Here is a 72089-nt window from a genome sequence, read left to right on the forward strand (position 1 = left end):
CAAAACAGATATACCCAGCTTGTTGCCCGAGCAGCATGCACAAGACCTTCAAGTCCCCACACACTTGCCAACCATGGTCTTCATATTTAAGTTTACGAAGAACCAATTCCAAGTTCTCATAGGTTTCCTTCAAGTGTATGGAATGACCTACAGGTATGGAAGCTTGAAAACCATTGTGGAGTAAAACTGCTTTGAGACTTCTTTTTGAAGAATCCATAAAAAGATGCCATTGTTCTGAATCATATTGGATTTTAAATTGACCCATCATACCTTCGACATCGATGCAATAAACCAACATGTCTTTCTGGGCGAAGTAAGGAACGACTCCTTTTCATGATGTCTGAACCATGAAGATGACACTCCTGGCAACAATAAATTCCTGCTTTTCAGCCTTGATCTGAGTAACTCAGCGGCATCTTTGGGAAGATTCAAGTCTCTTACCAAATCATTCATCTCCTCCTGAGAAAACAATTTTGGTCTTGTATAATCTTCAAAGTCAGAACTTGATTCATCATCTGGTTCAGGTATGACTTCACCTTCATCGGAGCTAGGTATCTCTTCCAAGGTAGCAGGGGGCTTGGGTACTGGTATATCTGTGCCATGGGGGATGGGACGGATTGCTGAATGAAGATTGGGGTATGAAATGGAATGCTTCCATTTGGAATTAAACCCTTTCACATCACATGAACAAAAGTAAGAGTCATCACTATGGTTCTTTTGCTCTCGCCATACCATAGGAATCCCATAACTGAAATATTTTTCTTACCCTTGAACCAGTTTCAGAGGTCCTCAACACACCGTTTGCACACTTTATGAGGCATCCAACTTTATCTTGATCTCCAATTTGTAGTCCAAAGTATGCAAAGTATACTTTTTTCACAAGCATAATATTCTGCTGTTGCTTCAACACTGTATATTCTGTTGTTGCTTCAACACTGTATATTCACCACAGATGAAACAGAAACTGTCTAGCAAATTAATACACTTTCACGGAGCCATAACATAACGGTTGAAGAATGACAAGCTAACATGAATTGCAATGAAAAAGTGTGAACAGCCTAGAAACAAAAACCTGATGCTGATTCATGCACAAGTGTGGCATGCAGGAGAGAGCAGCTCTGTATCTGTACACGAGACGTTGCAGTGCTGGTCATGCCCCCTGCACTGACCGGAGATGCTGCTATCTGCCCTATGTCTCCCTCCCACTGGATTCTTCAGGAAAGATTAACCCCTTCTACCATTAGAAGCACAGACTTAAAACTTGCTTAGCTTATGTATATATTGCTGACCATCAGATTTACAGTGCTATATTTTTTTTACATAACTCGGACAAACCCTTTTGGCATTTTATATCTTAAATGCACTTATGTGAATTAATTAATAGTAATTTGGACTTTAAATTTGGTTAAAAACCCATACTATAAAAAATACCAAAATTTTAAAAAATTGATAAATTTGAAGATGTTGTGGCAAATCATGACATCTAAGAGTTCCTTCAATATTTTATTTGTTTTCAGCACACCAAGATACATGGAAATTAGATGAAAATAATCAAACAGCTTTTTAGTCGTAGACCTGTGATATGGATGTTCAAGATCAAGGTTGCTATGTTTGACAAGTAAAACGGAATGATTGGTTGCAAGTTATATATAAATGGTAAACAATTAGAGCTAGCAGATGAATTTGTATACCATGGCAGAATGTTTACTAAAGATTGAAAAACAGATGGAGACATTTTAAGATGTTCAACTGCAGACTGAAAAATAACAGGTAGTAAGTACATTTTATGTTGTGAAGGATAAGTGAGAATGGCTGTGCTTAAGATGCTACTATGACTTACTTTGGAAATGAGTTAGCTATGTAAAAAAAAAATCTCATGAAAATAAATTAAATGCCATGGAAATGAATTATATAAGCAGGGAATACATTTAAACAAGAAAAATCCAACAAAATGAATGGAGATTATTGTATTCATAAAGAAAATATTATAAACAATTAACAGAAAAGCAGCTGTGTGTGTGTGTGTGTGTGTGTGTGTTCATGATTTCAAAAATCTGAATAGAACATAATTTGCAAATCTGTTAGCCCATCATAAAATACAATTGGGACAACTGATTATAGGTTTCACTTTGTTTGAGAATAGAGCTGAATACAAGGAATTAAATACTGGTAAGTGATAACGGTAATTTTAAAAAATTAAAACTCTCTTGTTTTTCATATGTAGGTGGTCCTTGTTTAATTACCACAGTTGGAATTGGCAATTATAGTAACAAAGCAACGCGATCACTAACATTTTACAATATTATTTCAGTTTTCTTACTTTGCATAGTAATTGCAGAGTCACTAAATGAGTCAGTCACTAATTGAGAATTACTTGAATGTAGTGTTCTGCAAGACACATATAGAGAGATATAACTCCATAGAGTGTATTAAAATTGAGACAGATTACTTCATAAATAATTTACAAACTACGTAATTCAAATCATTCCTTTGCATAAAATAGTGCAGATCCAATAGAAAACTGCTTTATGTGAGTTAATCTTAATTAGCTTAATATTATCTATATTTGTAGTAAATATATACTGATTAAATATAGCAGTCAAAAAATAAAAATAGAGCATTGATAAGAAGGGTATACATCAGTGGTGGGTTTCAAAATTTTTTAGAACGTATTCTGTAGGTCTGGCCTGTTTTGTGGGAGTGGCTCGGCAGTCATGTGACTGTGTGGGAGTGGCTTGGTGGTCATGTAACCAGGTGGGAGTGGCTTGGTGGTCATGTGATCGGATGGACATGGCCAACTTATAAAATGTGGTGAAGCTCACTTAACAATGTTCTTACTTAGCAACCAAAATGTTGGCTCAGAAACTCTGGCATTTGAAGTGTGCAAGTCTTAAAGCTGTCAAGTTACAAGACCCTTGCACCCCTAACCCTTTAGAAAAAAAACCCAGGGATGTTCAAACTTGATAGCTTTAAGACTTTCACACTTCAACTCCCATAATTCCTCTTCCAGTCGGCTGAGGAACTCTGGCATTTGAAGCACGCAAGTCTTAAAGCTGTCAAGTTACAAGACCCTTGCAGCCCTAATCCTTTACAACTCCCCCCCCCAAAAAAACCTTTATTTTTTAAAGCATTTTGCACCCAGGGAAAGTCAGAACAAGGCTCACCAGCCACACACCACCTCCACTGACTTTGAAGTCTTTCTCTCATGCTACCAAAACCCTTGGTGCTCTTCACCTGTGGTTGCTCCTTCAACCTCCATCTCTGGAGGTTATGCGGTGATCCTCCTGGAGGGACAGCCAAGGGGCACTGTCCCTCACCCCCGAAAAGCAGGTAGGCTGAGGAAAGTGAGAGGGGAGATGCTCTTTTTTTTCTACTTCTCGGCCTGAAACAAAGTGGCGGTGAGGAAGGAGTCTCTGGTGGCTGCAGCAGCAGAAGTGGCTGTAGTGGCTGAAACACAATCCTGGGCAGTCAGTTCCAGGCTTCGGGCAGAAAGTCCTGTTATGGACTTCAACTCCCAGAATTCTTCCTTCCCTCTCTCAGCTGCTATCACCAGGGTGCCGCCAGGACAAGCGAGGTCTTGGGAGGGACTTTTCCTTCCCCTCCAGAGAGCCCATGCTGAAAGACAGGAGGGGGCATGCTGGTTTGAATGCGGCCGAATGGGCGGTTTAGTGGCCCGCCTACTTTGCTGAGGCAGGCGGAGAAAGAAAGGAGGCATGTAATAGCCAAGGGCATGGGCTCTCTGGGGGGGAGGAAAGGCTCTTTCCAAAGACCGGCTTCTTTCCTTCCCTCCTGTGGCTGGAAAACAGACATTTTCACAGCGGCTGTATGAGCACAATCTTGGGCAGTCAGTTCTTCCCCAAGCATATCCTGTTGTTTCGGAGCCACTTTTGTTGAATTCGGCACAGCGGCGGGACTCTTGTGATTACTGAGACCTTTGCTGGCAGCTGTTTCTTGGCATAGCCGCCGCACCGGAAAGAAGCTATTTTTTGGAAAGAACGTTCCCTCCCCCTCCAGAGAGCCCATGCTGGGAGAGAAAAGAGGGCAAGCTGGTTTGAATGTGGAGGAGTGGGCAGTTTGGGGCTCATTCGCTCATTCAGGCAGGGAGAAAAAGAAAAGAGGCTTGTGACAAAGCACCCCTGCCACCAAGGGTTAAGGTGAGCATCTTCGCCCTTGGCTATTGCATGCCTCCTTTCTCCACCCGTCCGAAGTTGAAGTATTCAAGATTCTTTGTGCTGAAATACCGATGAGTGCGGGGGTTTTGAGCTAGGCATTTTACATTAACTTTTAGAAATGGAAGCAAGCAGGGGTGAAATTCAGAACCAGTAGTAAAAAAAAATGAATTTCACCACTGCATGCAATGTAGGAATCATTCACCGTGACCACAGGCATCTAGAACAGAGCTCCAGATCGGCTACCAAGGCCTTTCCTAAAGGCCTTTTCTGAAGGTCTCTTCAGAAAACACAGCTCCAGATCAATCGGCTACAGAGGCTTTCAGGAAAACCTTGCTGGCTGCAGAAGAAATGGGCTGAGGTATGCAAGGCCTAGGCAAGGGGTGATGCATGCAAGTGTGGTGAGTCAGTGGATGACATCGTACCCTAAAAATAAGGCCTTGTGCCTTTTTTATGGCAAAAATATAAGACAGGATCTTATTTTAGGGAAAACATGGATAGCATTGTTGTAGTTGGCCCCATTAGGAGATTCTGCATACATTTTGAACCTCCTACAGCACTTCAACCAGCTTTCTGGAGAAGGCCCCTACAAGTAAGGTGAATCAAAGCCCTCCAGATGTTTTATCTTAGAGATGGATCTATGAAGTAGCTTTGGAGGGATTACTATTTGAACCATTAAAACAAAAAGATGGTTTTGAAAGCTTAAACACAAGTTAAATAGTCAATACATATATTTCTTCAAAAACATATTCTGAGACAACCCTGCCTGCTATGTTTCATATGTGAACTGTCTCTCTTCTGAAGGACTTGGTAGGTGGATAAAATAGTGCGGAAGGGCAGATTAGGTAGTGAATGTAAACAAAATTGAAAAAGATTGATACTGAGGCAGAACAGAGAAATGTAAGCTAAGAGAAATACCTCAGTGGCATAGAGGCAACTGAGATAGAAAATATAACAGAAGCCAGGCAAGTCAGACTGGGGGAATGAGGCAGAGGATATAGGAACATGTGAAGATAAGTGGGAAAAAAATTGTAGGAGCCAGGCAGCAGAAAAGAATGCAATGATAGGAATGGCATGGCAGCAGCTGATCACCAGAAGCAGCTATTCAAAAGAAGATGAAGAAGCTCATAGGCTTAATTGTGCCAGCAACTCAAAAATTCAGAAACATTGATTCAGCAACTTTGAGAGTTCAGTAGTGGCAGTGGGGGGAAAAACAGCACTGGGATCAGATCCAGAGTCTCAGAGATGGGGGAGAGGCAGCAGGCTACACTGGTGTCAGTAGCAATTGGGCTCAGAAGACTGACCTAAATCCCAACAAGACTTACGAAGGCATAAATCGGGGGCAGCAGAATAGCAGCAGGTTGGGGGGTAGGCTGTCTGAGAAGAAATGATGGCAGCAAAGAAGGCCAAGAATGGCAGACAATATATAGAAGTGAAAACTGAAGGAAGATTTCCTAGACAACCTCTGAGATTTGAAAGAAGACATTAAACCCAGGCAGAAAAAGAGTGTGAAAATACATAGTGATAAAAAGATACATGAAAGGATTAAGAGAAAGGAAGGAAGAACGGAAGGAAGGAAGCTGTTCCTATTTAAACTGTTTTCTGACTATAAAAATGAGTACAATAATGTTTATGTGTCAAAGAACAAAAGTGTGTTATTATTTCAATCTTATTAGTTCTTTAAAATAATAGTGTTGCAGAAAATGACAGGCTTTAGACTTCCCAGGATACAGGAAAAGTTTATTTGGCAGCCAGGTTCAGAAAGTTAGCGAAATGGCTAACATTGCAAATTCTGAACAACCTTCATCATCAAATCACGTGTTCCTATACATTCTCAAAAGCATCGCAACACGGAAATACTTAACTCATTTCTTATTGGTTATTTTGGGGGGAAAGCATAAGTATATGGGGGTCTTACTTCTCCTTTTGTTACAGGTATGGACCACGTGTCATTAACGAACTTTATCTGAACCTTGTGGTTTGGACTTTTGACATAGGGACGTTGGCTAGAACATCTTGTGGTTAGAGGCTGATGACATTTCCTTTAAGCAGACTTCTAACTGCCCCTTTTATGCCACATCTTCATTCTTATATTTTTAATCCATATTTTATTCTACTTTAATAGGACTAAGCTTAAAAGTAAATTTTTTTTTGTTCATGTCTGAGGAGGGGGTGAGGAGCTTCTTTTTTTCTGTTGTTTCTCAAAGAAAGTTTTAGAGTGGGTGATCCAATGCCCATTTTGTTTTTGCTGAACAAATTTTAATTAACAAATTTGGCATTAGTTGTTTTGTTCCTTTGTTTTTAGCTAACTCTGTTTTGAATTCAGATCCCAAATTATTAATTGTATATCAATTAATACAATGCAGGATTTGTGCAAGAAACTTCCAGTTTAGATCATTTATATATCTATATTTATTTACATTTGTGTACCTATGAAACTGTATATCAAAAAAAAAAAAAAAAAAAAAAAAACCCTTCCTCTCCAGCAACAACCTTGTCAACTGTCCCACTCAGTCATAAAGCAAAGAAACACTCCGGCTATTTGTTTTTACTTTACTGAAGCTTAAGTGGTTACAGAAGTAGTGTAACCTGAATCTAGGTTTTCCCATGCAAACAATACAAAGTAAATTTTTCTCTCCTCTCTCCCCACCCCCCAGCCAGCCATGGTTATCTGTAACTGTCCAATTATGTGCCTGTTATTTTTTAGGAAGCAGGTTATCAGTTCCCAATTCTGCATATTGATAATTGACCTTGGCTGGCTGAAGCTTCTCACAAGACTCAGCTGGGCTTCCATCCCCTTCTCCTTCCTTACAGTCCACTCCCCTACCCTCATTGCTAAGCCGAGGTGATGCAGTGGTTAGAGTGCAGTACTGCAGGCTACTTCAGCTGACTGCTATCTGCAGTTCGGCAGTTCAAATCTCACCGGCTCAAGGTTGACTCAGCCTTCCATCCTTCCAAGGTGGGTGAAATGAGGACCCAAGGTTCAAGGTTCAAGGTTCATTTTATTTATATGCCGCCCTATTCCCGGGGGGACTCAGGGCGGCGCACAAACCCAAGGAGGGGAAGGGAAACACAAGAACTACAACAAAAAGTACAGGGAATTTAAAACAACCAACAGCCACACGATTTGAGAGGGGAAGGGAACTCATCAACCCCAGGCCTGCCGACACAGCCAGGTTTTAATGGCTTTTTGGAAGGCTGGAGAGAGGTGAGGGTCTGAATCTCTGTGGGGAGCTCGTTCCAAAGGGCCAGAGAGAAGGCCCTCCCCCGGGTAGTAGCCAGATGACATTGGCTAGTAGACAGAACCTGGAGGAGACCTAATCTGTGTGATCTAATGGGTCTTTGGGAGGTAATTGGCAGCAGGCGGTCTCTCAGACCCAGACTGTGGGGGCAATATGCTGACTCTGTAAACCACTTAGAGAGGGCTGAAAGCCCTATGAAGCGGTATATAAGTCTAACTGCTACTGCTATTGCTAATGTCAGGCTGTCAGCTTCGACAGGACAGATGCAGGCATGACAAGCCCTATCAAAGAATACTATAGGACAGATACAATGTTTTAGGAAAATAGATACACCGGTGGAAGATTCAAGCTCTGAAAATATCAGTATATATCTCACTGCCAAGAAATATAACAGTAAAACTAACAAAAACTATTAGTGGAAAAAAATATGGAATCTTAAATATATTTAAAGGGAAAAAAACAGAAATAAGTGGGCACAAGTAAAAAACTGAAGGATGCAACAATGACCAGCAAGCAAGAACAGATGAACAAGGAGGAAAGAAGATGTAAGAAGCTTCACTGGAAGGCAATAAAGCAGAGAAGATCAAGATGTCCAGGAAGTGTAAATTTAATGCTTGGAAACATTGTATTAATAAAGGCTAAAGTAAAAATGTTTAAGTATTTTTTGTATTGTGATCAATATCATAGACAATAAACTATAACTAGAGTGAATTTCAAATACAATATGTAGAGTGGGAAAATTTCAATATCCAACATTTTCAATATCCAACATTTTCAATATCCCCCAAGATCCTGTAGGTTTCATCAAATAACTTTTTTCTTTATGGTTTTATATCCCATGTAGATTACATTAGCCTCCTATTAATACTAATATGTAAGTTTCTCAGATTACAACTAAGTTGCTTTTATCAATAAACCTTGAATATAAAAAGTATTTTGAAATTAATGATCCTTGTTATAGGTCAATGAGGCATAGTAGTACATCATGATGGATAGATTAAATACTTTTGCTTGTCATTTTGTAGTAAAATGTGCAATATAAAATGTGAATTGTTAAATTCCTTCCTGTGATAACCATTACCACCAGGAACTAGGAAGTAATTTTTACTTTTATTCAAGCATTAAGTGTTCAAACAAGATGATGTTATCTCTAGTCACTTCCATAAATTACTAGACACATGGCAGTCAGTAAAACATTGACAAAAATAAATTGATGAACAGAAGGTTGCTGAAAATCCATAAGTGCTTGATGGGTGTTTTGAAGTTGCTTTTTGCACAATATTTAAAATTATAAATATGTTATTCATCATGATAAACATTTTTGGTTCACGTATTATCAGTTAATGTATTTTTGCAACAAAAAGTCATATTTTTAATCAAAGAAAAAAATGAATTCAAATATTATAGACTTTAGGATAGATTCTTCTGCAGCATTTATTGGAAGAAAAAGAGAAATTGGATAAAGTTTCAGATACCACAAAAGGATAAATATTTGTTTTCAGAAAAAAGCAAGGCACTAATAAAAAAGATGTGTTTCAAATGTCAAAGGTTTCTAATGCATGAAAAATAGCTTCAAATGGAAGCTGCAGCTACATCAATTCTGGGTTCAGAAAAAAAGGCTACACCTTATTATATTTGAGCCATAGTCCATGCTGAATTTTATGCTTGTCCTAACACCAGGCCTATTTAGCATTTATACTACCTCCTCTTTCTGCTAATGTAATAATAAGTAAGTATTAAATAGAATGGTTAAGAAAGTACTATTCTGTACTATTACAATATGTACAGAAAACCTTATAATAGATAATACCTCTTGAAATTGGACTTTTGGTACATATTTGTTATGAAAACATGATTGTTCAAGAAAGTTTGGAAAACGTGTGTGAGTGTGTGTGTGTATGTGTGTGTGTGTGTCAGTGGTGGGATTCAAATAATTTAACAACCGGTTCTCTGCTCTAATGACCATCTGGGTAGGTGGGGCTCGGTGGTCATGTGACTGGCTGGGTGTGGCCAACTCAAGGTCACTCAGGTCAATGGACGCTTCACCTTAGCTGCTACAATGTAATAAGGGTTAACCAAAGAGGCAGTTTCTGTAAGAAGGTCAATAAAGATTAGGCTAGAAATAACACTAAAATGTTTCCTTCCTGCCTTCCTTACAGGATTAGCCCTGTAAAATGGGAAAAAAACAAAAGGAGATTTCTTCCAACAATCAGTTCTCTGAACTACTTAGAAAGTTATCAACCGGTTCCCCCGAATAGGTGCGAACTGGCTGAATCCCACCACTGGTGTATGTGTAACTTTAATTTTGAAGGATATCAAAATGAAAAGTATATGTATTTTCAGACTTCATCTCTTAAACCATGCCATGTACAACTTGGTTAATACAACCAGTCAGAAATAAATCATGAAAAACAATTATTATATGCGATTAAAGTCCATTAATTTTTTCCCTGATGAGACCAACAGAGAATAATGCTATTTCAAAAATTATTTACTGTGAAATCAGTCAATAAAGTCAATCAATACACGAATTTGCTCATACTCATATTTGGCATATTTACCAGCATTTTTGTTCAGGTTTGGATAAAAGCTTCAGTTGAAGAGAAAAATTACATTGTGGAACTTCTCAAATTCATTCTTGTAACAGAAGATACCTGACCTACATACTGTACACCTATATTTGTTGAATTAGCTTTCATGTGAGTGTGTTTTAAATCTATTACTAATCTATGATATATCTATACTTAGATTCTGGGCCAAAAGTCTTTTAAACATTACATCATGTACGACATAATATCAACAATACTATTTGTATGTGACTGCACGTAGATCAGATGTACTGCAAAATCAGAAACATGAGGAAATTAATATTAGATCCAAATATTTGATACTCCTTTCCCAATGTCATGGTTAGAAAACAAACAAGGTATAAATCCCCTTCAGCCTTAGTTTAAGCCTTCAGGTGCACCGAAGGTCTCTTTGTGTCTTTCCATCCCACAAATAAAGGGCTAAAGGCTTCTCCATCAATGGTCAGATTCTGGATCCACTCTGCAATTTCAGAGCCTACCTGGCATATCACCTTACTCCTCCATCCAACATCACGGCACATTCCATGTGCAGTGCTGCTACGTTGGTGGCGTGGACTCAAGCAGGCCTCAGTGGAGGAAATCTGCAAGGCGGCTACCTGTACTAATCCTACCCCCTTTATTTGCTATTATAAAGTGGATAGATACACATCGATAGATGCGACATTCAGATGGCAGGTCCTCCAAGGGCTTTTTCCTCTTCCAGCTCATGGACCAGCCTTTCACCACCTGGGGTCCAGCATAGCTTTGGTACGTCCCACGCATGACCGCTGTCTCCACCAATTTTGGAGAATGGGGCATTGGTTCTAACCTGATACGCCCCTTCTCTGGGCAGGTGGAGACAGTGGTCATCCCCACCCTTTCTGGTCCTGGCCTAGTTCGCAGGGGTGGTGGTTCTGGGAGAAATATTGAATCATCGTGGGATTGAGAGCAATCGAATAGCGCACAACAGTCTACTTATCTCTTTTGTCAAGAAAAGCGGGAGGACACTCCTCAGAGGTGATGACATCACTTTGGTAGACTCGGTTCTATTGGTTAGTGGCTGAGTTAACCCATGCATGACCGCTATCTCCACCTGCCCAGAGAAGGAATGTATCAGGTAAGAACTAACGCCCCATTCTGTTGAAGAAATATTGGCACATGCAAATATTTAGGCAATTTTGTAATGCCATTATTTTATGAAAATTGTAATAATTATACAGTACTTACCAAATTTTGTCTTCTGATTTAGCCTATAATTTATGCAGATATGGTATTACTTCTACGCTATACATGGTATTACTTCTACACTACCTGATGCCAGTTGTTATAAAAATTATATTCTACAAAAATAGTTCATAGTTGAATTGTAGGTCATTTTACAATGAAGAGGATGACATTTAAGCCATAAAATTAAGGAAAGCAAAGAAGCTAAAATGTTACTATTTCAGAATGTGGTATAGTTGATATTCTCACAGCAAATTTCATGAACTGCTTAAGAAACAACAGTTAACGGGTAGAACATTTCACTCTAACTTTTTAGTTTTTTGTGCAGAAATAGTTTACATAGTAAAATAATGCTCAATCATCTATGTGCATTCTGAAAAGCTTCAAATTGTTATTTGCAATCACAAAGTACAAATACCTGAAAATAGAAGTTTAAGGACACTGGCAAAATAAAGAAAAGATAATATCAGTAATAGGTGCCTTTGGTGCAATCCCAAAACATCTGGTGCACCATCAGCATTGACAAAATCACTATCAGTCAATTGCAATAGGCAGCTTTACTTGGAATAGCTTGCATCCTGTGACAATGCATTTAACGGCATCAAGCAACTACCTATCCCATGTCCTTGAGAAGGGCTTGATAGCTGGATAAAAATCAAATCTAAGCACCTAGCTCACTGTGAACAAACCATAATACTGGAGGGACTAGATCTGTTTTTTGTTTTAAAGAAGTGGCTGGACATCCATCTTTCTAGGATACTTTTATTGCCTATTGCAGACATTTGGCCTAGACAATTTTTATCAATCCGGTCTCTCCAGATCTTGTGCTGCAGCCTGTGACAAACCCAGAGAGGGAAGAGGGTTAGGGTTAGGGTAAAAGGAGAAAAAGGGAGAACCAGTGCAAACAGGAATAAGAGGTGTAAACCAGTTTCATCCAGCCACTTCAAAGACTTTTAGTGCTCAGGACCTGGGAATGGAATGTATGTCCTTCTCTCAAAATATCCAGTTAGCGTTCTGTTGGACACTGATGAAATGATCAAAGGGGAGAAGGGCTAAAGATTTGAAACAATGTAGCAAATTGTACAGGTTTTCTTCAGATCTGACCTAGCTTTCACTGCATCCAGTTGCCTCTAGTAGAAGATCCTTGAAACCTTCAGATAGACTCGTGCATTTCTCATGCTGTGGCAGGGCTGACAATTCTTTTGGCACTTCCCCACAATGCTCTATAAGTAAACATGCAAATACAGTTGCTAACTTATTTCAATTATTTCCTAACAAATTCCTTGCAATATATAAATAATAGACATTGAATAAAAATATCTAAGTATTTTTGACTGGTTTAAGTATTTGTTTTTTCTCCAAAAATTTCAGGATGAAGTCAGAATAGCTAAAACATATTTTCTTTTTTCTTTCCTCATACAAACTGAATACTGTTCTTTTATACTCACATATTCATACTGTATTCAGCATCTGCTATATATGATTTAAAGAATATCCTTGGTAGATTAATATTAACATTCTGTGTAATATAATGCCACCAATATTAAAATGATATAGGAATTCTAGACTTTAAAAATACATTGTAGTTTTAAAGATAAATCTCAGAACTGTTCTGAGATTCAGCTTTTCTGGAAAACTTATCCTTGACCTCTTCCTAGCTTTTCAATTTTTTCGGTGATATAATTAACCTCTGAAGATGGTGACAGGCTTTAAAAATAGTAAGGTTATTAGTGAGCATAATTATCGTCCATTATAAATGTAAAAGATTATATTCACCAAGAACTTCTCTTCAAACTCCAAAGAGTATACCTCTAAATCTAAATTCTGTCATTTATTCATGCAGCTAACAAATGAACTGAATAACTTGATTTGATAGAATAATCATCAGGCAAACAAGCAACGAGGCATCATATTAGCAAAAGAAATAAGATAAAATAAAAAAGCAGAAAGCTGATTTCCTGATTTTACCATTTCTATTCAACCAGTTAATTCACAGATGTCTCATTTTGACTACCCCCACACATAAAACATTAGCATCTATTCAAAGATTTGAAAATTATTTTATTTCAAGGTTGTCATAATTTTTGATGATTAAAAGCAACTATCATGAAAGAATTGGATAAAAGCTTAAGCACAAAATGAACAGGTTTTATTTTTGCTAGGAAAAAGGCAACTCTGCAACAAGTGGTAGTGTTTTAACAGTGCATGAAAACATTCAATGGTTCTTAAATGTTATAAACTCTGGTTTACTGTCTTTACAGGCTCTAGAATCCATACAATTATCAGCATATACTATTACTATTGCCACCTATTTTTGCTTATTCAACAACAGATGTATGCCCCTATTAAAGTGTTTATGAGAAGAAAGAGTACTTATCTAGTAGTATGGGGTGTCAAAAATACATTCATATCTTGTTTCAAATAAAGAACAACTTTAGTAGAAAATAGACAAATAATGATTTTAGTCAAAGATGGAGAGTGTTGTTTTAACACAATAAAGTATATACGTTGGTCATGGTAAATGCAAAAATGATTTGATTAGCAGACATTAGGTATGAAGTAAAACAATCATTTATATAATGCAGCAAATTAATAACTTTAAATTTAATTCAGAGACATGGTCTGAACTTGCTTAAATGTAGCTTATCTAAATCAGAAGATATAGTTTAAATTGTTATTGCTGTTAACTTAGTTTTAGTAGACTTAAAACAGTGATTAAATGTATGATATTAAAAGCTTAGAAAGCTTTTGTTTTCTCCCTTTAAACAAAGGCATAAAATTGTGCCTTTATTATTTGGTGGTTTTTCAATGACTATGAAGGATAGTCTCTTGAGTTCTGGGACCAAAGAAAAACAAGCATTTTGAATTTCAGCATCTGTGTTCTACACATTTCCCACTCTAATATAAATTAATACCATGTCATACTGAATAGATTGCAGGATAAACCAGCTAATAGTAAGGCACCTAAGTAAATTATACATTAATAATTCTATATAATTAATACAATGTTTATTATTTTTTATCCTTCATCTCATATCACAAAATCTAATCTCATCGCCTTTTTTAATAGTAAATTTATTAAAAATTACAGTAACAATAAAAATAATACAAACCCACCCAAAAAAGGAAAAAAATAAAAATTAGTGCAGAAACAAAGAACTGGAAAAAATAAAAATGAAATATATTTTAAAAAATAAAGAAATAAAAAAATATGTAAATAACTCTCCCTTTCATAACAAGTTTTGTTTTTTAAATGCTTTTTAGTATTTTAATTGTTTTTATTTTTTGGAATTGTAGTTGCTAGTCATTGATTGATTTATTGAATGGAATGTAGAATTTTTGTACCTTATTACCTTCTCCTAAAATACAACCAATGATCTCTTCTTCCCATATCCAATTTTACATGTGTTCCTTTTCCTTTAACCGCCTCATAGTCCCTTCAAATAATGTCATAGAACAGGGGGCCACAGCCCCTGGGCCACAGACCAGTTCTTGTCTGCTGCCCTTTGGGAACTGGGCCATGTAAGTGGTGGACAAGTCTGTGAAGCTTCATTTGTGCATGCGCAGGATCTAGGATCCACACAAAACCATCCCTTTCCCTCCTCCGCTGCTGATGCTGCTGGTCCATGGAGTTAAAAAAGTTGGTGACTGCTGTTTAGAACTTTTCTTTTCTTTTTTTCGTTATCTCATCTTCCAAACTTTTTCAAAACTAAATTGTAAATCCAATATAGGAAATATAGGGGGAAAGTCCCTCTTTTGGTTTGTTATTTGTTTATCCATTTTATTTATTTAAGACATTAAAACTGTCTTAAAATAATTGTAATTATTCACAGATTATAGGATTTTATACAGTTATAGATCCACATAAGGTCTACTGCATATAAAATAATAAAGTTGGGGGGGGGAGTAATTTGCCTTCTAACTTAAGGTGCTTGTGGCAAGATGGCTAGCAAACTAATTTAATAGACAGATCGACAGACAGATTATTCCATCAAAATTATTCTCTTAATGTCTTTGATTTTTTTTCTGGTTAGAAGCAAACTCTCACAACTTTTTTCAAATGTCAACCTCTCTACAGGTAACCTCTTAATTCATGTCTTCCCATCATTTTTCTCCAAGGGAATTCTCAAGTAGTTTGGCTTCATGTTGTGTCAGACTTCACACCTGACCTGACAATAAATCTTCTCTAGAAACTTGACCTATACTCAGCAGTTAACTGCTTCAAGGACACAGCTAAATAAATAGCTTTTATAGAAAATACAAAAGAAGTCATATATGATCAGAACTGTAAAGTAGAAGAATGAAGAGAGCTTTCTCTATATCTAACAGATCCAGGCTTTAAATCCTAGGCCCTGTTCTTGTGCATTTTGAATCAATGGATTTTTAGCTAGTCTTTTCTTAGTCATGAATTTCTTTTCAGCTAGTGGGGAGTCATACAATAATAATAATAATAATAATAATAATAATAATAATAATAATAATAATAATAATAATAATAATAATGATGATGTAAGATTCACCCTTAGAAAGTTTGTATTCTGAGCATGTCATTTTAATAATTCTGAAATTTAACTTTAATTTCATAATATTATGGCAAGGGTTGCATTGTATCGGATTATAAGAAAATGTTTTTTCTTCCTCTGAGATGATATACAAGTCATATGCTAGTTGACATACTGGAAAACATCATGGGGTTTATTCTAGATTTTTTTGGTGGGATTATTTATATTTATTCCTAAATGGAACACTTTTTTCCCTCTGTGATTGGATATTCTGACTTTAAAGAGCTGTTAAAGTTGAAAAGATTTTGCTTATCAGATAAGTAAATGATGAAACTAAAAGTTGATGGACATGGTAGAAAGGAATGAATTGTGGTGGGAGATTTAGAGTGGACTGAGAAATGTGAAGGTGGCTAGATAGAAAACATTAAAGCATGGTGCTGGAAGAAGTAAAATAAAGATGATGCGATGGACATGACAGGAAGTGTAGAGTGGCATAGGCCCATTGAAGAAAGATGAGATAAGGAAAAGACATGAAAAGAAAACACACACAAAAATATTGAGCAAGAGCTAATACCAACTTTGCTAAACTTGCAGTGAAGATGGATTTCAATGGTGCTGGGGAATGTGGGACTACAGGTTGTTAATATTCTATGTGGTTATTTCAGTTGTTGGAATAGAAGACCTCCAAGGTCCTTTCCAATTCAGTTATGAAAATTTGAAATAGTTCCATTAAAATGTACAAAAAATATTAGCTCTCAGTTTTCAGGTGTGTAATTTTATTTGGTTTTGTAAATGGAACACAGCTTTGCAATTTAAACAGCCATAAAATTGTCTTTTATAATCAACAGTTCCAAGTTTTGAAACCTAGAGTAATTTATTCAGTAAATTAATCAATAATTAGACAGTAAAATGTGTTGGATTTTAAAAGCAATGTGACCAACAATTAAAGGATTTGAGTTTAGTTTACAGCTGTAGCTAATTCATCAAATTAGGCCCTGGAAAGAAAATAATTCCATTGTTAAAATATCTCACAAAGCATATAAATAATGTATTAATTAAAACACTTAACAGTTTAGTTGTATTAGAAGATCTGCAGTAGTAGAATAAAACAAAGTCATGCTCCAATAGTTGGCCCAGATTTGAAATCTATCTTAATGAAGATTGTGCGGTTCAACAAAGTCTACCGTGTACAGGAAGTCATGCCAAGAACAAGCATGCTTGTCTTTAAAGATAATGATAAGGAACGTAATTATTATAAATTACATCTTGATTTGGATATAGGTCCTTACTACACTACAATCTCCTGTGTTCCATCCCATGTTTTTTCAACTCCTTATCCTTTAGAGAGATGGATCTATAGCTGCCCACAGAAAAAAGAAGATTGGAATTGTGTCTTTATTAGCTTTGCTAATTTGTTGTTGAATCTAAGGTCTTATGAATAAAATAAAGGCAGACAATCTACAAATATAAGCTGTATATAAAATCACATGTCTTGCATTTCATTGAAAACCTTCTTAGGAATTTCTTGAATTGTTTTTGTTTGGATATTGTGTTGTGTTAAAGCTGGAAATTTTAGAATTTTTTTATATAAATGCCTTTGTTTTGTATGTCTTTTACATTCCTTTGAGATGCAACATACTTGAGATTCTGAGAGCTCAAACAAAATTCCAAAAAATTGTCCTGACTCACTTTTCTGTACTTAGTTTTATGGAATTTGTGGGAATGTCTGAATGATATAATATGACCATCTTTACTATATTTGCTTCTCTGTAAAGAAAGACAAAAAAAATCTTCAAGGAAAAAAATCAATAAACAAATCAAAGTGTCATTGTAAAATTTCCTGTTGTGTTATCAGTTTCTCTTTCAGAGTTAGATATAACATCTTAAGAACAAGTGACTGTCATGCAAGAATGGATTATACAGTATAATGGATTATACAGTATAAGCCTAATTCAGGTAGCCTTTACATGGCCAGTCAGTACATATGAGGGACTTATGATGCATGCATTAACTGTATATACATATACATATGCAAATGTATATGCATGGGTGTACACACACAGGCACACACACACACATTTTCTGCCCTATGTTAATAGGGCCAAATGTAGGACAAAGTTCAAGAAACTATTTCCACAGATATTAAGGACTAAATGGTAAATACAGTATGTAAAATTACTTCCATTCATACTGATAGACACACATATTTATATTCACTGAAGAACTGTAGCAATACATTAGAAAGTAAATAATGAAATGTAAATGTAAGATAAAGGTAAAGATTTATCCTGCAAGTCATTTCTGACTAGCGGATGGTGCTCATCTCCAATTCACTCACAAAGAGCTGCCATTGTCTCAAGATGCTGCCATGATCATGTAGGTGGCATGACCATATGTCAAAGGCACACATAACATTGTTACATTATTCTTTGTTAAGTTCTAAAGTTCAATTCTCTTCCTATCTTGTGTCTTCAAACTCCAACTTTCACTTTTGGAGAGGATCCTAGGAAATACCATTGCTTGCATAATTATGATCTTTGTATATATAAACATATCAAGAGATTTGAATATATTTTCCAAGACTTTCATGGCAGTTCTATGAAGGGCTAGACAATGGTACATTTCTTAACTGCTTGTTCCTTTAATGTTGATGGTTTATCCTAAAAGGCAGAAGGTAACAATGGCTTCAACATTTCTAAGGCTAGTTGTTCAACTTGTTGTCATTAGTTTGATAAGATACCAGTTGAGGAAATATTATAATAAATTTCTAATTACACTGCAAGAAATGTATCACAAAGAATGGAATTTTCCTCTGGAAAATACCAGCTACACTTTAAAAATAGGATTAGAAAAACTGATTACAAACAAGATCAAAGTAATACTCTTTGATACCCTGAACTGTTTGGATTATAATTCCTACATTTTGGTTTTGCTTTTGGAAATGAATAAAACATGGACTACTGTTTTCATTTTCTGCTTTGGAGTTTCTAGTGATTGTGGGAAATAACAGTGCACAGGCTTTTGTCTGATCTAACACATACTTACTATCTTATTGTAGAGTAAATAAACACATTCTGAAACATGTTTTTACAAGTTTGGTTTGGTTTGGTTTATTAGATTTATATGCTGCCTTTCTCCCAAGGATTCAGGGCTGCGTACAACATTTTAAAAAAAAACACACATATTACAAAAGTTAAAAAGAATTAAATAGTATATCCCAAACAAACCCAATTAGAATTAACAATGACATTTTAAAAAAATCAATTAAATTCAAGTTTAAATTTATCCTAGTCATTTCTTACTTCTGTGCATATTTATTTCTATTTCCTAACTTCCAAGTTTAACCCTATTATCCTATTTACTAAGTCAGAGTGTTTTTATTTAGCATTGTGTATTGACTCTTAGTTTCCCTTCTTAGATTTCTGTTTGAAAATGCAATCAAATCTTTAGGAAAAAAATCATTTCACAGTCCCTGCCAAGATTGGTGGTTGTCTCTTTAGTGCTGCTAAATTCACTTCAAGCCACTCTTTGCACTGTCATTTTCATTCACCTCTTCTTTCATCAGCATTTTTCATTTAATCTGCTCCTGCAGATTCCTTTTCTTGCTAGATCTGCTGGATTGAATCACTTGAGAGCAAGTTTCACTCTGCCAAGCTGTAGCTTTACTATACCTAGGCTTTCTGCAGCAACATTGTTTTTCCTTTAATCAGGTCACTGTTTGTCTTCCTCTCAATCCCTTGATGCGCCAGCCACTTCATGCTGTGTCACACCGTCATCTTTACATTCAAGTCTTCTTTCTTTCACTAAAAAATGATAACCTCTAGACATACCAACATACTGAATGCCAGCACCAGTAACGATTCTTAATTTTCTTTTGTTTAGTTTGTTTTAGATCTATGCCAAATACCCTGTTACCCCGAAAATAAGACCTCCCCGGATAATAAGCCCTCCTTGAAAATATTGCAATACAGCAGCAGCCATTAGGTGACCATGCTCGCCGCCTTCTGAACCTCAAAAAATAATAAGACCTCCCCAAAAATAAGGCCAGCGCGTCTTTCAGGGATCCAAAGAAAATAAGACCCTGTCTTATTTTCGGGGAAACACGGTAGAACTGAACTGAAGCAGCCATACTAAACTGTGCTTCTTTTTCAGCCACAGAAAATACTACTTTAGCAAAACAAAAAAGCAGTATAGAACATTTTAATATGCTACAAACTTATGTGGAATAAAGTTTTCTAACATGAAATGGAAAGCATCTAATGTAGAATCTGTTAAATATTAGTTAAATATTCATGATGCCAGTAACACCCTCTGGCTCTCTGATTGGCTGAGAGCCCCAGAGGGTGTTACCGGCTGGGCGTTACTGTTGATTGGCCGAGGGACTGACATCAGCGGTTGCTGTCTCGTCCCCGGCCGGTGATTGGTTTAAAAAGAGTATAAATACCTTGGCGCGAGTTTTCGTTCTTTGAATCGCTGTCGACCAGAATAAATCTAGTTGTTGTTGAAACCTGGCTGCGCGTCGTCCCTCCGTCAAAACTTAAAACTGGCGACGAAGGTGGGATATAGCGATTCCACGCAAGCCTAGGTTAGAGAGAAGAGAGAGGTCCTATCAGCTAGCTGCCTTAAGTCGCCACTCGCGCCGGCACCGAACGCTGAGGAAAATTCCTGTCACGAATTTCCTGTCACGACCTCCTTCCCTCCGCTACTAACACTGCAGCCACTTAGCCTGCCGAACTATTAATCAAAATGAATTCCTTGCCACCTTTCGCTCCTTTTGGCTCCGCCGGCGAATCCTGGGAAGGATTCATGGAGCGCTTTGAAACTTATTTAATCGCTACCAAAAACCAGGCTCAAACAGATGAAGAGAAGTGCAGCTTCTTTTTATCATGCTGCGAACCCTCTATGTTCGCCTCAGCCAGAGCTATGGCTGCTCCCAGACCGGCATACAAATTAGGCTGGGACAACTTGATGGCGAAATTGAAGGGGCACTATGCCCCAACCCCTTCCAAAATTGCCCGCAGTTTCGCATTCCGGAGAAGAGTACAGAAGCCGGGGGAGTCGATTAGTCAATTTTTAGAAGCCCTGCGCACTGTGGCGGCCCAGTGCGATTTTTCAAACCTCGAAGAAAATTTAGTCGAGCAGTTCGTGTGCGGAGTGCGGGATGTACATTTAAGAAGCCGCATGTTCCGTCATCACGACATAACACTGCTTCAGGCAGTAGAGATCGCCAGAGCAGCTGAGCTCTCTGAGCAATCAACAGCAGATTTGGAGCGGCTACAGCTGTCATCTCCAACGTCAGGGCACGTTCCGGCCTCACAAGTGCATGACATTGACTATGATGATTTTACACCTTCTGAGGACCTGGAGCCCGACAACGTCGGCCAAGTCCGTGCCCAACCGCGGCGGAAGCAACCTGCACCATCAGCAGCCACCCCGCAAAACTCCAAGGTGTCTTGCCTTAGTTGCGGAGGCCGCCACGACCGTCAAACCTGTCAATTCAGAAATGCAATCTGCCGCCGCTGTCAGAGGCAGGGGCACATCGCCCAAGTCTGCCGAGCCTCTTTGCCAGCACCTGCTTTCTTCCCGGCTAATGAGAAACCCAAGTCGCAGCAGCGCCGCCAGCAGCCACCGAGACCAACTCGCAGAGGAGACGACTGCCACAACGTGTCCGAACCGCAGGAAGTGGAAAGTTCCATCAATCAGGCCTCCTCGGGAAATCGCAAAATCACAGCCAATGTCCACCTGGCAGGTCAGCCTTGCCAAATGGAGGTGGACTCTGGTTCCTCCCGATCATTATTGTCATGGGACATGTTCTCCCACCTTTGCCCGACCGTCTCCCAAACTAAGTTAGCCCCATCCCGGGTACTCTTAAGGGACTACCAGGGAAAGTTGATCCCTGTTCTGGGATCCTTTCCTATTCCTGTTAAGTACGGCAAATTTGAGGGGGAGCTGCCAATTATAATTGTAAGGAATGACTTGCCGGCCCTTCTTGGCCTTGACTGGTTTCCGGCACTGGGACTGTCCATTGGGGGGGTGCACCGGGTAAATTCTTCTACAATTGAGGACGTCCTACAGGAGTTCTCTGATGTTTTTGATGGACAGCTCGGGTGTTACAAAGGAACCCCCATCTCCCTTAGTTTGGATCCTCAGATTGCTCCCATTAGGCTGAAAGCCCGCAGGGTGCCTTTTGCCTTAAGGGCCAAGGTTGACGCCGAACTTGACAAATTATTGGCGCAGGGTGTCATCGAGCCAGTTGATCATGCTCCATGGGAGACGCCCATAGTCCTCCCGGTCAAACCGGATGGCTCGGTGAGAATCTGCGCCGACTACAAGTCGACGATCAACTTGGCCCTTCAGGCAAACCCCTATCCAGTCCCTGTTGTGCAACACCTGCTCCATTCCTTGGGGCAGGGTTGCATATTTGCCAAACTGGATATGGCGCAAGCCTATCAACAGCTCCCGGTGGATGACGATGCGGCGGCTGCCCAGACCATCGTCACCCATCGTGGGGCTTTCCGTTGTCGCCGCCTACAATTCGGTGTGTCCGTGGCCCCGGGGATCTTCCAAAGTCTCATGGAGCGCTTGCTCCATGGACTTCCGGGGGTAGTTCCATATTTCGATGATGTTCTGATCGCTGCAACGAGCCGCTCAGAACTCATCGAGATATTAAGGAAGGTCCTCTGTCGTTTCAGGGGCGCGGGATTAAAATTAAAGAGCAGCAAATGCTCATTTGCTGTACCTAGGGTAGAATTCTTGGGCTTCTTAATAGATGCCCAAGGCATTCACCCTACACCCTCTAAAATTGCCGCCATTAAGAACGCCCCTGCTCCCACCTCCAGGGCGGAGCTACAGGCGTTCCTAGGGCTGCTCAATTTCTACGCCCCCTTTATCCCTCACAAGGCGTCACTAGCCGAGCCGCTGCATCGGTTGCTCGACCGATCCGCGGCCTGGCGCTGGGGAAGCCGCGAAGCGCATGCGTTCGCGGCTGTCAAAGAGACGCTGACGTCATCGGCAGTCCTCATTCAGTATCATGATGGGATGCCTCTGACGTTGGCGTGTGACGCCTCCCCATTTGGTGTAGGGGCTGTCCTGAGCCATATCCTCCCTAATGGCTCAGAAGCCCCTGTGGCCTTTTATTCCCGGACACTCTCCTCGGCGGAGCGTAACTACAGTCAGATCGACAAGGAGGCTCTGGCTGCAGTGTCCGGGATTAAGAGGTTCCACGATTACCTCTACGGTCGGCACTTTACCCTTGTCACCGACCATAAGCCACTCCTTGGGCTTCTGGCGGGGGACAAGCCGACCCCCACCATTCTATCCCCCCGCATGACTCGCTGGACGGAGTTCCTCGCAGCGTATTCTTATACGTTGCTCTACCGTCCGGGCAAACAGCTAGGGCATGCAGATGCCCTCAGCCGTTGCCCACTACCGGAGACGGACACCGCCCCCGTCCCCTCTCTCTCTGTCCTCTCCATTGCCGCCTCCGGGTTCCCACTGTCTGCCGCGGACGTGGCGGCCCACACGAAGGCCGATCCGATCCTGTCCCAGGTCTCTTCCTGGGTTTTAAGGGGATGGCCAACAGAGAAAGTGGCAGAGGGCTTCCAGCCCTTTAAAAATCGCCAGGCCGAGATCTCCCTCCACGGGGGGTGTCTCATCTGGGGGGATCGGGTGCTGATCCCCACCGCGCTCCGGCCACTAGTTCTGGATCTGCTCCACAAGGACCACCCGGGCATAGCACGAATGAAGGCATTAGCCCGTAGCTATGTCTGGTGGCCCTTGCTGGACACAGAGATAGCGGCCCATGTAGGCCGCTGCACGACCTGTCAATTATCCAGGCCCAACCCCCCTGCCGGGCCTGCTCGTGAGTGGGAGGCTCCGAGAGGCCCATGGTCTCGCCTCCACATCGATTTCGCTGGTCCCTTCCACGGCCAGAACTTCCTGGTTGTGGTGGATGCCTACTCTCGGTGGGTGGAGCTAGTCCTCATGGGCTCTACCACAGCCGAGAGTACGGTCAGGGCTCTACGGAGACTGTTCGCGACCCATGGGTTGCCGGACGTGATGGTCTCGGACAATGGGCCCCAGTTCACATCCACCATTTTCCAGGAGTTCTTGGCCGAGCAAGGGATCCGGCATGCGCCCATAGCCCCGTACCACCCGGCCAGCAATGGCCGGGCAGAACGGGCGGTCCGCTCAGCAAAGGAGGCGCTGAGCCGCATGGACCGGGGCGACTGGCAGGCGAGGGTGGCGGCTTACCTGCTAAGCCAACATTCCACCCCCTGCCCAGCTACCAACAAAAGCCCCGCGGAGCTCTTGATGGGCCGGCGCCTGCGGACTCCCCTGGATAGGCTTCACCCGCTCTATTCAGGGGATCAGCCGAGCAATCTGGGGGTTCTCCCTCCCCGGTCCTTTAAGTTAGGGGATCCAGTGTGGGCTCGGTCTTTTGCGGGGTCTGTTGCCCTTACCGGCCCATGTTCTTTTAGGATCCAATTGGCTGATGGATCCCAATGGAGACGCCACCTGGATCAACTAAGGAGGCGTCTCCCGTCGCTGGCTGGTGGCCGCGAACCCCCGAGTGACAACACCGCAGTACCGGGGTTGCAATGTGAAGCCTTCGCCACTCCAGGCCTCAACCTGCACCAGCCACAAAGTCCTCAAACCGAGAGTCCGCAACTAAGGGCCTTCGCCACACCAGGCCCCCTCCTGTATCAATCACAACGTTCTCAAACCGGGAGACCGCAAACAAGGGCCTTCGCCACACCAGGCCCTGCCTACCCAAGCGCCAACTACAAGGATGCCGGCCCAACAACTCAATCCGAGGACGCTACCCAGAGGGTTCCTCCTACCACCAGTGACGCGCCCCCACGGCTAAACCTACCCTTACAGTTGAGCCCGCCTTCTGGGCCTTCCCGAAATGGCGTGCCTCGGAGCTGCACTCCCTTCGGGGAGGAGCTACCACGAGGGGGTCCTCCTCCGCCGACGACTTCCCCTGAACTGAGAAGATCTGGGCGGGTCCGGCGCCGCCCAGCGTACCTTAAGGACTACGCATGCTCCGTTGCGGGCATGCGCAGAACTGGGGGAAAGGGGTGTTAAATATTAGTTAAATATTCATGATGCCAGTAACACCCTCTGGCTCTCTGATTGGCTGAGAGCCCCAGAGGGTGTTACCGGCTGGGCGTTACTGTTGATTGGCCGAGGGACTGACGTCAGCGGTTGCTGTCTCGTCCCCGGCCGGTGATTGGTTTAAAAAGAGTATAAATACCTTGGCGCGAGTTTTCGTTCTTTGAATCGCTGTCGACCAGAATAAATCTAGTTGTTGTTGAAACCTGGCTGCGCGTCGTCCCTCCGTCAAAACTTAAAAGAATCATTTTGTTTTCAAAGCATCCTAAACTATCTTGAAAACAACTGACAAGTAATAACATTACTTGCACTGACACTAGCTATGTTGACAGATATTCTATAATGACAAAATATGCATCTATTGGGCTATTTGGGAACGGGGTGTATTGGTATAAATCCAACCTGCTTTATTTGTTCATTGTGCAGAGCAAATTTCTGCTCCAGCAGTTTTATGTTTGGATTTTTAATAATACAGCATAAATTTGCTGGTACACGTAGGGACATTTAAAAATATACAAGTTGAATATTGGCTTTTTCTTTCTTTTCATAAACAAAACTATAGGCTGGTTTTATAGTTCTTTCTTTGCAGTGCTTCCTTGAATGACCAAGTCGCCAAACATTAGCCCTTAATTACTTGATCATTCCAGGTAATGGTGTAGAGCAGAAACAGCATTTTCAAAAATCTATTATGGAGGGGATTTTGACATGAAAAGATAAGACCAATATAAGGCAGTCCTCCACTTACAGTCATATGTTCAGTGACCATTCCAAGTTACAATGACACTAAAAAAGGACTTATGATTGCTTTTCACACAACCATTGCAACATCCCTATGGTCACATGATCAGAATTTGGATGCTTGAAACTGGTTCCTATTTATGACTGCTGCAATGTCCCCAGGTCATCTGATCACATTTTGTGACCTTCTGATAAGCAAAGTCAATGAGGAAGCCAGATTCACTTAACAACTATGTTACTAACTTAACAAGGGTCACTTAAAAATTGTGCGTGCACCAAACTGGCAGCAACCCACCCCTGATTAGCTACATATTAGGTGAGAAGTATATTGAAACCAAGATAACGGACTATTTTGTTTAAGAACCACCATTTGAAACTATTTTACCTCGTCTTAAAGAATACAGAATCCAAGAAATACATGTAATGTTCAGAGATAAATATATATAAATATATGAAGATGGAAGAATAATGTTGTTGAAACTCTAAAATGATCTATATCAAAATTGTTTTCTGTACTCTGAGGTAAAAAAAACCCTGATAGTTTAGATTAAGAAGGATGAAAAAAAATGGAAGATGGAGTAGTAAAACACATCAGAAAATGTCTATGGGCAATGCTGCAGGTGCTCAGTTGCACCAGGACAATCAAAGATGACAGAAAACTTGGAGAGAGACTAAATGATTTATTGGCACTTGTCTTCACGCTAAGAATGGACCTATTCCAGATTATTTTTAACAGCAAAGTACAGTCCCATGTTTATGCTTTAAAAGGAAAGAAAAAAATCCAATATTTTGGTAGAGGGATCGAAAAAAGGGTTATAGAACAATTTATAACTACAAGAGCAATACCTACAAAAGGACAAAAGCTGGGTTCCCTGATATGAGGGAGGCGGGGGGAGAAACAGGCAACCAAAACTAAAAATAGCTCTACCTCAGTGTTTCTCAACCTTGGCCACTTGAAGATGTCTGGACTTCAACTCCCAGAATTCCCCAGCCAGCATTCGCATTCGCTGGCTGGGGAATTCTGGGAGTTGAAGTCCAGACATCTTCAAGTGGCCAAGGTTGAGAAACATTGCTCTACCTTAATATGAAGAGTATAGAATGCGACTACAATTATCTGCAATTTATTATTGAAAAAAATATAGCAATGATTGAAAACCAAATGAGATAATCTCTTTTGAGAAATTTTATTTATTTTTATTTATTTGTATCCTGCCTTTATCATTTTTATAAATACCTCAAGGCAAAAACATCTTCCTTTTTCTATTTTATGCACAATAACAAGTCTATGAGGTGGGTTGAGCTAAGAGACAGTGACGGGACCAAACTCACCCAAGTGGCTTTCCTCACTAAGGCAAGAAAGCAACCCTCAGTCTCCCAGTTTCTAGTTTGATGCTTAAATCACTAGACCAGTGTTTCTCAACCTTGGCCATGCTGGCTGGGGAATTCTGGGAGTTGAAGTCCAGACATCTTCAAGTTGACAAGGTTGAGAAACACTGCTCTAGACCATCTGTTCTAGATTGGGATTCAGCTAAGGAATATTCTGGAATTTTTTTTGTAAAGGATAAATTTATTTGTGGTCTGTTTATAATTCTGAAAAAAATATTTAAAATACAATATTTTCAATTAATACAAACATAATATGAAAAATAAGAATATGTACTTCAATTAACCTGTAATATAAATGATAATATAACCTCTATTTATAAAGGTTCAATGTGAAACCTAGCATAACGGAAGAGTTTTTAATGGTTTTCATCCAATAATCTAATACATATGTGAACAAACCAATCGCCTGACTCCATTCCACTTATTTGGTTACATTTAAAGTTGCTTATGCAGAAAAAATAACTCAACTAAAGCCTGCCATAAAATTTAATGATTAAGCAAGGATATACATAACTATAACAGTAAAAAAAAACAAGAGCCACTCAGTAGATTAATCCCAAGCTTGGAAATAGAACCAGATTTTAAGGGATCTTTGGAATTCAAGGAAAATAGGAATATCACCAAAGGGATGATGTTCTACAGGGCAGGGGTTAAAATAGAGAAGACATGCTTTCCAAGCCCACGAGTCTATGAAGTTTAATTGATGAAATACTGAGCACATCCACTATCTTGAGTATACGAGGTAGGCAATTGTAGAAGACAGTCCTGCAAACCAGGTCCTATGCCATGAAAAACTTTATAGGTGATAACCTTCAATTAGACCCATAAGCCAAATGATAACCAAGATAGCTCATATAGCATGGGTGGGATTAGAAATTCCTACTTATGCTGCTGAAATTTGAAACAGCCCTAGATTCCAAGGGCAACCCCATGTAGAGTGCATTGTAATAGTCCAGTTGTGAGATGACTAGACCATAAGTAGCTACTTGAAGAACTTTCTAGTTGAGGAACAAACACATAGAATGAACTGATGAAAAGGACATCCTGGCTGCAGTTATGACTTGCTCATGGTAGGCAACTTTGAATGGGAATTGCAATCTCCAAGCCTAACGGTGAAAGCATCCTTGACCCAGGGATGCAAATGGCCACAGGACAAAGGCCACATTCAGTCAGGGTTGTCAGAATTGAGCCAAAATCTATTCTTCTCCCATTCAGTTCTAAATAGCTTCCAGTCATTTTGTTAGAATATTGATAGCTTCACATGCACTTTCATTTGGCGGGTTGAAATGTACAGTTGGGTATTATCTGCATACTGATTATATAAAGCCAGAACTTCTTCATATACTGTAGCTGTTATTTTCATTTTTTTTTTCATTTCATTTTATTAATATTTATAGGCCGCCCTTTTCCCTGAGGGGACTCAGGGCGGCTTACAATCACAGGGGATTGTGTTAAACAGGAGAAGGCAGGTTGTAGGATCCTGAGCCACCAGAGCATGTTGGCCACTATTCCAAGATTTCCTAGACTGCATCTGTCTGAGAAGTTATCAGATATAATGTTATACATATCCATTGTATATATGTTTGTGCTATGTCCACAATTATATGTGTAAGGCCACTGTGTAATACAAGTATAAATAAAAATATTTGAATGAACATATAAACTTGTTTACAGAAGTTGGTAGGACACATCTTCTGGTTTATAAGTTAAGAAAGGAAAGTATTTTCACTACTATGTCTATAATTGTTCATTGCCAAATTAATGTACCCAAAAGTATATAAGATACAGAAGATCTAGGACAAATTGAAATATAATGTTTATCTATTTACATTTTTATATTTATTTTACTAAATAGCAAATTTAAAAAAAAACATTTTGTGTGTAAGAATGTCGTTACAAGATAAAAAATAAATTCTACTTATAGTTTTCAAATACCTCCTCTCTTACAGGAATGATAGAAATCAGATAAAATAGTTTATATATAATGATTAGCAAGATCGTTGCCTCTTAAGTAGTCTCATTGTGAAAATCATTACAAAGTTTAACTGTGTTTTGTTCAGTGGTCTTACTGCCCCAAAAACCTGCTAAAGAAAATCACTTTGACAATGAATACATGTGAATTAAAATCATTAACTGAATTGAGCAAATATATTTCAGTTGTGTTTCTTTACTTTCTTAAAAATTATGTATGATTCAGTTGGAAATTTAAGAAACCTACTTTGGCAATAAAGCTTGTTAAGATTCTGGTGATGGGAATAATTTAAATGGTGCCTTCATTTTTTTTAAGGGAGAGATATTTAGTCCGTGACATCATGCATAAATAATATGTGCTAATTATTTTTTCTAAATAACCTTTCAAAATGAATGACGCCCACAACACTTAAATATGAAGGCCAATAAATTATGCTTTTTAGAAAACAGTGTTTTCTTGGGTTCATTTGGCAGACACCTGCCTTATTTTTTATTTCTTTTCAAAATAGGTGCTTCACCATTTCACTCCTTCTCTTTTATCATTAGAAATCTACAGCTTTAAAACAATTTTCTGCTAGAAAATGCAAATATGGTCCTTTGTAGTAAGAAGCTATATTATATATGCAGCATGTAACTTTGAAAACTTTAGTTAGAGTAGCAAAGCAAACTGTCAGACATTTCAGTAATTGAATTTCCTTGAGAACTGCCTTAGTTTGTCAGCCCTGACTTTGCTGTCAAAAGAAAAGAAAATAGCCAGGGAATTCATCTGAGATAACACCAGGGGTATTTTGATAATGCCAAGGCACAAACATTTTCTCAGGAGATATTCTGTACTTGAGTTGCCCACCACAAGTTCAGTTTAGCCTAGAGTCATTAGTATCTGGTGCTGAGTTCTAAGAAATTGCTAATGACCTATCAAACAATGATTCAAAGGAGTCTTTCTCTCCATATTAAGATGCAAAATACTATTTTGTAAAAGCCCAATATACTTTTTGTCAATTACTTCATAAGTGCTATTCATCTTTTTATAGTTTCCTCACTTGGGATGCATGAAAAATGTTCAATAGTTAATTAGCCAAAAGGAAGTCCAAATTGTGAAGGGAAGGGGAGGGATCCAAATGAAAAAGAAAAAAAAAAGTAGCAATAAAATTAATAGCATACTCTCTGGTTTTATTTTACCAGAAAATATTAATCAGATCCCACTGGAACTATACTTCTGACTAGCATTCATTTTTTTCTCCATAATCAGCCTCGAAAATATTCTGTTTTATATTTTCCCCTTTGGCTTTTCCTTTTCTCCAAAGGCTATGAATGTATGACACACAGCTCCTCTATCCCTACACAGTAAGAATTCTAGCAGTGGCGCTGAAAGTTTTAATTTCCTTCAGAAATAATACAACTGGAATCTTCTAGTGTTTCCATAATGCTTTGTTCTATTTGAAAATATCAAAAAAGAACAAATGGCCTCATAAAACAAGGGACTTAAACTGATAACCTGCATCAAAGATGTGGGAACTTATAGCATTTATTTATAGTCATATAAATCCCTGCACCTTTATTCCTAAATTATCTGACAATAGCTTCTTGAGTGTCTCAAAGGAAACTGTTTCTTTCCCCTCTGTTAGTTGAAGGGGATTGCATCACAGAGACTGGAGAAAGCAGGTCATGCAGAAAAACAGTCCAAACATTAAGAAATGCTAATATTTTTTTACATTCCTAGACTACTCAGTAATTTCTCATCCAAACTCTTACCAATAACCCAGCCCAGAATGGAATCAATAGAAGTAAATAAATTAGATCAGCTCGAATAATATTCAGAGTTGTGTGTAACTTTCAACCTTATTATCACCCATCCATTGCTGAGCATGTCTTGTCCAACTAACTTTGCCTTTCTCTATATGTAATATTAGAGAAGAACAAGGTTGGATGTTACTATTTTTTTGTATGGATAATCTTGAGGAATGTATGGATACTCTTAAGGAAAAGGGAGAAGAGATGCTGACTAGAAAGCCCCAGACAATAGATGCAGGAGTCTGTGGTCAGTTAATGGTCAAACTTAAGGAAGACTTACCCTAACAGGTTTAGCAGTTCAAAGTTAGGTAGCCTTATAATAAAGTAGAGTTAACTCATCTTGTTTTCTGTCTGGTTTATCCAAGAGGGAGGACATCCTTTGGAGAGGGATTTTTCCTCTGATTCTTAAAAGTTGGAAATCTGGCTTTTAACTTCTAGGTTGCTGGTCCATAAGTATTCAATGACATGGAATTGTACACCTACATGTACAATTTACTATTAATTCTGGGGAGGATCTTATTTTGTGTCCATTGATTAACCAAAATCATAAAGTTATTAAGAAATTAATATGAGACCATTTAATGAACATTACAAATAGTTGCCTTCAGAAAAGAACACAATACTGGGAACCCTTTAATTTTAAGGGAATACCAAAAGATTTAGACACATATATGTAACATATTTTCCAGTCTTATTATATTCTAAATAATTTAAAATGGAACAAGGGAAATATAATTTGTGAATAACCTTTCACACAAACACATAACAGTGTGAATATTACAACAATTATTATTAATACTATACAAGTAAAGAGTCAAAGCAGTTTTCTTGAGTCAAATTAAACTGCAATCCTATTTACCAGGAAACAAGTGCAGTTGAACTCCATAAATATGGAATCTGAGTACAATTATAGTACTATGTTGGGGGCTGTATACAATATTTCTGATTCTGTTCTTTGAAAAACTGCTCCAGAATACAGAGGTGTAACCATTACATCTGTATACAACTGTTCGAAGAGCAATTCCTTTTCTGGGATTGTGAAAAAGCATCAAAGAGAAGATATATGCTCCTGGAAAAAGTTGTTTTAAAGTATTGTAGACAGATGCTACCGTATATTTACATCTCAAAATCACCCAAAGCACTTTTGGGAATCAAATCTAAAGTGTTGTTGAGCCTCCCAACATATATAGTATATGTATGTCAAGGCAAACTACAAAGTCTAACCTTTAGCTAAAGAAATGAGCAAAATAATATCTCTTTTTTGCAGGCTTTGCACTTTAGAGATTAATATTACTTAGTAATTAACTTATAGAAATATTTATAGAGATACAATCCAATTTTGCAGAAAGACTATTAAAAATATAGGGCAAGTTAGATGTTCAGTGCATGCATTCATGTGAATGATTATTAAATGCATAAGGGGAAAAAGAAAAACTTCTACAAGAGTAGAATATAACTTATCATATATCAGTTAAGTGGTTTCAAAAAAAGAAAAATTGGAAAGTTTAAAGGGGATTTAGATTATTTAAATAACTTTCATGATAGCTATGTTTGTATGTAAAAGAGAAAGACATAAAATGGCAAACAAATTTTAACAAAATATGGGCCAGAGTAAGTAATTATGAAAGACATTTATTGCTGGGGATCTTTTCATCTTCAGAAACAATACGCATCAGCAGAGTTTTACAGCTAATGCAATTAACCATGCATAAAGTTCAGTAATTACATTGTAATGTTTGGAAAGTATACTGTAGAATCACTTCAAGTCAGTTCTGAGGCCTTACTATATATATAAAAAAAGAACTAAGTAAAACACTTTCTCAATAACCAGTCCTTAAAGATCAGTTAGAAGAAAATACTTCAGTTTTCGGAAAACTAAAATTAATTGTATTATTGAAATTCATTCAGAATTTTGTTTTGATTCAGATGTATGAATCGATTCAAAAAATGAATGCAGATTGATTTTTGTTCCACTGGGTATTTGAATCAGGCCAGTTTGAATTATTGACTGTGCATATGGGAAACGCAACTGATTTGGTGTAAATAAATTCAATTCTATTAACAATACTCTAGCAATATTACTAGAGGCCATTTTTTCTCTGTCCCCACAATCATTTCTTGTGCTGATTAGTAGCTCTCGATTTACAGTCACAATTGAAACTGGATTTTTGTTCACTAAGTGATATAGCTATAAAGCAAATGTCATGTGACTGCATGTCCTCTTTAATGTAAGCTTAACATTGTTAGCTGAGCACTCATCCTAAACCAAGCCATTATAGGCTTCATCTCTCCAGTCCTGAACCTCATTAAAGTAAAGTACTGCATCCAACTTCCCCAACCAACTATTTTCTCCCTTCTGTCTATTTTCTGGCGCAACCTTGCCAGGAGGCAAACAGTTCCAGAATTGCACAGTTATGGCCCAAGAAGCTGCAGCCATCCCAGTCCAATCCCAGTTGCTCTAACCATCCTAAGAGTCATGGTACCCTGTGTTTTGCTGCCCCAGCTGCTCTTCATTGCCATCTTCTTGCTCCCCCTGCTGACATAACGCATGATCAGCCTGGATGCTAGGTTGTTTGAGGATGGCTTTCTGTGGGAAAAAAGCAGATTAAGTCACCACACCCACCATTCCTTTGCACCACACCAACTTAGCAAAGAGCTCTTGGGTGAAACTAGTGCTGCCTTTATACTGCAAAAGGTCCCCCCCTTTTTTCCCAGAACAAAGTGAGCTCTTTTATAGTGTGTATAGGAAGGAAAAATTGTAAGAAAGAATAAAAAGTACTTTGTCTGCAAACGTATAGACATCTGGTACCATAGCATATTTTACATGTGCCAAATAGCTGACACAACTTATAACTTGTGCAATTGTATTCTGTATCATCTGAAGCCCTGAATGCTCCTCAAGAGCAGTATTTGATGCCCAAAGACCAGAGGTGGGTTGCTACCGGTTCACATTGGTTCAAGTGAACCAAACTGGTTTCCTGGTTGCCGCAAACTGGTCCCCCAGTTGCCGTGGCCATTGCCGACTTGGTTTTTAATCATTTTGTTCTGCATGCACAGAACAATTTATTGTCAACTGTGCATGCGCAAAACATGCACACAGAGAACCGGCAGCAATGCCGGCAGCAACCCACCCCCTCCAAAGACAACATAGCAAAATCCAACTGAATCTAATCGTTTTCTTGCTTACACCTAATGGACAGAATCTTGCCAAACTAAAGCTTTCTAACCTATTAGATATATTCTGAATGATTCTAGAATTAGAGTAACTGGAAAATTGCTAGTGTTGCCAAAACTCATTCCATCAGTTCTCCACATTCTATCACACAATACCATGTAGAACATGTTGTGATAGTCCAAATGAGAGAACAGAAAGGCATTGTCCAGGAAGGGAAACATCTGGCACACAACTCCAAGGTATATAAAGTTTTAAATAACATTAATATCGACAAATTCTGAAGATCTTTAACCTTGCTTTCCTTCACATTTTGTTTTCAATTAACACAGTGTAAGTACAAAAATGAAAAACATATTTTACATAAAGAAATGGAAATCTAGCTGCTACTAAAGTTCAGGTTATACTTTTAATTTGCCAAGCATATAATTCTGATTATATGAGGATTAACTCAGTACATATACAGCTGTGTGAAAAAAATCCTGCATGCTTTACGGTTTATGACATTTTTTGGCTAGGCCATTGATTTTATGATATTTTATGCTAACTGCTATGCAAATATTGTTATATTTAAATAAATACTGGTGGTTTTTAAGTGAAAAGCATAAGATTTTTGCAATTTGGTGCTGTTTGCATGAGGACTGTGAATTTTCTTCCATGCCTTACAATGCATGCTTACAATGACTATGAAAACAGATTAACTGATGCATACCCAGTGGCATATGTGTTGTAATTACTAAGGCAAATGCTAGTGTTTTGTTAACATTGTTATTGTTTGTGGCCCTGCAAAGGACTGTTTAGGTAACCAAACATGGTTACTAATATGAAATTGGCCAGTCCTAATTGCTTATCACCAGGCGGCATCACTTTTGCATAGACTGTATAAGCCTTTGCACATGATCGTTGGTGACAATGTGGTACCAGACTGCAATAATGGATTCAATCAGCTCCTGCTTGGTCTTCGTATGCTTCTTGCTTATTTCATAACCAATCTTGACCCACAAGTTATCAATTGGGTTCAAATCAGGGCTCTGATTTGGCCAATCCATGCTTCATCCATTGCTGGATGGATGTGGCTCAATGACAAGGAGCGTTGCCATCCTGGAAGTAAAGTCCTTCCCTACAAGTTGCTGAGCTGAAGGAAGCATAGCCTTTTCCAGGACTTCAACATACTGATTGGAATTCATGATTCTCTGGATGATTTGTATCCGACCAATACCAGAAGCAGCAACACTGCCCCAGATCATCATGTGCAATGGATGCTTCACAGATAGATTCAGGCAGTACGACCTAAATTCTTCAGCTGGAAATCTTCTGACATACTTATTGCACTGATTCCCAGTCAAGTAGAAATTGCTCTCGTCACTGAAGATGACCCTGGCCCACTATTCATTGGTCCACTTGGCATACTTCTTGACCCACGCATGTCAACGAGAGCAGTGAGCATCTGTGACCAAAGGTTTACTTCAAGCCCTGCAGTCTTTGAGCCCTCTGGCAAACAATCTACAACACACTGTGCTTGTGCCAACTTTTACATCACGTTTCACCCCAAATTCTTGTAATCTGACGTGAAGTGAGCTTCCTGTCAGCCATAAAAATGCATTGCAGAGCCCGATCTTGCGATTTGGTTGACTTTGTTGATCTTCCAGAGCAGACCCTGTCATCATCTGAATCAGTTATTTGGCATTTTTCAACCACTCTGCTCACTGTGGTGTGGTGGCATTTCACTCTCTTGGCTATTTCTGTACAGGAGTAACTCTCTTCATGAAGCACAATGATGCAATGCTGCTGCTCAGTACTGGTGAAAGCAAAGGCCTTCATCCTTGCCCACAGCCAGAGCTAAATTAAATTTTTCAATGCTTTTCATGTTTATTTATAGTGAGAGAATATGACAACATTGATTGGCTCATAGATTTAGCCTCTCTGCGTTTTGATTGGTCAGCCAAAGCTCGCTGCTGATTGGCTGCTTTCGATTCTAACATTCTCGAAAATTCAAGTTGTGTTTGTTTTAGCACATAAACTCACTCAAAACCTTCAAAAGACTTTGGTTATATTAATAAAAATTATGCATCTCAATCCGACTACAGAAATTTTCATCAAAGTACTAATTTTGCGTGGTTTCTATGAGTGAAAAGTGGATTAAACATGTAAATACAGCTTAAAACTGAAAGCGTGCAGGGCTTTTTCACACAGTTGTAATTTATCAGAAGGTTATGTCTTATTAAAAGACCAGATATATTATCGTAATAAGAAATTACACAATTTGGCTATCAGGCTAATTCTATAAACTGAAATTTAACATCCTACATACAAGTATATTTGTAAGGATAAAATAAATTGTACTTAAGTATTTGAAAGGAGAACTAAATTTTAGTTTATGAGTTAATATTTAAAGGAGCCTGGTTTTGTTTTAAAATATGTTTGCCTTATGAATAGGGTTGCCTGCTCATAATTCATGGTCATATTTAACAGTTACAGATAGTTTTGTTTCAGCTTTTTGACATACAGGATTTCTTCAACCTAATTAGCTTTACAATTAAATGACAAAAATGAATGTACAGAACGCTTTCCAAGTTTACATAAATCATAACAGAAAGAGCTTTAAAATGGATTTAGTAAGCCTCCTGGCTCAAATAATTGGATTTTCCTGATGCAGACTCCTTTGTTGATAATGGAAGTGCCAAGAAAGCACCAGAGCAGAAGGATGAAGAACTTGATTAACACAATAAAGAATAAAGTATATAAATATAGTTTATTTGGCCTTGAATATGTTGGATTGAAGAACACTATTTTTTCAGTCAATTTTGTCGTGACTCTATCTTTAAGAAGATTGTTTCTAAAATACATTACATATAACAATATCCTGTGTGCAAACTGATTAAGACCTTCTGTTAACATGAATGAAATGGAAGATGTTTCTTTCGGTGATGTGCAGTCACTAGAAGCAGGGGAGGCGGGGCCTCACCGGTCTCCTGAGGAAAAGGAAACTATTTTTAAAATAATTAAAAAGGCCAAGGTAGTTGCTCCCAGACTCTAAGTCACAGTGACTCTGAGTCTGCTTAGTGCAGTTAGTAGGAGGAGGCTAGAGAACAATGGGCATCCTTTGCATAAGGAATTTTTTACCTTTTAAGAGTTAACCAAGGGTTAAAAAGCAAAAAATTCCGTATGAAAATGAGGCACGTGATTCTCCCGCCTCCTCCTGCAGAAGGCACTTTGTTTAGAGCCTATTTTAAAACATTTAAGCAGAGTCAGCCACGTAGTGGCTCTAGCCACAACTATCCTAGCCTGCCTGGCCCTGGCTAGACCAAATCTTGCATTTTTGACGCAGCTGGAAGTAATTGTAATTTGTTTTTATTGTGTGTGTGTGTGTGTGTGTGTGTTTTACCCGCCTCTGCTGGTGCGCAGGTTGGCACATCTATTTTTATTTTTCATTTTTCACTTTTATTTTTTATTTTTTAATTTTTTATTTCATTTTTTCATTTTTTAAAGCCATGCCGCCTCGGTGCACCATAGAGCGAAACATGTCCTGGTTTGTGGCTGGGCAGTATGCACTTTAAAGTGCAAGCGTGCCACCCGGCCACAAACCAGGACATGTTTCGCTGAATGGTGGTCGAGCCCTGCCGGCACTTTAAAGTGCCGGCATGCCTTCTGGGCCAGCCATCCATTCGCCAGCCTGGAAGGCATGCCAGCCCTTTAAAGTGCCAGCAAGGCTCAGCCGCCATTCAGCGAAATATGTCTTGGTTTATGGCGGGGCGGCATGCACTTTGCCGCCCGGCCACAAACCAGGACATGTTTCGCTGAATGGCGGCTGAGCCGGCATGCATTTTAAAGTGCATGCCGCTGCCCCTGCCAGCAGCTTGGGTGTCCGGGCTCCGTCTGAGCTGAAGAAAGCGGAGGATTGTTCATCGGAGGACTGGGGGGGCGAGAGGTGATGGAGCGCAGTAGCAGCGAAGCAGTTGGAAAGTGAAGATCCAAATGCCAGGGCTTCGGGGCTTCCCCGGGGCTTTCGAGTCGCTAGGTATGGGGTGGGGGTGGGGAAGGCTATTGGTGGTATCTTGTTTAATTTAAACCACTTGCGGGTGAAAACTGATGCATGTGTGTGCACGTATCATATTTACAAGGCATCCCAGGTTTAAAAACAGGTGCGCTGATTATCCTCTTGGTACACTTTACAATTAGTTCATTGGGGAAAGGAATCACTACTAAACAAAAGGCTGTGGGGGGGATGTCAGAAGGAGCCCGCGAGGTACTCGGGATTTGAGTCGTTTGACTGGCTTCCTCGATGGTGCAAAAAGAGTCTTTTGTCTTTGACTTTCTTTGGGGAACCACTGAAATTCCTCTTTGAAAGGATGATCTGCAGGTGGAGGGGGAGATTTCCTGCACTTTGGCAGCAGAGACTCCTTGCGGGGCTTCTTCCAATGACCCAAGTGTATGGATTTTCATGCCTATAAGAGGTCGCTTCTCATCTGCATATTCACACTGAAGGCTCGAAATGGGGCATTTTTGCAAACGGCTTGAAATGTGGAGGAAGATATTCCTGCCTCTCACCCTGTTTTGAAGGTCAGCACAGATTGAAAAAAGGATAAGAGACAAAATCCCCCCTCCCCATTTTCAAGCGGTTTGCAAAAACGCCCCATTCCGATCCTTCACATTATCCAGGATTGCAGGATTGAAAGCATAGAATGGGGCGTTTTTGCAAACTACTTGAAAATGGGGAGAGGGGATTTTGTCTCTTATCCTGTTTTCAGTCTGTGCTGACCTTCAGAATGGGGAGAGGAAGGAATATCTCCCTCCACATTTTCAAGCCGTTCGCAAAAATGCCCCATTTCGAGCCTTCCACATATTCCAGGATTGCAGCATTTGAAGGATCGGAATGGGGCGTTTTTGCGAACGGCTTGAAAATGTGGAGGGGAGATTTTACTTTACATTGTGATGTCACCAAGGCCAGCCCTTTTCAATCTCCCTCCCGGTGCCCGTTTTCAAGAAACAGGCTTTTGGCCGCTCTGGCGCTTTGTCCGACTCCCTGTCGGAGTTGGACAAAGTGCCGGAGCAGCCAAAAGCCTCTTTCTTTCTTTTTGCCTCACCAGCCATAAACCTCACCGCACGTCACTGGTTTCTTTATTAATGAAAAGTGTCTTTACTAGCATTATAATCTCCTGTATGGGATTAAGGAAGCAAAACCTTCAAGAAAACAGATGCATCTGATTAAAGGAGGTTGGGATACAAATTATTGCTCTTTGCATCATCTGACTCCATAGTGACTTTTAAGATTTGCACAAGGAAAAGAAACCATATGTAGCTCTACTCTAATTACCTATTTTAATCATACAGTTGGAAATATGTTCCAGAAGTCAATGCAGATTAATGGTGGTAATAATAATACCATGCCTCTAAAACGGAGTGAAATGCATTGAAAGACAGTTATTTCTTAGTTATTAGAATCACACTTTGTATTGAGCCATTATAACATTTGTTTACGGTAGTTGTGCCTCAATTCAATGTGGGAATATAGCAACTATTGTTTATAAACTATGGTTTAAGGCATGTAGCGTGAATTCTAGCATGTAGAATTCAATATTATGGCTTTGGCAAACCATGACTTAGCATTAGGCCTGAACCCAGTTCAGTATGTAATGCAAGCAGACAAATGAAATTAACTTGCATTTTTCTTTCTAATTATGAAGGGTCTCTGATGGGGCTACTGTATAGCATTACCTTGATTAATAAGTAGCACCAGCAGTTTGACACTATGACTTGCAGAGTTTCCAGATCTCTATATAGAGGCCATTCCAATTTACATTTCAGTAATTAAATTTTGATTTCCAGTGACTTCATATTTATTTCCATATTTGCTAGAAATTTGCTAGCTTGATGTCTAGAATCAAATGAAAACTTTGGTATCAGGCTGATAATGTGAAGCAGCAAAATGCAGGTAACCTAGCTTCTACAGCAGTCATAGCTAGACATTACTAATTTCAACCAATGAAGGTACTATATAAGAAGGATATTCATACTAATATATTTTAGCAATATTAAATAATTCTCTAAAATAATAATAAAGTGGGGGGGACTTCAAATATCAAATTAAATTAACTTACACAATGGATTTTTTTCTGAATTTTATTTCTATATTAAATGTAAATGAAACCAAGAATCCTAGAAATATTTTTGATGAATATGGATCTAATATGATCAAAAGTTAATAATATTTGAGCCCCATTTATTTCAGTGGGAAACATTAACCAGAAGATTAACTTTGTCCAACTGAAACCAATGGCATTTAGGACTGCTTTAGAATGACACGCAATTGCAAATATTGTATTTAGCAATACTTCGCTTTGCTCTCAAATGCGATAAGATAGATATGTTAATAGTCTGCATCACATGGTTGAGCATTCTTTCCAGAATTCAACCAGGTTTTTCTAGCTATTTTCTTCTCCCTTATATAGTCTCATTCAGAAGGACAGCTGAATAGTAAGTTGGAAGAAGAGAAATATTTGCTGCCATTCCTACATCACTGCTTGTCTAAGCAATTGATTTTATCTAAGCACCATGATACTGGAATAAATGACAACTATTGGAGGGAAAGTATTATAAAGAAATTTGGTTGTCTTTTGCAGGTGGGAGAGAGGGAATGGGAGGGAGAATATATACAGGATAATAATGTAAAACATAAGCCAAAGGAGTAAAAATGGAACAATCTAGTTCTCAAACAAATATTTTGTTATGTTGGTAATTAATAGACCCCAAGCAGAGAAAGAGTAGGGCTCATTCATCAGATTACTTGTAACATGTTCTAGCAGCTTTTATTATCATATTATGATAGAAGTGGCAGGGGAGTAAATTTCTTTTTCTTCCTTTATTTGTGGTTGTTGTTAGTTGCGAATTCATGTCCAACCCATCGTGACCCCATGGACAATGTTCCTCCAGGCCTTCCTTCCTCTACCATCCTCTGGAGTCAATTTAAGCTCATGCCTACTGCTTTGGTGACTCCATCCAGCCACCTCATTCTCTGTTGTCCCCTTTCTTTTGCCCTCAATCTTTCCCAAATGCTAGGTTCTTCTCCAGTGAGTTCTTCTTTCTCATTAGGTAGCCAAAGTATTTAAGTCATCTTCAGGATCTGGCCTTCTAAAGAGCAGTCAGGGTTGATCTCTTCTAGGTTTGACCTGTTTGATAACCTTGCAGTCCAAGGGATCTTCTCCAGCACTATAGTTCAAAGGCCTCAATTCTTTGGCATTCAGCCTTTCTTATGGTCCAACTTTCACAGCCATACATTGCAACTGGAAAAACCATAGCCTTGACTATACACACTTTTGTTGGCAGGGTGATATGTCTCTGTTTTTTAGTATGCTGTCTAGACTTATTTGTGGAATATTCCACAAAAGACAGAGCAGTGACTAGGTTGTGAATTGGTTACCATTTTGCTTACTCTAGAAGGTCTAAGACATCTGTAGCATAAATACACAAAACACAGACAAAATACTATATTTATATAACACCTATATGATGAGAGGTGGGCAATCATGTTTTTGCCCTGCAAGGAGTTTAGCTTGTACAGGGTAGTGTATGAATGTTTAGAATAATATTCCTTTGGGTTGCATTCAGGACATATTGGTCAAAATGTTTCAAAGTTTATTTAGGCAGGGAAATGGCATAGAAGGTATCTCATATCAACTTTAAAAGAATAAAAATGGGGAAATAGATTGAATCCACTTTAGTCATCCAAAATGAGTAAGGTTGGATTTTTTGTTTTTTGCATGTACTGTAATTCAGTTATGCATATCAAGCATACTCTTTAAAAGATCTGGTACAGTTATTCATCTTATTTAACTGTGTGAAGTCTGTGGCATGCAAACGTAACTTAATCTTTTAATATGTTTTTATCTGTTTAAACCTTTAATAGAATTTCTTTTAGTAAAAATAAAGATGCTTTTTACTTCAAAGAATGATTTAAGCATAAGTACTGTGTGTTTAGGATCTCAAGAGATTGTTTCAAGGAATGTTTGATGGTATACTTCAGAAACTCTTGAGGATGTCTAGAAACTATTAAGGAAATAGCATAACTAAAACAAAAATGTACAAGAATTTTTTTGAATATACAGCAATCATTCACAGAAAAGAAATAGAATGACAAAATAATTATGTCCAAATAAACAGAAAAATAACTCAAGAACTAATTGAGTAATGTCACTCAACCAAAGTATTAGAAGAAATGCTTATCTTAAGCATATAAGGGTAGATACATTACATCAAGCCGGAAATTCCTATTCCACCAAGATGAGTTTTAGGCCATGTGCAATTAAAAAAAATGGGAAAAAGAGCCCAAGCAACTAAAACATTGTATAAATTTACATTTGACATGATGTATGAAACCTGAAACCAAAGGAGATAATAACTATATGGGACACAAAATAGGTAAGGTAAAATATCAGCCAGTGCATTGAATACGCCCTGAAAGGCAGAAGCAGAAACAATAGATTCTTCATGCCCACAGGCTTCTGAGTCTTCAAATATGTAGCTTCTTCTTGTACCATATTCTTATAAGCTAAGTCAATAAAATACAGCAGAATCTCTTGAACAAATAAGTCTAGCACTCCTCTGTCTTTCTTCTGATTTAACATTTGAAATTACCAATATTAATGTTAGGATTAGTATATGTACAGTGAGATATAAGTTTAATATCCTTCTCTTTGTTCTTCCTCTTTCTTTTTCATTGCCTTACAGATGCACTGAACCAATATTTTTAAATACAGACAATACAAGGTTATTTGTTATCGATCAGATGAGCAGATGAGAAACAGGTGATCTTGCTGAGAGATAGGTTTAAAAAACTGATTTCTCTATGAAGGCACATTTATAGTGCATCTCCACAAAAAGTACATCTCATTATGTTCTGCAGGATTTAGTGTCAGATTAATGGGCCCTTGGTAGATGAACGGAAGTGTCACACATGCGCAAAGCAAAGCCTTCACAGAAATCATTTCAAAACCTCTAAGGATGTTGGTGTTTCAGAGTTTCAAGGAGTGCATTGCTTGTACCAACACTTTTAATGAATATTACATTCAAACATATATGGCAGTATCAATGATTCAGATTCAAAATCCAAAACTGAAAAGAAATTCAGTGTTACAAGCAATCCTAGGAATAAAAGGGATGGGGAGGAAGAAAAGGAAAAAGCCTCCATAGTTATTACTCTTCACACATTCCTTCCAATATAATCAAAGACTAGAGACTAAAACATATGAAGAACGGTTGCAGGTTTGGGGTTTGTCTAGTCCAGGGGTGTCCAAACTTGGGAATTTTAAGACTTGTGGACTTCAACACCCAGAATTCCCCAGTCAGCATTTCTGTGGAATTCTGGGAGTTGAAGTCCACAAGTCTTAAAGTTCCCAAGTTTGGACACCCCTGGTCTAGTCTAAAGAAAATAATAATTAAGGGTGACATGATAGCAATATTCCAATATTTGAAGGGCTCCTACAAAGAACAGTTGATCAAATTATTCTACAAAGCACCTGAGGTCAGGACAAGAAACAATGTTTGGAAATTAACCAAAGAGAGAAGCAACCTGAAATTAAGAAAAAACTTCCTAATAGTGAGGCAATTAACCAGTGGAATAGCTTGCCTTGAGAAATTATGGGTGCTTCATCACTGGAGGTTTTTAAGAGAGTAGACCAGTGATGGCTAACCTTTTTGCCATCACATGCAAAAAACGGGGGGAGCACAGGGGGGTTGTGCACAGGCATGCCACTCCCATAATGCTATGTGTGTGAGCTCCCCATGTACATGCGCACGTGACCTTCCCCATGCGCATGTGTGTGTGACCCCCACCCTCCCCCCATGTTTGGTGTGCGATGGACCTGTTTTTCTCCCTCCCCAGGCTCCAGAGGCTTTCTAGGAGCCTGGAGAGGGTGAAAATGGCCTCTCCCCCAGAGGCCCTCTGAAGCCTCTGGAAGGTGAAAAATGGCCCTAAGGGCAACCCAGAAGTTTGGGAACTGACTTCCAGGTTGGCCATAGAGGTGTTTTTCTCCCTCCGGAGGCTTCAGGGAAAGAGAAAAAGCAAGAGAGAGAAATAGAGAAGGGAAATGGGGAGATGTATGTATGTATGTATTTGAAGACAAATAAAATAAAATAAAAAGTAAATGCAAGAAAGAAATACAGAATTTGGCTCAGATAGCTATAGCCAATCCTGCTGGCTGGAAAGCAAATTCTTTAGAACAAGAATGATATGGTTCTCAGCACAGCCATTTAGATGTGGAATAGGTTGCTGTGGCCACTTGTGACTGTCTAATCCTCAGCTTAGACTTACTCCGTGTTATCCCAGAACAGCATCATGCTGGGCGAGGGAACCTGCTGCTCACCATCGTTAATATTCTCCCGTCATCAGGGAGGCAAGATCAAGTTAAGCTCCTCATTGCAGCGTCCTGATGCCCCAACATTCCCAGGTTTCCAAAATCCCTCTACTCCCTTGCATTCAAATAAGTATAGTTATGTAAAAAAAAGTCCTGCATGCTATCAGTTTTAAGCTGTATTTACATGTTTAATCAACCTTTCACTCATAGAAACAACACAAAATTAGTACTTTGATGAAAATTTCTGTAGTCGGATTGAGATGCACAATTTTTTATTAATATAACCAAAGTCTTTTAAAGATTTTGAGTAAATTTATGTGCTAAAGCAAACACAACTTGAATTTTCGAGAATGTTGGGATTGAAAGTAGCCAATCAGCAGCGAGTTTTGGCTGACTAATCAAAATGCACAGAGGTTAAATCTATGAGCTAATCATTGTTGTCATACTCTCTGACTATAAATAGGCATGAAAAGCATTGAGATATTTAATTTAGCTCTGGCTGCGGACAAGGATGAAGGCCTTTGCTTTCACCAATACTGAGCAATGGCATTGCATCATCATAAGAATAATGAGATTAACAAGATTTGGGACAGCATAGAAGATTTTATTCTTGGCTGTTCAGCCAAATTTCCCAAAGCTGCAATAATTATAGGGGGGGGGGGGACTTAAACGCTAGGATGGGTCCAAATGACCAAGCATTATATAAGCAGTTTAAGATTCATTATGATGAAAATGTAACAGAGGAATCTTTGCATGCCAGACAATTTAAGGACCCTAAAGCTAATCGGGCAGGCTTATGTGTAAGACAAATGACTGAACGTTTGGATCTGTGTATCCTTAATGGGTCCCCATGGGGCGATTTCCCAGCAGAATATACTTACCGGGAGCAGGAAGAAAATCCACAGTTGACTACTGGATAATATCTTATGACCTCCTGAAGTTCTTACAGAAGATAGAGGTAGACTCGCGATTGGAAAGTGATCATAATACAATACTGCTTACTCTCACATTGCACCAGAATTCTCTAAGGGCAGGCACAGCCTACCTACCCAGGTTAGAAACTCAAAATACCCAGTTAAGAATTAAATGGAATGAGAAAAACGCTAAGGAAATTACCAAATGGATGTTACCCCTGAAACCATAGAGTTACGTACATCTCTACTAAGAAATAACTGCGGGGGATCTTACCTAGAGGGGTTTGAATCCTTAATTGTAAACTTGAATTCGGTTCTCAGTAACAGATCACTAGCTCACCCCAAAATGCTAGTTTCAAAAAGCAAAAAATGGTTTGATAGAGATTGCGTTCAACTAAAAAAGATATATAATGAAGAATACAAGAAAAGTAAAGGTGCCTCCTCCGAGGAGCACACTTACTACTTAAAGCAGTTGAAAACACAATATAAGAACCTTCTAAAAGAAAAGAAAAGTGCGGCCCTGAAGGAGTCTTGGCATAGACTAATTACGGCAGTCAGGACAAAAAATACATCCCTTTTTTGGTACATCACCAGGGGATTGGGAAAACCTCCCCTACCCCCGACAAATCAGGTTCCAATTCACGCCTGGGAAGAGTACTTTAGGGAGCTTTATACAGATCCTGACTATGTAACCAAGGAGAGCCAAGCTAGTTTGGACCACACTCTTCACTGGCCCCCTGTTACACCAGAAGAGATATCCTGGTTGATCGGAGCCCTAAAGGCTAATAAGGCACCCGGAGCTGATAATGTCCTGCCAGAAATAATTAAAAAGAACGCCAGTTGGTGGGCTCCACTTTTAGCATCACTGTTTACATTTATAGACAATACAGGCCATGTGCCTAGAGATTGGGGAGTAGCAATTATCATACCAATTTATAAAAAAGGGAATAGAAATGACCCAGGCAACTACAAACCCATTAGTCTTCTAAGCGTTATTAGTAAACTGTATGCCAAACACTTAAATTATAAACTTCAAGATTGGCTAATTTCAGGGGGGATAATCAAAGATGAACAAACCGGTTTTAGAGAAGGAAGATCGACGGTGGATCATATCTTGGTACTCCACCATTTAGTACAAAAATACACACATTAAAAAAATCCTCTCTTTTTGTGGCCTTCTTGGATTTTAAACAGGCCTTCGATTCAATATCCAGGATCACCCTCTGGGAGAAGTTAAAATGCACCACTATCGATAAATGCCTCCTCTTCCTCATACAAAAATTGTATGCCAACTCTACCCTGAAAGTGAGGTGCAATCCCCAAGGGAGTTTAACCGGCTCAGTAAGAGTACAAAAAGGGGTACAGCAGGGTTGCATCCTGTCCCCCTCCCTCTTCAACTTCTATATTAATCCCGTGATTGACCTTTTACAGAACCCGGATTTCCATCCTCCTAACCTAGCACAACGCAAAGTGCCAATTCTCTTATATGCTGATGACGCAGCTATCATTTCACAAACCCCCATAGGACTGAAGAGAGCAATTAGGGCAACACTCGGCTATTGCAAGAGAGTGAAATGCCATCATACCACAGTGAACAGAATGGTTGAAAAATACCAAATAACTGGTTCAGTTGATGACAGGCTCTGCTCTGGAAGACCAAGAAAGTCAACAAAACGGCAAGATCGGGCTCTGCAACGCATTTTGATGGCTAACAGGAAGTTCACCTCACCTTTGATTACAAGAATTTGGGGTGAAACATGATGTAAAAGTGTGCAGGGCTCGAAGTAAACCTTTGGTCACAGATGCTCACTGCTCTCGTCGACGTCCGTGGGCCAAAAAGTAAGCCAAGTGGATCAATGAACATGGGCCAAGGTCATCTTCAGTGACAACAGCAATTTCTACTTGACTGGGCATCAGTGCAATAAGTATGTCAGATTTCCAGCTGAAGAATTTAGGTCGCACTGCCTGAATCTATCTGTGAAGCATCCATTGCACATGATGATCTGGGGCTGTGTTGCTGCTTCAGATACAAATCATTCAGGGTATCATGAATTCCAAGCAGTATGTTGAAGTCCTTGGAAAAGACCATGCTTCCTCAGATCAGCAACTTGTAGGGAAGGACTTTTATTTCCAAAATGACAACGCTCCCTGTCATTGAGCTAAATCCATCCAGAAGCGAATGAAGAAGCATTGTGTTCGACTCCTGGATTGGCTAGCTCAGAGCCCGGATTTGAACCCAATTGAGAACTTGTGCCTACGAAATAAGCAAGAAGCTTAAGATTGCTTACAAAATAAGCAAGAAGCATCCGAAGACCAAGCAGAAGCTGATTGAATCCATTATTGCTGCCTGGTACCACATTGTCACCAACATGTGCAAAAGGTTATACAGTCTGTGCCAAAGCGACGCCGCCTTGTGATAAGCAAGTGCCAGCCTCAGCGTTACTCACTCAGTAGTAGTAGTAGCAGCAGCAGCGGTTTCTGTGGCAGGACTGATACATGCACACATAGCTGTCAGCCACCCCGCACTACAGAAGCCGATGGCGCCTGGCGAGTCAACCAGCTGAGCGCACAAAACAAGGCACCCCGGATTGCCAGCAGTTCTCCTTCCTCCTCTCACCTGTCCTCCTTCAGGAGTTTCCCATCCACTGCTCTGTCTGCTCTGTGCGTCGCTCTGCCTGGCTGCCTCTTTCCTATGTTCCCTTCTCCTAGCGATTCTACTCAGAGGTCACCCCTTCTCTGCCTGCCCACCATCCGCAATGGCAGAAAAGGCCTGGGAAGAATGAAAGAAGCTTTTGCACCCACTCTCTTCTGCCGCTTGCAAATTCTACCCCCTCACCTCTTCTTCTTCCTGGCCCTGCCAGTCTAGTCTGCAAAGCTCTCCCCTCCACCTTCCACTCCATGCAGCAAAGCTCGACAGCCCCCCAAATGCTGCAGAGCTCCACTGGAAAGCAGCTTTGCATATTGCAAAGTTCAACCTTTCTCTCCCCCTCCCGCTATCCTGAACACCACTGCTCACCACTCTCTGCACGGCAATCAGTGGAAAATGCAGTTTTCCTCCTCCAGGTTGAGGGGGGAAATCTTCCACTCACGTAGTTCGTGCCCTGTGGAAAGCTCCTGCATGAGCGAACACATTTCTGCGACTCTATAGGTAGTTATGCAGCGATAAAGGGATAAAATGCACTCTGCCCACGAACAGAGGGATTGTTTTTCTTCATTCGGAGAGTTTCCTACCCTTTCAATGTCCATTTATGTCTCTGTCATAGCTAAACCTTTAGCTGCTCCATTCAGCCTCATTTGTCAAAACCTCTCCATTGATAAAATGTTTTTTTTCTCTCTCTCCCATTAAGCCCTACAAAGGCTCAGTCCAATAATGCTGTTACTAATAACTTGGTTCTATGGAGTGTAACTATCTCCCTGAGGGAGAAAAAATGCTTCAACATGCAAATTGGAAGTCCAATCCTGAACTTTTGGTTTGTGCATTGGGTTACAGAGTCTTCAGGGAAGCCTCCAGAGAATGAAAATGAACACCAAAACCAGCTGGCCAGTGCACACATGCACACTGGAGCTGACAGGGCAATGTCTCATGTGCTCTAAGAAATGGCTCCATGTGCCACCTGTGGTTTGCCTTCATGAGACTAGACAGTTACTTGTCTGAAATAGTATAGATTCGCCTGCTCGAGCAGTGGGCTGGATTAGAAGACATCCATGGTCCTTTCCAGCTCTGTTCTATTCTGTTCTACTTTTGCATAACTATCAAGTTCATTTAAACAGCATAGTGAAATGTTCTGATATTCCTTTAAATAAATCTGAAGAAAAAAGCTATATTTAGAAGAGTCATAAGTATAGTCTGGAAAAGGCAGTGAGTTGATTTTGGAATCAAATTAGGAAAAGAGTCTGGGTCTTTCAATTTTGTCTTTGGAGAAAACTAAATGAAGTCCCATGATAACTTCTGGCATCATAACAGAACCCCATAGAGATACTGTACATATTCATGGAATTATCTAGAACATAGAATACAGAATAACAGAGTTGGAAGGGATATTGGAGATCTTCTAGACCAACCCCTTCCTTGATCAGGAAACCCTATATCATTTCAGACAAATGGCTGTCCAGCCTCTTCTTAGAAATCTCCAGCAATGGGACAACCACAACTTCGGAAAGCAAGCCAGTATACAATTGATTGTTCTTACCAATGGTGGGTTCCTACTGGTTTGGACCAGTTCTGCTGAACCAGTAGTAGTTTTGCGACCTAGGTCATTGGAACCGGCAACGACCCAGGCCTGCCATGCCCCAAACTGGTTCTCCTGGTGGTGCCATAGGTGGCACTGTCTTGTTTTTTGCTTCTGTGCATGCATGTGGCACCCCCATGAGTGAAAAGGCAGCAGTGATTGCTGGAATCTATCCCTGGTCCATCCATTGTACCTCTACTCAAGAAAGTACAAACTCTTAAGATACTAGCATTTCAAAAGGAATCTTTCATTGAAAGGAAGTGAAGCAATTCTGTTAGGATAAAGGAGTTAGAAACCTTTCCCATCAGTCTGATGTTGAATGAGCCAATCTACGGGTGTGAAGATGTTGTGAATACAATCATCCTGGGAAGGAGATAAGAGACTGTTCCCAGGAGCTTCTTTCAGGAGGCTTCAGAACTGAGACAAAACAGATGGCCCCTTCCCCCTTACCATTCCCCAAAGGTAAATCAAAGCACAGGGCAAATAGGTGTCAGAGCTAGGGTTATAAACTAAGGGATTACACAATATGTAGGAAACAGGAAGTGGGTAATAAGTGAATAAATGATCCAGGTTGCCTCCTCACAGAAATAGCAGTATCACGATAGGGATCTGTTGTAGCCCAGCAGGAGCCGTTGGGGCTGCCACCAGACTCCAACAGTGAGGGGCCTTATGAATCGGCTCTGGAGGATGTGGAGGACCCTGGACAGGGTTCCGACTCCGAACAGGGCGCAAAGAGGCTGGTTGGCCACGCCTGAGCCTTGGACCAGTGTGGAGGAGATAAGGGAGTGTGATTGTGATGTCATGCATTGGAGCAGTGGGGAGGAGACAAGGGAGTTGTTCTTGGGGGCCGACAATGGAGAGCCAATAGCGTAAGGAACAGTTACGCAGTTACAGGAGATAATTGCACTCAGCTGGTGGTAATTAGGCTCCTCTCAAGTCTATAAAAGGAATGATTGTGCACACACCCTTTGCAGGAGTCAATGTATTCATTAGAGTTGGAGAACTCTGGATTTCTGCCAAGGTTGGTCTGTGCTGGATTGCTGCCAAGATTGGTCTGTGCTGGATTGCTGCCAAGGTTGGTCTGTGCTGGATTGCTACCAAGGTCCTGTCTGTGTGTTAATAAATCCTTGCAGTATCTTTGTCTCAGTGTGCTTTGGTGTAGGACGAGGGGGGTCAGAACAGGATTTGACACATTGTTTTCAGTCTTGTCTTCTGGTGCTCTAAAAATTATGTTGACTCCATACCATTTTTGTGGTAACCCACAAATATTGGAACATTGCTTTTCACTAGACCAGACAAACCCAATTTCTGCAACCATTTTTCATGTATTTTAGCCTCCAGCCCCCTGATCATCCTTGTTGATCTTGTCTTTCCAGAGACTCTCAACCTCTTTTTTATATTGTGGTGACCAAAACTGGATGCATTCTTCCAAGTGAGGTCTTACTAAGGCTTTGTAAAGCAGTACTTCATGTGCCTACCATCCCTGTCCTTTCAAAGGAATCTTTAGTTATTCATCATGATATTGCAGGAGAATGACTGGCAGAGCCTAGGGGTGGCGTTCAAAAAGAAGGAATCCTTACATAGCCACAAGCAAGCTAAATCCAATCTCCCTTGAATTCAGTTTATTCTTATCTAACTCCAAACAAGCTCTGTTACTTGAGAATATTTTTATGCATATGCATGAGTAGAAATAATCAGTTTAATTGGATCTTCACAGGTGGACTTGATCTTTTGTACCTGACAGCTATATAACAGTTATTTGTCAGGACTCTCACGATATACTTTCAAAACCTCAAATATGCTCACCTTCTCAATAAAGTAACGCAAATACATTGTACCGCTTAAATAACATTGTAAAACTGATAGATTGTTACTTTGTGACTGTGAGCATACATACATAGTACCAAATAAAGATTTGGTAGTTTCCGTATCTTCTGAGGTCAACTCAGAAAAATGAATGCTGACTTAGATTAATGATAGATAGAGCCTGACCATGTGCCTAGTCTTAAAACAAGATATAGTTTTTCTTTCTACAAATCAAAACAAAAAAATGCTGAACAACCAAGATCTGTGCAACTCCCTTAGAACAAAAGATTTCAACTCCTTTAATCAATGAAGACTCAGGGGTCTTGGTACATAAGTATGTTATTCAAACCTTACAGTTTGTGGGAAACAACTCTCCCACTTCCTGATCTGGTTACTATAGAAAGGAAAGGAAATCACCTTGATGGAAATATATAGAATTTATTGTTTAAGAAAAACATGGTAAACATCTATGTAGCATTCAGAGGCAGTTCAGAACCTCCCTAATTCACTGATCTGTAAGAAGGAGTAGGAGGAAGTACAGTACAATTGGCAAGATTACGTTATTATATCCAATTTGATAGTTCCTTTGGTTTCTCTTACAAAGTCCTCTGAATCAGTCCCCATGGACTGACTTCTGACTTTAATCCTTGTACTAAATCTTTTGGTTATGAACATATTTTGTTCTAAAGTTACTCGTATTTGCTCCTCCCAAAACCTTCAAATAAACTGACAAACTGAGACCCTCTGTTACAAACTACAGGCAAGAAGATTTCTAGGCAGGAAATCTTTCTTTCACAGTATGCTTATCTCTGCCTTGTTTCCAACATTCCATTTCAATATTAATTCTATATACTGTGTTATACTAATACCTAAATTAATAAGGAATCAATGTACAGCTTGTACTTTTACAGAGAAAAGATTGCCCAGCTCTGGATTTCATTAATTCTGAAAGATGATAAATATTTACATTGAAATTCAGTATCTATGGAGATTCTCATTCATCCAGGTCATGATTGCCCCAAAGGCAACTGTACTTTCTAGTTTTTCTTTGAAGAGATTTCACTTTTCATCCAAGAGGCTTCCTCAGCTCTGGCTTGATGGTGGAGAATGGAAATATTTACACTTCTTGCAGATAGTTTATTTGCATTCTTTTAGAAAGTCTCGTTGAAGTCACCTGGAGATTTATAGGTGTCATCAGGGTCACCTGAATAGTACAACTGGGTATGGAGACTTCTTGGAACTGTTGAAAGAACTGTGTTGTATCTCTCCCCCTCTCTTCAATTTTGACATAGATGGCTCTTTGATTCCTCTTTCAAACCAGTGGTCCTCTCTTTCCCAAATGTGGACTTTGCTGTCTTCAAAAGAGTGGCCTTTGTCTTTTAAATGCAGATAGACTACTGATTTTATTCTTATGGGTTTGTTCTTCTATGTTGGGCCATGCATTTCTGAAGTGGTTGTTTTGTCAAATGTACTGATTTGCCCACGGCTCACTGCATTGTATTGCATATACCACATTGCTCCATTTGTGCCTGGTTATTTTTAATACTCTGGGGTGGACAAGCTTCTGTCTTACTGTACATCTAGTGTAAATGATGATGATTATAGATTTTAAATATTTATCTTTGGACTATAGCTACAGTATTTTGTAAAGTGAGATGTGCATAAGTTTGTTCATTTAAGATAACTATTTCTGGATTTTGTAATTAGCCCCATTATATTAAGGTTTAACTATGGCTTTTCTTGTTTCCAGTACAATAACTTGTCTTGTTCCTCTTTTTTTATATATCATCTCCTGGACCACTTACAATATATGAATATAAGCAGACTTGTCTTGAAATCAGCAAATGGCACTAGTTACAAAGGTCATCCAATTTGTGCCCTTCATGTCATGATTTTCTATTTAATCTGCTATGTTACAAATCAATCTTTAATAGATGGGGTTCACTTGAATATTTGTTAAAATACTATTCCATATTATAATTCAGAAGCTCAATCTATTAGTTAATTATTCTCATTTGGCTAAAGTTTTTTTATATAACATTAAATTGACATTTTCGTCGCTTTAGTTTAAGCATATTAGTCCTTGTTCTGTCTGGATTGACTAATGAGAATAATTTATCCCATCTTTCTATGTTGTTGCAGGCTGTTCTCATTATTCCCTTCTGACTCTTAGATTTAACTCAACCAGTTCCCTTGTTAACCTATTTTTCTTCAGACCTTCTATCATATTCTTGATCTTTTTTTGTTCTTATTATTTTAAGGCACTTTGCTCAAATGATAAAGGAAACAGACAAAACCTCAGGAACATTTGGGGGAACTTTTGAAAATAAGGCATCAAATAGAATTTGTGTTAATTTGATTTCAAAAAAGACAACTTCAGACCCCAACTCTTCTTTTCCCTGCTTCCATCAAAAATACAGTGCCATGAAATCACAGAGAAAAGAAAAGAAGAAGTAATATTTATGTGGATGGTGTGTCTGTGTGTGTGTGTGTCTGTGTGTGTGTATTTGATATTGCTACATACTGATATCTAAGAAAATTTTTTAAAATTAAAAACATATATCCAAGTAACCGTATGTCTATTAAAATAATTTGTCCTTGACTTTTAAGTCTCTTGTCTTTCAAAGTTAGAAACTACATAGAGGGAAGAGGGATAGAGCCTCAACTTGTCATTGATAAAAAAATGGAAATAGAATACCTGGTGTAGATATAAGATCTGCAATATACAAAATAGGTTTCCAAAAATTACAGAAGAGTAGTCAACCTAAGTATGAGATCTTTTCAAATTTAAAATAGTCACAGAGGTGTGTCAGCAGCACTGAATTCCTTGGAGATGAGCAACTCAAGACCCACATGACCTTTTAAGCACTTTTCAATAACCCCTTAGTCCATCATTGACTGTACCTGCATATTTCAATGGTGTAATTGCCCCAAAATAAGCAACAGTTCCTAAATAACCTGCTGACTAATTCTCTTTAAAAAAAGATATTGTCAGGCTTTTTGTACTAACACAAAAATGTACATTGTCTCTATCATTCATTCAACAGTTCTACCATTTCCTTTGAACCCACAAGCACCATCAACTTACCCACATCAATGGATTTTGGTTTCCATCCAGTGCCTAATTCAAGATGAATTGTGAGATACTCTAAGCAGCACAGTATGGTTGTTTGTCTGTCATGGTATGAGTAGATCTTTGCAACGATATAAGGAAACCTGGCAATCAAATTCCATGGAGTTCATATTTTCCAATATTTGATTTAGCTAAATTTCTCAGAAGGAGACAACAATGGTTAAGATATCAGGCTATAAACCTAGGTTCTAGGTTCTAGTCCTATCTTAGGTACAAGCTAAGACTTTGGGCTAGTCCCTTAATCTTAGTCCTAGGAAGTAGATAATGGCAAACCACTTCCAAAAGTCCTTGCCAAGTCACTGTAGAGACTGTTTCAGGCTGTTATCAGTAGTCAAAGTTGTCTCAAGAGCATGCATTCATTCACACAAACACATTCAGAGAGAGAGAGAGAGAGAAAGAGAGACAGAGAGACAGAGACAGAGACAGAGACAGAGACAGAGACAGAGAGACAGAGAGACAGAGAGACAGAGAGACAGAGAGACAGAGAGAAAGAGAGACCCTCATAGTATGCATAGGCCAGTGATGGCAAACCTTTTTCTTATGACATGCCACAATTGTGTGTGCGTGCTATTGCACACGTGTGTCCACACCAATTCAATCCTTCCTACCTACCTTCACATGCATGTATGACCCCCCCCTGCACATGTGCACACAACCCCTCCCCAGGCTTCGAGGCTTTCCTGAAGCCTGGGGAGGGTGAAAAATGATCCCAACGAGCCAACCAGAAGTTTGGGAACAAACTTCAGATTGGCCCGTTGGGCCTGTTTTTCGCCCTCCCCAGCATCTGGAAGCTTTCCTGAAGCCCGGGGAAACCAAAAACGGCTTCTCCCCAGTCCTCCAGAAGGCCAAAAAAGGAGCTGATGGCTGGCATGCCAGCAAATATGGCTCCGTATTCCACCTGTGGTACACGTGTCATCATTTCGCCATTATGGGCATAGGCAAAAGCTATGGAGAGCTATGGCAGCATAGCTTCATCCCTGCAATTACAATGTCCTGATAATCAGTGACCAAACTTGGAATGTGGTAGTGAAGGGGAAGCCAGAAATGATTCTCAGAAAGGGTTTTTTGGCAAGAGAAACAGAAAAGAAAACATGTAGTGAAGACCAGAGATAGGAAGAAAAGGAGCCAGCACTGGAAGAAAATGAGTGTCAGCCTCTGCTTTGCTGCTTGCTTTTGGCTGCCATTGAAATGGGGAGGGGGGCATGGTGTTTGGGTGAGGAAGTATTCAGTACAGGAGTGATTGTAAAAAGGGAGTTGTTCTCACCATCTACTGCGCATGCTGCAGATAGAGGATTTGCCGCCAAGGCCAACTGTCCAGCATATCAACCTGATGATGCTTTTTGAAGATATTTCCCACATGACACCTGAGCGATGTGCGGATTGGACCATGGGTTGAGGTTACAGCAATAGTTAGCAATAGTTAGACTTATATACCGCTTCATAGGGCTTTCAGCCCTCTCTAAGCGGTTTACAGAGTCAGCATATATTGCCCCCAACAACAATCTGGGTCCTCATTTTACCCACCTCGGAAGGATGGAAGGCTGAGTCAACCTTGAGCCTAGTGGGATTTGAACAGCCGAACTGCTGAACTGCAGTCAGCTGAAGTAGCCTGCAGTGCTGCATTTAACCACTGCGCCACCTCGGCTCCACCTCGGTTACCAGGGGGAGGGAGTTGGGTCACATATTGATATCTATGATTACGCATGCTTTTGCCTTAGATCTTGCTTTGCTTAGTTGCTCTCTACTCATGACCAGTAAAAGTTCTCTTAATTCTGCAAAATAGAGTTGAGTGGTTTCTTTCTTGGTTACTGAGGGAGGCCACCTTGACAATGAGTGAACTGCACCTGACTGAGTTATGGCAATCACAAGGCAGACCCACACTTGGAAAAAGCTCTAGGAGGCATTAATAAAAAAAAGGCTCAAGGAGACATTAACAAAATTGCCGCAAAATGCAGCACAGTTTTCAGCCATTTTGAAATGGAAAAAAAAACCCAGCCCTAAAACTTTATTAAGAATCCTGGTTTTTTTTCTTTAAAACAGTTAAACATAAATAAGGAGCAGATATACTTCTATCAGTTTGCAAACTAGTTTGCTTAGGTTGCATTATCAACCTATCCATGGCCTTCATTTCTCCCTATTAAATATTTGATATTTTCTTACTGCTCTGTTTATTTCTGCAATAAAACTGGTTCAGTTTGGTTTCTTTTGTTTGTGCTTTTGCTTCTTCGTGAGACCTCAAATCTCCAAAGCAGAAAATTGTTCAGCAACTTGGACACATCAAAGCTGTCACAGGCTTATCACTTTGTCCAAGAAGAGACAGGAGCATTTCTGTTTTGGTTTGGTTACATACTTTAAGCTATAGAAAAGAATCTTCTTTCATTTTGTACTCAAACACCAAAATGGTGTAGCACTGGCAGTTAAATCAGTAAAAACATTGACATATTGTGAAGAGTTTCTTATCTTCAAATTCTTTTAAAACACATTTATACCTTTTTTCATTAATGTCCAACTGATTTCCAGTCATTCTAACATTTTAAAAAAGCTCAAAACATAATAAACTTAGGTTTCAATTAAACTATAAAACCCTAACACTGTTATTTTTTTCATAACTCTTTTTTAGGAAAGAAGATGCCAATTAAGAAAAGGCATGGAAGTGACTGGAGCCAGCTAATACTGGATTATATCTTTATCTGAGCCACTATATTTTAGTGAACAAATCTTTTAAATGCTACCAGTATTATTGTTATTATTTGGAGCCACCAGGAGTTGAATTCCACTTGTGGAAATATGTATATTCATTTTTCCAAAATTGTAGTAGATTATTACTTTACTGAATTATTGAGCTATATTCTATATATTTTTTTCAATTTGTAAATTATTCTTGTATTCAAATAGTAAGTAAGTACTATTAAATCATTAACATACTATTAACATTAAAAAACATTACTGAGTTATATAGAGGTCAAAAAAAAAGCTAAGGCAAAATAGAAAAATTACAAACCCAGAAATATATTTGTAAAGGAAAAATGATGCAGTAAACAACAGTGATCATATTTATCAAACTCCTGACCTGCAGGCTGGATGTGTCACACACTGGCCATGCCCACACTCAGTTTAGCAAAGGGAGGGGAGTCCCAAAATGTCATGTGACGCTGCCATGATGACATGAGTTTGATACCCCTGGTTTACAGATATACTCTACCTCAAAGATTTTCAATACTTATTGTTAGTCTATGATTTTTTTTTCAGCAGAATAAATTCTCATACTTTTAAATACTACTGTTTAAACTTAAAAATGTGCAGTGTATTGTAACCAAATGCTAAAACAGGAATCCAATAAATTTTGATGCCTTAGAAATTTCTAGGGGAAAAACAATTTTATAATTTTACAAACAATCAGAGATGAAGTGGGAATTGTAGTAAAGCTGGCAAAGATTACTATCTGGTTGATGCAATCTAAAAATGTTACAACTGAAACATTCTACATGGTACAGTGCAACTTTTAGATTATCCACTTACTTGAATAATGGAATGGACATCAAGTTCATCAGCTAAATGATGATGATCAGTCTGAATTGTACTTTCCCAGAACTCCTAATAATGGTATTCTTCATTAAGCAGAAATTTTTCACTACCTGTCTGATTTTTAATTATTAAGTGTAGAAGAGATGTGTACATTGAGATGACTCTTAATAATGTAAATATAATGCAAGAAAATACGGTAGTAGTATTATTTTAAATGATACATAAGTAAATTAGTATTAGATGTTCTTAGATAGCATAAAACTGTGAATTTTTTTCTTTCTTAAAATATGGAACCTGCCATAAATTAGGCAACTTTCCCACTGAAAACTAATATTCAGGCTTTTTGTGTTCTTCAGTTTAATAGTATCAACACATCAGTTTAGTTAACAGGGGAGAAATCATGAGATGTACAAAACTTGTTAATTACAATGTCAATACCATTAACACCCCCCTTAGGACACTAGTATATCCCTCCTTCCTTCATAGCAGTGAACATTAACTGCTGCTTTACTGTTGATATGCAATTAGGACATTAATTTTATCATTCAACTAATTGCAATTAACATATAAATTAATTAATTGCCTAATCCTTTTACATTGGACTTAGCATTTCTTAACAGATTCTCAAAGTCTTAATATTTATGCCCCAGCTATTGCTTGTAGCATGAGTTAAAGGGCTGCACTGACCCCTAGTTTGATAACTAATCTGACAGATTTTCACATTCAGAGAAAAGAATGAAGGAATAGGAGTAACTGTTGCATTTATCTGAAGGAAATACAGTGATAGAATTAAAAAGATAATCCCAAAGGTGTTTTTTCAAGAGGCAAGTGGACTTTCTTGTTTTTCATTGAAGACATTTTGCATCTCATCCAAGAAGTTTCTTCAGCTCTGACTGGATGGTGGGGAAATGTAGACTGGAGATAGATGATTCCCTACCATCCAGTTGGACCTGAAGAAACTTCTTGGATGAGAATTGAAATGACTTTCTTTCATCCCTTGCAGAGTCACTTCATGTGAGATGTGCAGCTATATAAATTTGATAAATAAGGAGCTCCATCTTGATGCTTCTCTCTGCTTTCAGCTACCAAGAGGTTTCTTGAGCTCTGACTGGATGGTGGGGAAATGTAGACTGATTCTCCACCATCCAGTTGGACTTGAAGAAAGCTCTTGGATAAGAATTGAAATGACTTCAAAGAAGAACAAGAAAGTCCAGTTGTCTCTTGAAAAAGCACCTTTGAGACAACCATGACATGGATATTTGAGAATCTCCTTAGATAATTAGAAAGGTAAACTAAACTAAGAGGTTAAATGACACAATATGACATACTTTCTGTTTAAAACAAATACAAAGTCATACAAATACTAAGTCATATTTTGAGATATTCAAACATTTTGAAACTCTGGAGATTCTAGTTTGAGAAAAAGCTGTATGGCAAAGATATTTTTTTAAACATGAATTTATCTGGTTAATTTGGTATAGAGCTATACATGTCCCTTTCTGAGCCTTTTTGAATTCTGTAATTAGTATAAAGCAAAATTTTATGCACCTAATTAGATTAGATGCTACATGAATATTTGTCATAATTGTTCTACAATATTAATTCCAAATTAACAATTCAATTTATACTTGCATCACAAATTTTGCATTGTACTTAATAGCAAATAAACTTAAAAGATATAATTGTCTTCCAAAGTTAATATTATATACAATACAGTTTACTCAATTATTTTATTTACATGTCTTTATGGAAAAGTCCACATAATATCCACAGGAAAAATATGTTAATTTTTTTCTTCTGTAAAATATTACAAATTGAAATATGTAGCATTTTCTATGTATTTCTAATAAACAATGTCTTCACAGGACTGGAAAATTTACCTAGATTATAGCTCCACTAAAATTTCCCATGTTTGTAAGCAAAATAAGTTATTTCCTTTGGCTGCTTTGCTCCAACAATACCATCTTCTCTATATCATCTTCTCCCATCAGAATGTTTGAAACCAAATACTATGTTTTCCTGAAAATAAGACACTTATTTTCTTTTGACTCCCAAAATAAGTGCTTGGCCTTATTTTTGGGGATATCTTATTATTTTTAAGGTTCACGAGGCAGCGAGCATGGTAACCTCATGGCTACTGCTGTGTTGCAATATTTTTGGGGAGGGTTTATTTTTGGCAGAGGTCTTATTTTAGCACATGCACTCAAAAGCCCAATAGGGCTAATTATCTGGGCAGGGCTTATTTTCAGAGAAACAGGGTAGGTTCAGGGAAGGAATAACATTCCCAAAACCTTTACCAATTTTTTTCTGGCCTAGAACACAATAACTTATAGTAAGTGACAAAGTGGGGATTTGCGAACAGATTGCTGCTCAGTTTTAAAAGTGGCATTACAGTTTTTAACTGTTCTTCAAAGGGCCCTGGGAGAAAATCTAGTACCTCAGAGTGTGATTATTACCCTAGTGAAATATTACTTTCTGCTTGACTGAAAACCTTTTCCCATTAGCTCCATTTTGATGCTCTCTAAATTCACTGTCTCTGATTTTTACTTACTACATCCACTTTCATCCATGCCTATCTGAATGTTTTCCTACTATAGTAAACTTTCTGTCATGTGACTCTGACTTTGACTTCATCTATTCCATTAATAAAGCTGCTGGTGTAAAGTACTTCCAACAACTTTAAAAGAGAAAAAATGGAAATTTTCCAATCATGCTTTCATTTTTGAAAAGTAATCTTAAAGCTAAAAAAAAATAGGGTGCTTTTAAAATGAAAAGATAATGTAAAGCAGATGGGTGCTTTTTTGTATTTATTACTTAATAAAGTAATAAATAAAATAGAAGAGTGAATACATTACTCCAATTTTTTTATTCCATTGTTTAATCTGAATGTGGATTGATCTTTAGTAGCAGAGAACATTTTATCTGTAGTACAAATGAGGCTAATGGTGGTAGGACATTTTGTGAGTTTATCAGTCTGGATTTGTACCAGAACAGAAAAAACAGAAGTGAGTAAGGGAATTTTTTGTTCTTTTTTTATTCTTATTCTTCCTGAAATGCTGGAAGAAAATTAGACCACAGGGAGTCAATCTCTTTCCCTGAGTAATTTGACAGGTAAATAGCAGCATCTCGTTCGATACTGCAAGCAAGTATTAGGCTGAGAGAGAATGCAACCCCACAGTGACCCCCATCCTTCCATCAGATCAAAGCAGGGGAATTTTGTAAAAAGTAGATTTGTTTGTTTGTTTTAAATATACACTTCAAGTTAAGTGTGAAATAGATGGTTTGCATCCATTTTAAAAGCTTAAAATTAGCTTTCAGAAATAAACAACTTTTTCCATTAAGCCAAGGCATATTAATTAATTTAATTAGTATATTAAATTAGCATTATTCAGTATAAAACATTGTTTCTAGTTTTCGGGGTACCATAAAGCAGTTTAGGGAACAGAAGAGATTTTATCACATGAAATTAGCTTTTCTTCTGCCCAAAGCCTTGAGAATGTTGTCACTATGTAAATTGGAGAAGGATATGAAAATCTCCAAATTACTATCCATACACAACATAATTATGGCTACAGAACATTGAAAGCACTTCTATGGTATGAACCACAATGGGCCCTTTTTTAGAAACATTGCATTAATAAGGTCTGCATATTCCAATAAGACACTCACTTATTTTTTTATCAACTTGGCTTTACTCTGAAAATTTTGACATGAATAATATTTCATAAGAGTACTAAACAGCACTGTTTTACAAAGATCAAATATAATATTCAGAAACACATTCAACTTTTTAGGAAGTTAGTTCTGCTATTGTTTGTAACAATTTCCAGTTTTGTGAAGGACGATCTTCAAATACTGGACTTCTGTAATATTTTAAAGCAAGTGTTCTCCAGTAGATTTATTAGAATAGGCTAAATCAGTCCAATGCCATAGCATGGATATTTGCATGATAAAGATTAGACTGGAAGTAGGACAGAGAATTATAACTAAGAGTAAAGATTTCCTAAGAAGTGATTCTGCAGATATTCTTTAACTAGAAGCTAGCCAAGAAGAGAAGGAAATAGAGAGTAGTATCAAAATCTGGAAAAGAAATAGAGGTCAAAAAAGGTTAATAGAGGAAAGGGACAGAGAGAGGTGTCAGCGTTAAAGCCATTGGAAAAAGAAAATGTGGGTTGGAAATATTATTCTCCAAAGAACAGGGGAATTGATTGCATTTCAAGGAAGGCATTCATTAGCTTAATTAGCACTAGTTGAATACCCAAGACAAACAATCATTGTAAAAATGCTTTAAACTAGGTTTTGAAGAGCTAGCCCTACCAGTTATATATTGCACATTATAAAAAGTTGCCTGGAGTACACCAGTTTGTGAGGCTGCATATTGGCCATAGGAGATGCTGGGGAAAGTATTTTTAATGATGCATTTTTTATGAAGAAGATTCAGGGGGAAAAAACACAGGGATAATGATTTTTTAAAAATAATAAGTTTGTTTCCCCACCTTTCTGCCTACATAAGCACCCAAGGCATCTTACATTAATGAAAACAAAATGCAAATATAAAACATGACAGTAAAAGAGTATCATTAAAATTAATAAATACTTAAAACTTGTGAAAGGAGATGAGATTTTGTCTTTTTCTTAAATGGCAAAAAGCTAAAGGCTGAATGTATCTTCCTGCAGAGATCATTTTATAGTCTGGGACCCACACATAAGAATGAAGAGCTTTTCCTATGTCCTAGACCAGTGTTTCTCAACCTTGGCCACTTGAAGATGTCTGGACTTCACCTCCCAGAATTCCCCAGCCAGCATTCGCTGACTGGGGAATTCTGGGAGTTGAAGTCCAAACATCTTCAAGTAGCCAAGGTTGAGAAACACTGTCCTAGACCAAAGGTGTCAAACCCAAGGTCTGGGTCTGGCCCACAGGGTTCTTAGATCTGACCCATGCAGATGCCTTGAAACAATGAAGCACTGGCTCATGGTGCATCTGCAAACAAAAATGGAGTTAGGGAGGCCATCACAGCCAAATACAGAGTTCAGGAGCCCATTTTCTCTGGCAGAGCACTCAGGCCACCACAGATGCCTCTGACAGAGTGATGTCGAACTGGCCAGGGTGGGTGATGCCCACCCTGGCCACGCCCACTCCATCTCCCCTTTCAGCATCAAACACAACCCTAATGAGACCCTCAATAAAATCAAGTTTGGCACCCCTGTCCTAGACAATTAGGAAGTAGAAACATCTTCAAAAGGGTGTGTTGGGTGAAGTATCCATAATAGGTAATACAATTCTTCAAATAATAAAGTCCTCATATTTTAGGATTTTATAGATCAAACTAATCCTGTAGCTTGTGCCCTGCATGCAGCTGGCAACAAGTGCAAATCTGTCATTTCATATAGATACATGGTCTCTCTATGTTGTTCTTAGGAATTAAATATGCTAAATAACTACAAAGGATAAAAGGGTAAAATTGAAGCCAAACAAAAATTATATAGTATTAATTCAAAAGCTATTCTACCAAAAATGAAAGGACTAAAACTTATTAATTGTGTGTATAGCATAGGTTGGAGATCCTATTGATTCATCAGTGAATTTATAAGACTCCTCTGCCCTTGTTATTTATCTTGTCTACATTTACAAATTTTAACCAACTAATTTTCAATTCTAATTAAATAAATTCAGTTGAATGTTTGAGTTTCATTAGACTTATTCAACAACCATAGACTTGTTCTATGACTAGAAACATGTAGGTTTACTGTTATTGGATAATATAAATCTATTTTGTTAACAAGGATATACAGAAAGATGCAATTTGTACATTTCATTGTAAGATGGGAAGGCATGTCCGCAATATTCAGTTCTAAAGTTCTCCACGCATCCTCTGTTTCCTTTTAAAATAATAATTTAAATATGGAAATACCCTGTGTATTCCAAGTTTGTTTCCTAGATTGTGATTTAAAAAATAAGTTTTTAATACAATTATCACTCTAATATTATTCTTTTGATTTGTTTTAATTAAAACATGATTGCCATGTTTTAATTAACATTATAAAATTATACATCAAATGAATCCAGCCAGTACACATCATTGGAAATTCTTATTTCTTTTGCCGTGATACATATAGATGTTTACTACCAGTATAGCTATAAAAAAAAACTCTGAAAATAATTACAAACACAAGCAATTTCAATTTTTTTCTATGTATAGAGGTCAGATTGAAATTTTGATAACACAGATCTTGCCCCCTTCTCTCCTGGATTTCCTTCTTCATATGTAATCACAGAAAGGTTTGTTCATCTTCATTTTCAGAATTGCAATTACCTTTCAAGGTGCATATTCCTAGAAATATTTTCTTATAGTTTGTTTATTTAAATAAAAGTGATAAATTAAGATTCAGTAACTACCTGAAAGCAGTCAATGGTGTTTATCTGAGAAAACATCTAGATTTATTTTGAAAAGTTAAACTGTTTTTGAGCATTGGACTCACAAATTTATGATTTGTGCCCTTGTCAATTTCAATTTCAGTTTATTACAGTCATAGACAAGAGACCGGAACAAATAAAAACATTCAGTAAATATACAATTAAAATTCTAGTATAAAATAATAAATAACAATTAAAATATATGATAAAATCCAGTCTGTCAATTATACATGGTCTAATTATACTAAAATTACAATCCATAAACTCTGTGGCCCATTGTCAGTTTAATACTAAAAAGGAAAGCAATAAGCAGTGCAAAGGGTTTGCCACATTTGTTATATAACATAACTATGGTAGAGTAGACACGTGTTTCCTTGTCTCTATAATAGAAATGTTGGACCCTCAACCAAGGGGCCTTACAAATGGACATTCAAGCTGCAGGGGCTGCCAGTAGGCTTCAGGGTATAATTTAAGATGCTGGTTTTTAATTTTAAAACTCTTCCCAGTACAGGATGTGCTTACCAATGGATTGCCATTCTTGAACTGATTTTGCCAGGCAAAGTGGGTGTGATCCATGTCCATTTTATTAAAAGTTTATCATATTACAACGAAACACACATTCTCTATCATGGCCATTCTTGGGAACATTTTCCCCAGAGATATGAATGTACTCTCTCTCCTGGGGTTCCCAAAAGCCACAATATTTAGCCTTGGATCCAAGTCTGGAAATAATGTGTTGAGTCTGATGATTTTAATGACAGTTTTTATCTGTCATTACCTCAGGGAGGTCCAAGGCCTCCCTTGGACCTCAAGGGTCAAGTGGGGTTGCTGCTTACGTACCTGCCTCCCAACTACGTTGCAGCAGCCCTCCCCTCGCTCCTCGAGTCAGTAGCCGAGCTAGCGGTTGAGTTCCCTAGACTTATAGTTCTGGGGGACTTTAACTTGCCTTCGCTCGGTGAACACTCTGATGGAGCGCAGGAGTTCATGGCTTCCATGACAGCCATGGGCTTGACTCAAGTAATTCGAGGCCCAACTCACTTAGCGGGTCACACGCTTGACCTCGTATTCCTCTCAGAGCAGTGGAGTTACGATCTTGGTCTGAGGGGTAATGAGATCATACCCCTGTCGTGGTCAGACCACTACCTACTGAGGCTAGACTTCCGGAGGCCAAACCCCCACCGTAGGGAGGAGGAACCGACCAGCTGGTTCCGCCCCAGGCGACTGATGGATCCTGTTAGGTTCCAGACGGAGCTTGGGGTTATTCCTGATACCCTCGCCCACAGTTCGGCGGAGACCCTCGTCGCTGCCTGGCACTCGGCAGCTTCGGAGTCTCTTGACCGGATTGCGCCGCTACGGCCCCTCCGGGTCAGCGGCCCCCGGAGGCCTCCTTGGTTTACTGAGGAGCTCCGGGAGGTAAAGCGCCGGAGGAGACGCCTAGAGCACTCGTGGAGGTCTGATAGGTCCGAGTCGAAACGGGCACTTTTGACAGCATGCACCAAGGAGTATATTCGGACTTTAAGAACAACAAAAAGAACATATATTGCCTCCTTGGTAGCGTCCGCCGAGTCACGCCCAGCTGCCCTGTTTAGGATAACCCGCTCCCTCCTAAATAGGAGGGAGACGGGGGACTCCCTACAGGGTAAGGCTGAGGAGTATGTCCAGTTCTTGGCGGACAAAGTTGCCCGGTTTCGAGCGGACCTAGACTCCACCCCAGTAGATCCAGCCGAGACACAGGGAGAAAACTTGGCAAACCATCTCTGGGTTGAGTTTCAGGAAGTTGCCTCTGGGGATGTGGACAAGGCTATGCGAGCTGTGAGTGCCTCCACCTGCATACTGGACCCGTGTCCCTCCTGGCTGGTTGCCAACAGCAGTGAGGTGACACGAGGCTGGATCCAGGCGGTTGTTACTGCATCTCTTCGGGAGGGGTGCTTTCCCACCGCGCTTAAGACAGCGGTGGTAAGACCCCTCCTGAAGAAGCCGTCTTTGGATCCAGCTGTTTTAAACAACTATCATCCAGTCTCCAACCTCCCCTTTGTAGGGAAGGTTGTTGAGAAGGTGGTGGCTCTCCAGCTTCAGCGTACCTTGGAGGAAGCTAACTATCTTGACCCCTTCCAGTCTGGCTTCAGACCCGGTTACAGCACAGAAACCGCTTTGGTCGCATTGACTGATGATCTCTGGAGGGCTAGGGATGGAGGCCATGCTTCCATCCTGGTTCTCCTGGACCTCTCAGCGGCTTTCGATACCATCGACCATGGTATCCTTCTGCGACGACTGCGGGAGATAGGGGTGGGCGGCACTGTTTTGCAGTGGTTCTCCTCCTATCTCTCGGACAGGTCGCAGTCGGTGTTAGTGGGGGGGCAGAGATCGTCCCTGAGGCCCCTAACTTATGGGGTGCCGCAGGGGTCGGTCCTATCCCCCCTACTATTTAACATTTACATGAAACCGCTGGGCGAGATCATCCGAAGGCACGGGATAAAATATCATCAATATGCGGACGATACTCAGTTGTATCTGTCCGCCCCGTGCCAACTCAATGAAGCGGTGGACGTGATGAGCTGGGGACTGGATGCCGTTAAAGACTGGATGAGAGCAAACAAGCTGATACTCAACCCAGACAAGACTGAGTGGCTGTTGTGTTTCCCTCCCAAAAATTTGACCACCATACCATCACTCAGGCTGGGGGGACAAAATTTAAACCCCTCAGAAAGGGCCCGCAACTTGGGAGTCCTCCTGGATTCACAGCTAACTTTTGACCACCATCTTTCAGCTGTGACCAGGGGGGCATTTGCCCAGGTTCGCCTGGTGCACCAGTTGCGGCCCTACCTGAATCGGGAGGCCCTCACAACAGTCACTCGAGCCCTTGTGATCTCTAGGCTGGAATACTGTAATGTGCTCTACATGGGGCTGCCCTTGAAGAGCATCCGAAGACTACAGCTAGTCCAGAACGCGGCCGCGCGAGTGATCGTGGGCGCACCACGGTTCGCCCATATAACACCGATCCTCCGTGAGCTGCACTGGCTACCTGTTGGTCTCCGGGTGCACTTCAAGGTCTTACTCACCACCTATAAAGCGCTCCATGGTAGTGGATCTGGCTATTTGAGAGACCGCCTTCTGCCGATTACCTCCCTGCGCCCCATCAGATCGCATAGAGTTGGCCTCCTCCGTATCCCATCCGCCAGTCAGTGCCGACTGGCGACTACTCGGAGGAGAGCCTTCTCTGTTGCGGCTCCGACACTATGGAACAATCTCCCCGTGGAGATTCATACCCTCACCACCGTCCAGGCCTTCCGCACAGCCCTCAAGAACTGGCTAGCCCGTCAGGCCTGGGGATAATTTGATTTTGCCCCCCCCCCGAATGCTGAGTGAATGTTGAGTTTTATTATCTAATCTTTACTTTGTGCACATTTCTTTTTTGTTATTGTCCCACACTTCCTTTCCCTTTGTGACTGTAAGCCGCCCTGAGTCCCCTCAGGGAAAAGGGCGGCCTATAAATAAACAAATTCAAATTCAAAATTCAATCTGTCATTATTTGTCATTTTGTTTTATATTTTTAATTGTTTTAATTAGCATTGTATTTTGTATTCACCCAAAATACATTGGAATGGGCATCTGTAATAAATCTAAATATTAATAACTTATAGCTTAAAGACAATCTTACTTTTTTCTTCTTACTTTTTGGGAATGAGGTTCCTAAATATTGCCATGATGACTTCTTTCTCAGAAGTAAGGACAATGATGCTTCATGTAGCAATTGTTGCATTATGTAGCAATTGCAATGGTAAAACTGGTAAACCTGCAATGGTAATATTCTATTTTGAATTTTAGTGGATATAACAAATAGTGTTTTAGATTTGGTAGCAGTGTTTTATAAAATTCTCTACTGTTGACAGACGTGTGGTTGGCGACTCTGTCGTCGCTTTCTGACTGCCGTGGGTACTTCTGCCAAGCCACTGATTTGGACCACAGTTGGTGGCTTTGTGACTCTTTGAGCTGTCTGGTGGTAGTAGGAAATTCGCTGTGGCACACCTTGGCGATATGCCCCTTCCGCTCGCATCGCTGGCAAGTTGCTTCGCAAAAACGGCAGGTTGCTCGGGCATGGTCTCTCCCACAGCTGGCGCAGGGTGGAGTTTGTGAGTTGAATTTTTGCACCAGTTTGGCATGGCTACTATGCATGTGGTAGCTGTCATCCTCCCTGCTTTCAGAGCTCTTGGTTCGGTGGTCTCACGATGTACACGGGTACTCTTCCACACGTCTTGAGGTGTGCTCTGGCGCTGTAGGGTTTCTGTCAACTTGGCGGCTGATTCGTATGCCCTAGCCTCATCAAGGGCCATCTGAAGAGAGAGGTTAGACTCTGCAGAGTAATGTCTCATATGCCACAAATTATGCAGTCCAAAATCAGCTCATCTAGGTCTCAGAATTCACAGTAAGCAGCGGCTTTTCGGAGCACTGCTACATAGTCATTGATAGATTCGCCATCCTTCTGGTTCCTGATGTTGAATTCATGCCAGCGAACATATTTGGATGGCTTGGGCACATAGTGAGTCTTCAGTGTTTGTTGCAGTGCAGACCAGGACATAGCTTGGAGTGGAGTTGGTTCTGAGAGGTTTTTTGCCATTTCGAACATTTCCCAGCCACAGTAACCCAGGAACATGTTCTTCTTACAGGGTTCAGGAACACCCATGAGATCGTTCACTTCGAGGAAACACTCGAATCGTAACATGTACAATTCCCAGTGCTTAGTAGCTGGATCCTATGAAGTTGGTGGGGTGTGCATAGGCATCCTGATTTAATTTCGTCTTCAGTGATGGTTTGCCTCACAAGATTCTCTGGCTGGATGGCTGGAATTACTTCCAAGATTCTGTTTGCTCTTTTTGTTTGCCTAGTTGCCTTCCAATCCCACCTTCGTTGTCACAAAGGCTTCAGTAACAACAGCTCTTTATTGCAAGTCAAGTAAACATCCTGCTGAGGAATGGTTGGGCAACATCCCCTTTTAAAAGGGTATGTCAGACCTCTTGACAATGGGTTTCAACCTCTGTTCCTGCCGGAACAGAAGACCTTGGTGGAAATTTCTGTCAGTCTGTCAGTGGGGGAGAGATATCTAACAATTTTTATTTAAAAAGTTGTAGAAGGACCATACCAGCATCAGGTCAAAAGAACCTTTTCAGTTGATTGATTCCTAAATAATAGTTTATAATGTTGTAAATCAATGATAATAAAAAGCAAATCAATCAATCAAGTGAATTAAAAAAACCATAAGTGAAAACTATTAAAATAGATAATTTAATGCTTCATAGATAAGGAGAAAATAATTCCTCTTTAAATTTTCTTTACTAACTTTAGCAAGTATTCAGTATTACTTACAAGTATTACTTACACTTCTAGATTTACTGACCATTTTTATTTTATTGTGAAATCTCTAGCCATTTAGAAACAAACATAGTCTTTTCCGTTAACTAAGCTAAACAAAATTTAACAATACAGAAATGCCTGATATCTATTTGAGCTTTCAAATGGTTTCAAATCCTTATTCAGGACTATAAGTTAGCTGCAGTTCCATCCATACCATTTAGCCATGTAATTATTGTAAAGCCATTGTGCTTATTAGCATTAGCCTGGCAGTTCCAGAGTAAGGATAAATATAGATGACATTAGTGTGTTCTTTTCCACAGTGCCTTTAATATGACATACTGTGATGACCTGGTGATATGCTCATGAAGGTTTGACCTGTCTGTTGACTCTCCATCTCAGGAGCCAATTAGAGTTGGCTCTAACTGAGAAACTTCAAACTGATCTCTTCCTCTTAGTAAGAAACAAAGAAGAGCTGAAGTATAAAAAGTTTATATAATGAATGTAAAAGCAACACATTAGCAACAAAGTTTGATTTGATTCACGTTGACAATCGTGACATTAAATAAAAAGCTTTGGTCCATGTTATTGCTGCTTATCAAATAAATTGTTGCTTTGCACTGGTGACTGATACAACATTGTTCATATATTCCTTCCTCCATGATTCCTTGCTAACATCACAACCACTTAACAGTCTGTGAGTCCTAGGTGCTCTTTGAGATTGGTTATTTGTTTTCAGATGTTTCATTACCCAAATAGGTAACAAGAGAATTTTTTCTGCTGACAATGGATGCAGAAAAGAAAACAGCCTCGAAACCTATTGTATTGTTATTTTGCTACGATGCAAAAGGTCCAGTCCTAGTCTTGAAAATGTATGACAAGTTTCAAAAGGAACTCTTTTAGCAAACCTGACAAATGCAACACAATTTAGTCACTAAACATTTATCTGTGAAATCATATGCATCCTTACAATTTTTCACACAGCCTATGATACTTTTTTGTTATAATTTTAATGGGAGCTAGCTATCAAAAACACACTGCTATCAGATTTTGAAAACAATGCAATTATCTGAGTGTTTTGCCTTGACACACATCAGGAGAAATATAAATGCATGGCCACTGTGAAACTTCTTGGCAACTGCAGTCACATTCCTGATAAATGAGATTCTCATAACAAAATATTTTCAAGGATAATTTCTCTTTGTTGTTAGGTTTGATCATGCCAAATAAGTAGTAAACATTAAAGTGCCAGATCCATATTTGCTATGGAACACAATTTCTGTTAATATTGTAGAATAAAAGATCCATCACTGTTGATGTGTACTTACATACTGGTATAGGTACTTTCATGCTGATTTCAAGGTTTCTATCCAGTGGGTTTTATATTCCTATTACTTTTCATTTCTGAAAACAGGCACCCTGCATAGAAGCAGATATAAAATTATACCAGTGTTACACTTTAGAAACCTATTGGACTTGCTTAAGGAGCAAAAAAGCTAATGTGAATAAGAGTGATTAGGTCAATAGTCTGCATTTGAACTTTCAAAAAGCCTTTGACAAGATCACCAATAAAAGATACTTAAGTACTGAAACAACAATTTTAGAGGATGGACTGCATGCAGACTGCTGAGGAGCATTAGATTCCAAGCTAAATGACACATATATTGTACATTGCTAGTTGACACCTTTAAATTTGTCCCATTCAATACATGGAGTGTCATCTATTACATTACATACAAATTTTCTTTATACACATTTCTTTTATTTTCACTGCATCTGTATCCATTGCCAGTTCAGATTCAACTAGTCATACTATTAAAAAACAGTTTCAATAAATATTGTTTCATAGATTAATGTCTTTGAAAATGTTGCCTTCAATGGCCAACATTATTGTGTTATCAGGATTGCTATCTTGTATCAATGTGTGTTTGATTGAACCATGCTAATTGTAAATAGTGTGCTTTGATGTCTACCAAGCTATAGAAAAAAATTTTGGTTGGTCATATAGTTCAATATTCTGTTCAATTTAATAGTTACTGTATTGTCTCTGACAAATGACTATCCTTTATTTGAAGACTTTTATCAAAGAAAAACCCACCACTTAATGTGGCAGTATCTTCCACTGCCTGACCTCTCAGGTAGTCATGAAGTAATCTGACATTTTGAAGATCAGTGTCTCAAAATAGAGAAAACAGTAGTAAAATAGCATATGGTATGTAACAAATATGCAGTTGCAGCAAATTTAATAATTAAATGATTTGTACAAATATATGGCAAAGATCTATAAAAATATGATTAATTAACTCTCCATTCAAACATTTTATGAATGCTATCTAACTTTTCATTCAAGCATTTTATGAATATTTTGCTTGTCATTATTTTATTCCATAATATTTGATTTATATTTACATATTATTTTTGTTTGTTATTATTTGTAACATGGATTCAAATGAATTTGTTCATTGCCAGTCTGATTTTATGATTTTATTTATT

This window comes from Thamnophis sirtalis, unplaced genomic scaffold (genome assembly GCF_051295495.1).
Source record: "Thamnophis sirtalis isolate CommonGarterSnake01/CBP01778 unplaced genomic scaffold, rThaSir2_p1.2 scaffold_10, whole genome shotgun sequence".
In the NCBI taxonomy this organism is placed as follows: domain Eukaryota; kingdom Metazoa; phylum Chordata; class Lepidosauria; order Squamata; family Natricidae; genus Thamnophis; species Thamnophis sirtalis.